The sequence below is a fragment of the Haliotis rubra genome, unplaced genomic scaffold (assembly GCF_003918875.1).
Source record: "Haliotis rubra isolate DU_JTF1 unplaced genomic scaffold, ASM391887v1 Scf1059, whole genome shotgun sequence".
In the NCBI taxonomy this organism is placed as follows: domain Eukaryota; kingdom Metazoa; phylum Mollusca; class Gastropoda; order Lepetellida; family Haliotidae; genus Haliotis; species Haliotis rubra.
The window spans coordinates 121,750-193,838 of NW_025764958.1; the positions used below are offsets into that span (position 1 = coordinate 121,750).

At 39.3% G+C, this 72,089-nt stretch overlaps 3 protein-coding genes across 3 annotated transcripts in view; all 3 read right to left on the reverse strand.

Annotated features, from left to right (window-relative positions):
• Positions 1-12,695: 12,695 nt before the first annotated feature.
• LOC124277243 (glutamate receptor ionotropic, kainate glr-3-like) lies at positions 12,696-32,755 on the reverse strand. The gene is made up of 9 exons (XM_046712897.1): positions 32,627-32,755; positions 31,752-31,841; positions 29,718-29,903; positions 27,803-27,903; positions 27,037-27,124; positions 26,199-26,514; positions 24,835-25,052; positions 23,450-23,718; positions 12,696-12,822 (listed from the first exon to the last, which is right to left on the reverse strand). Exons 1-9 carry the CDS (start codon positions 32,753-32,755, stop codon positions 12,696-12,698), a joined length of 1,524 nt encoding a protein of 507 aa, XP_046568853.1.
• A 32,939-nt stretch (positions 32,756-65,694) lies between these two features.
• Positions 65,695-68,798, reverse strand: LOC124277281 (glutamate receptor ionotropic, kainate 2-like). Its single transcript, XM_046712937.1, has 4 exons — positions 68,615-68,798; positions 67,998-68,215; positions 67,300-67,568; positions 65,695-66,078 (listed from the first exon to the last, which is right to left on the reverse strand). Exons 1-4 carry the CDS (start codon positions 68,670-68,672, stop codon positions 65,775-65,777), a joined length of 849 nt encoding a protein of 282 aa, XP_046568893.1. The 5' UTR covers positions 68,673-68,798; the 3' UTR covers positions 65,695-65,774.
• Positions 68,799-71,949: 3,151 nt separating this feature from the next.
• Positions 71,950-72,089, reverse strand: part of LOC124277254 — a 10,242-nt gene continuing 10,102 nt past the window's right edge. Inside the window, exon 8 of the mRNA XM_046712908.1 lies at positions 71,950-72,060. Within this exon, the coding sequence (XP_046568864.1) occupies positions 71,950-72,060 (111 nt within the window). The remainder of the gene's footprint in view (positions 72,061-72,089) is intronic.

Sequence of the window (72,089 nt, forward strand, 5' to 3'; positions counted from 1 at the left end):
AAATTATACCCAAAAGCATAAAAGCATAAAATAGTATTCTTTTTCTTCTTTCGTTTTGGCTAATTAAGTGCCGGTACGGTTTATTTATATGTAGACTGTCATAAAATAAAGATATTTTCAATTAAAATTAAACATGATACAATGACCCGAGAACCATGGTTTCCTGTGCTCCGCTTAATAAATGGGCTTCTTCAATGTAATCATATAAGACAAACAAATGGGTTTTTACACCAACGTTAAGCAACACACCGATATTAGCTAACTGACTGGGCACATATATGATTTTACAATGTCCTCAGGTATTTAAATGTTATTTACTCAAAACGCGAGCATTTGGTTGATAGTCTGCGTAAACCTAGATTTAACAATACAATTATAATTATACAGTGTCACGCAACGAGGCCACTTGAACCCCATCAACAGTTATGCTTTGGCTCTAGATATTGAAAACAGATACCTTCTGTATCCATTCTGGACTGTCAGCCGCCTGCTCGGTCGTATTATTCATTGCTAAGCTTGATAGCATCTTCATAATAATCTCTGGGGTCTGTAAACATGACGTCATTCCAAATGCATCATCAATACAACTACAGATAACGTAATATCCACAGACACATCGTTATTCTTTCGACAAGTGGGTAATTTTTCCTAAGGGTTACAATTAAGCAACGTCATTTCTTTGCAGTTTTGTTGAGGCATATAGGCCTGATGGTTAATTCTTTCCTGTATAAGATGAACGCAAGACCAATATGTGCTTACCAGTGGTGAAAAATACCTCGAACACGGCATGAACTCCAGAAACACAACATCATCAGTTTTGACAGACTCATGACTGAGAGCAATGTCCGTGACACTTCCGGTGGAAGGAACCATCAGCCATTGAGAAGCCCCTATTGACCTGGTCATGGACATGTTTGATTCCAGCCAGCGAGCCTGACAATATAATATTTTGCTCATCGTCAGCCCATTCCATACACATTTTCTTTATATATCAAATTTCATCATCTTTCATCATTTTAACAAGCATACCAAGCCAATACATAGACATTTAATTCCCACAGCAGACGGTGATCTTCAATCATTGGCATTATATATTGTCCAGAGCAATGACATTTTGAAACTTTATAGACTGTCACAGCTTTCGTTCCCGACAATACAAGTTGTGGGTTTTATATCACTTGTTTGCCCAATTGCAAGCAACACATTTTTGTTGTACCTCTAAGTGCTGTCAATGTAACGATCATAGAAAACGTATCATTTAATGCTGTTGTATTGTACACACATGGAGTGGAAACTAATTTTGTCTGCAAGGCAACTGCTGTTATTTTAGTTGAGCCGGATGCACTACGTGACTCAGGAGTGTCTGTCAACAGACCCATGAAGTAGATGTCTTACCACAGTAAACGTATGTAAAATATAGGGTGTTATATGCAGGTATCAAAGTAGACACACGTGCTCGTGTGTTGAAACGGTATTCGGCAACGGACAATATTGCTGTTATTGTAACTGACGTAGCTTTCAAACAGAACTGAAATCAGAAGCACTACCTGTTTGAGGAGTTTCTGTATACAGTCGGACGGGCACATCACAAGAAGGTTAAGGTCTTTCACCGGAAGCACCTGGTAGATGCTGGCGAGGTCAATACTTTCAAGTGGATTGTTGGGATCATCTATCATATACATCAGTAACTTGATCGAAGCCAGTCTGCCCCCAGATAGTGCAGTCAAAACTGTAAATACCGTCATTTCAAAAGTGTTTTACGTGACGTAACTTTATTCGCTGATGTCTCACGGATTTTCTGGTGGGATGTTCACCTACTTATATATGTGGCTGGTATAGTACAAAACATTTACATTTTGGTGCTTTCATTTTGAAATGCCGAATGTAGAACTTTTGACAAAAAGGAATGTTGTATTAGTGAACTGTTAAGACTAACCAAACATATGTTGCTCCACAATGGGTTGACTATTGTAACTGAACACAATGTTGATAGTAAATGTCATAAATAAGCATTCCACATCTGAGTTACTGTCGTCCTGGCTCTTTGGAAAGGTATTTGCTTATGTCATGATATTTGAACGTCATTGACTTCATTCATTGTTCTTCATTTACTGTTGTATACAGCTTCATTATTGACCACTGTATTAGAACTAACGGGATCGGGTGGTCAGGCTCGCTGTCTTGGTTGACACATATCATCGTATCCCAATTGCGTAGATCGATGCTCATGCTGTTGATCACTGTATTGTCTGGTCCAGACTCGATTATTTACAGACTGCCGCCATATAGCTGGAATATTACTGAGTGCAGAATAAAACTGAACTCACTCACTCACTCACCCATTTTATCAGAAATACTAAATCTGTAAACTACCGCCATATTACATAAGTTGTGGCTTTCCGTAAAGGTATTCCATTTCTATTTGTTGTAGTATTCCAAGTTTTGGAATGAATGCATATGCATCAGCTGACTGTTGAAAATTTGGAAAACCGATCGGATTGCTGTCTTCAGCATGGGTGTTCTATTGCCTACCTTGATAAGATGAAGTTATAACAACGAACGTCTTCCACTTCACATGGTTGACTATTAAGGTGATGCCTCTCATAACGTCTTCCATGGAATCGGGTCTGACGAGGGCATCAAAGTTGGACTGCTTTGTGCTTGTGACGTTGAACAATGACTTAATGTATATTTCATGGTCTGAGAGGAACATGGGGCAGATCACGGAACAGAGGCTGACTTTGAGGTCGTCTCTGTAGGAGGAGGGAATGAATTGACGCTGATAGGAAGAGAGCGATGCCAGGACCGCCATATCCCCATGTACCGACCTCACTGAAACGAATACGAATATAACTAGTATATAATGTTTTAGAGCGTTTCTAAATTTCCTTGATTCGTACATCATTGTAATCATCAATGAGTGAAGACTTTCTTTACATGTCTAATATGTACAAAATCCGAAATATGCCACTTTCATTGGTCTCTTATAGGGAGATAATTGAGTGGAAGAGAATGGTCTGTTTGACCATTTTTTTGTCATAAGACCATAAGTTCAACCTAGTCGAAAAAGTAAAATCAAAGATGAAAATGACGTGAAACAATCAGACAATTAAGATATAACACAAAGTATTCGCATCAGCATGTCCTGAGATTTCGGGTACAAGGAGCGGTTCATTCTCAGTAACAGGCGTTTGCAGTCGTGATGAAGTTACTGTTCATTTCATTGATTTATAACCTGCTGTAGTTTTCAGAACCCAGACAAATAGAGTTGTTTGACAACCTTTAATATTTTTATAGACTTTGGCGATTGATCAAACTGTGAACATGACACGCACACAATTTGCAGTAAGAAAATAAGTGTTTGGTTTTTGCCGGACGCCGCACAGTAGCACGGTCTGAAAACCTGATAACACAGTGAAATGAAAATCCATTTGCTGATATTTATCAGAATATAAATATTGCTATATAAAATATATTACATCTGCCAGTGTATCGAATAAGTATTACCTGTTCTCCACGCAGCAAACTGCTCCTCAGCAGAGACCATCCAAATGGTCACCATTAACTCATTACTGACTGAGTCATTTCTATGGCACACAACAGGATGTGGGCATGTCTCATGTGTCTTGATGTTCAGCAAGATATCTGGTTAGAGAAGCATCTAATTACATGATTGAAACCGGTAGAGTCATTTCTATTTTCCATAATGGTTTACATGCCATCCCTCCTTCACATTTCATAACACTGTAAAATATCAAATAACTCCCATATCCATCAATAGCAGAAGCATGTTATTTGCATATTAAAATACATGCAGAACAAGGACTGTGGCGATTATGAGACATTCAGTTTGGATCACCTCAGGGCCCTTACCCCATACACACGCAGCCCACAACGCGGTCCTAAGTCGAAACCACCGTTTCGGGGAATATGAGAATATAAAGGCTCTAACACCTTTGCAATTCGCAATACCCAGAGTATCACGGATATATAACAATAACTAAGTAAAGAGAGGTCAGCTTTAAAGCAATGAATCCTCGTCAAGTTACGATACTTTGTACTAATGCTGAACATTCACTGACAAGGTACTGGACAGTGTCATTACGTTTTACATTTCATATATACATTTTGAGTGGGAAGTAAGTGAACCTGAGCAGCAAACAGGAAACGTTTTTCAGGCCAGCCGACTTCATCCAATGGAAAGACTCTACAAGTCCGAGTCTGATCAACCCTGTCTGATAATAATAATCAGGATCAGGGTGTCCCGCAAGGCAGTATTTTGTCTGTAACATTATTTTGTATTAAAGAAACCCAGCCTTTCGATGGTTTGAAATGATTCAATTGATGGATCACTTTTCATGGATGATTTCAATGTTTCTTGTCGTGGTAAAAATATGCATACAATAGAGAGTCAATTACAACTATGTCTCAACAAAATTCATAAATGGCCTATTGAAAACGGTTTTACATATTTTCTAAGTCCAAAACAAATTGTATACATTTTCGTGAAAAAATATAAGCCGCATAGAGACCCAGGACTATTTTTAAATGGCACACCCAAAAAGGTTGTAAAAGAGGCCAAGTTCTTGGGACTTATTCTATACGCTCATCTGACTTTCCTACCACATATTGAATGCTTAAAAAATAACTGCCTGAAGGCACTTGACTTGTTGAAAGTCGTTTCCAGTTCTAAGTGGGAAGGTGATCAAGCTACCCTCCTACACATATATCGATCACTGGTCCGTGCAATACTTGATTATGGCACCATCTTATATGGTGGAACCTGTAAAAGCAACCTTAAAACGCTTGATTCTGTCGACACCAAGGTCTAGGACTCTTTTTTTTTATCTTTTAGAACTTCTCCTGTTGACAGTCGCTACATCGAGGCCGTTCTTACAGAACGCCGTATAAAATTATCCTGACAGTATATAACAAAATTATATTCTAACACATATAACCCTGCATTTAACTGTGTCTCTATAGTCCCACCTATGAGGATTCATACAAGAAGTCTTCTCTTGTTCCGCCTCTTGGGCTCAAAATTAAACCAGTCCTTTCTGCCGCCGGCATTGAACTAGAACATATATTTCCTTCCCGTTTTTTTCTTCTCCTCCGTGGCAATTGGTTAGGCCACAACATTAACAGCATTTTTAAAAAATCAGAAACTAATGAATTACAATATAAGCAAGAATTGAATCAATTAAAAAGTAAATATAAAACATGCAAATCCTTATTTACAGATGGGTCCAAGGATGGTGGTGCAGTTGCTTGTGCCCTTGTCATTGGTTACAGAACAATATCTTCTCGATTACCCAATAATAGCTCTATTTTTACAGCAGAAGCAAACGCAATATTAACAGCTCTTAAATATATAAATAGACACCCCAAATATAAACAATATATAATCTTTTCTGACTGTCTTTCGTGCCTTCGGGTTATTACAAATCTTTCTTGCAAACATCCACTTTTATTTGAAATTATTGGATTGTATAATGATCTTGCTACTGGCCAATACGGCATCGTCCTCTGTTGGTTACCCAGCCACGTTGGAATCTCTTGTAACACAGTGGCTGATCTTGCTGCTAAGGCAGCACTCAACAAATCTGTGACACGACCTCTGATCCCATACTCCGATTACAAAGATACCATTAGATCGTACATCCGTGATGGGTATAAATAAATTACATGAAATAAAACCAACTATCGGTTACACCTACTTGGGTCGTCGGTCTAGATTTGAAGAGGTAATTATGCGACGATGTCGTATTGGCCACACTAGATATAACTAAAAGGTGAGGATCCTCCGTTTTGTGTCCCTTGTGATGAAAGAATGTCCTGCTTGACTGTGTTGATTTTCCCATCACAAGGGATAAATATTTCAGTGTTAAAACGGATATTTTTAACAAAGTTAATTATCATTTAATTATTGAGTTTTAAAAGAGATAAAACTGTCTGATAAATTTTGATTGATGTAATTTGTAGACTGATATTTGGTAATGATTGGAAGTTTCAATTAGTAACTTTGATTGTTAGAGGCTGTACCCTCAAGGGGGTTAAAGTACTGTAAAATTATTGTCCTTCTCAGAGGGTACGTACGTCCCAAAACTTTCAAAGTAAATGTAAAACTTCCCAAGATTTTAAGCGTAGTATTTTTGTGATTTTTATTTATGGCTAAATGTGTCTCCAAGCACCAGCAGGCTGAAGGGATGGCATATATCTAGCTAGGGTGCATGCAGGTAGCAAAGGGACTGTAGATCCCCATGGTCCCTAGTATGGTGATCTACTTTCATTTGTTGGCGATCTATAGCCCGTGTTTTATATTGTATAGTCTTCTTTAATTAAAACGTTTCAGTTTTGCATGCTAGTTTTATAATAATAATAATAATAATAATCATAATAGTAGATTTGTATTGCGCTTTTTCCATACTTGGATATTATGCTCAAAGCGCAGAATAATACGTCTTCTTCTATAGCGCTATGGTGCAGCCTGTAAAAGCAACTTAAAACTATTAGATTCTGTCCATCACCAAGGTCTAAGACTTTGTCTAGGATCCTTTAGAACTTCTCCTGTTGACAGTCTCTACGTCGAGGCAGATGAACCATCTCTTACACAACGCCGTATAAAATTATCCTTGCCGTATATAACAAAACGTTTTTCTAACGAGTCTAACCCTGCATTCAACTGTGTCTTTAATCCTCTTTATGAGGATTTGTACAACAAAAAGCCTTCTCTTGTTCCAACTCTTGGTTTAAGAATTAAACCATTCATTTCTGCTGCTGGCATTGAGCTGGAAAATATAGCTCCTTCCCGTCTCCTTTCTTCTCCTCCTTGGCAGTTGGTTAGGCCACAAGTTGACCTAACATTAACAGCATTTAAAAAAGCAGAATCTAATGAATTACAATAAAAACAAGAATATAATCAATTAAAAAGTAAATATAATACATATAAATCCTTATTTACAGATGGGTCCAAGGATGGTGGCGCGGTGGCTTGTGCCGCTGTCATTGGATCCAGAACAATCTCTTCTCGTTTACCAGATAACAGCTCTATTTTTACAGCAGAAGCAAATGCCATATTAACAGCCTTAAAATATATTAAAAAACACCCTAAATATCAACAATATATAATCTTTTCTGACTCACTTTCTTGCCTTCAGGCTACTAAAAATATTTCTTGTAAACATCCACTTTTATTAGAAATGATTGAATTGTATAATGAGCTTGCTACGTGCCAATGCGACATCGTCTTTTGTTGGTTACCCAGCCACGTTGGCATTTCTGGGAATACAATGGCCGATCTTGCTGCCAAGGCAGCACTCAACAAATCTGTGACACCATTTCTAATTCCATACTCTGATTACAAAGCTAGCATTAGAACTTACATCCGTGATCTGATGCAGAAGAAGTGGGACACCCAAGTAGGTATTAATAAATTACATGCAATAAAACCCTACATTGGTTACACCTACTTGGGTTGTCAGTCCAGATTTGAGGAGGTCATCATACGACGATGTCGTATTGGCCACACAAGATATACTCATGAGTACCTATGAAAAGGTGAGGATCCTCCGTTTTGTATCCCTTGTAGTTAAAGAATCACGGTCAAGCATGTCCTGCTTGACTGTGTTGAATATTCCATCACAAGGGATATATATTTCAAAGTAAAAACTATGAAGGATCTTTTTAGTAATATAAGTTCTCATTTAATTATTGCCTTTGAAAAAAATTAGACTTGTTAACTGATTTGTAAATCGATACATATTTTATTATTGGTAGTTTAGATTAGTAACTGAGATTGTTAATGGCTGTACCCTCAATGGGGGTTGAAGTAGCGTAAAATTATTGTCCTCCTGAGAGGGTACGTAAGTCCCAAAACTTTCAACGGAAATTTAAATTCACCAGCTGTTTTAAATGTAGCATTTCTGTCATTTTAATTTTGGCTAAATTTGACTTCAATCGCCAGCGGCTGAAGGGATGATATAAATCCAGCTAGGGTCCATGCAGGTAGCAAAAGTACTGTAATTCCCCATGGACCCTAGTATGGTGATCTAACTTCAGTTGTTGGTGATCTATAGCCTATTTTTATATTGTGTTGTCCCCTATAGTTAAAATGTGTTAGATTCAATTACTAGTTTTACATGTATATCTGTGATACTCTAGCTGCTTTACTGTCCTTTGTCGGCAGGTTTTTGTACTATCTATATATATTCTATTTCAATGTCAAGTGTTCTCGTCACGATATGGCTGAAATATTGCCGATGTGACGTTAAATAATAACTCACTCACTCACTCTATAGCGCACAGTCTCCAAACACCAAGTGATTGCTCGCGGCGCTTAATAAGAATCTGATTCTTATTATCCCGGATAACCCACGCTGCCTGTTAGGCGCTTGAAGGTTATAGTCACGTGGCTTTATCCAACCGGGTACCCATTTTCTGCTGGGTGAACAGAGACACTTGGAACAAACTCACATGCCTCAGGTGAGACCACATGTATCACGTGTGCTTCGTTGTGGGGAAGGACTGAAGTCTTAGAAAAACTCAGGAGTCAAGCTGCCAAACACGGTCACCCATCTAAGGACTGTCCGAGCTCGACGTTGCTTAACTTCAACTGATTCGTGACCTGTGCTCTGTGCACAAGTCCACACACCACCAAATTCATATTAGTGATACGCTATTATTCTTACTTTCCATCGTCGACAGGTTTTACCCTTCAGAATGTTTTTTCATCTTCAGACTGTTTTCATCTTTATTGTATAAATTGTTTCTTAATTAGACAGTCGGATTCCCCTGGTCCGTGCCAGTTCTGAGTTGAAAATAAATAGTTGAATTATATAATGACCTTGCAACTGACCAATACGACATCGTCCTCTGTTGGTTACCCAGCCCCGTTGGAATTTCTGGTAACACAATGTCCGATTTTGTTGCTAAGGCTGCATTCAACAAATCTGTGACACCACTTCTTATTCCAAACTCTGATTACAAAGCTGTCATGAGATCGTACACCTACTTGGGCTGTCAGTCCAGATTTGAGGAGGACAGCATGCGACGATTGGCCATACTAGATATACTCTCCCAAAAAAAAGAAACGCATCATGAAAATAGCAATTTCATGTACCAATGAATTAAAACGTGATTCATTTTACAAAAGGTTTTGCTCTGTTTATGAGTCCTATGGTGTTTATGTTTTGAAACCTCACAACAAAACGCACCATCCGTAAAATACCCGTATTTAACAGCATGAATTTCAATTTCGGCGTGTAGTGCCACAGAATACACAATTCACATGCAATGCACGTGAAAGTTGGGGATCAGATAGTCTCAATGATGGGTATAAAAGGTTGATCGCTGTCTGTCGATTATTCACTGTATTTGGAATATTGTTGACGAACGCAAAATGCCACGTCTAAGTGAAGCCAACCGTCATATCGCCATTGGTTTGCTTGAAGCTGGCCAGTCTCAACGTGCAGTTGCCCGACACATGAATGTTCACCAAAGCACCATTTCACGGCTCTGGAAGAGCTATCGCCGGCAGAATTCGGTAGCAGATGCCCCTCGTAGTGGGCGACCTCGAGCGACCACTGCGGCGCAGGATCGCTACATCCGGGTACATCACCTGCGTCATCGAACAGCTACGGCGACCAGTAACGCTCGACAAATACCCGGATTGAGGAGGCTTTCTGCACACACACCGTCAGGAACAGGTTGGGAGAGGCTGGTTTACGTGCCAGAAGACCTTATTTTGGCCCTGTGCTTCGACAACAACATTGTCGACATCGAGTTCAAAGGTGCACCAACGTTCAGGCCTGGAACCTACCGAATTGGCGTAGAATCTGGTTTAGTGATGAATCACGATTTCTATTGGAACGATGCGATGGAAGAATGCGGGTGTACAGACGTCGACGTGAACGTTTCGCCGACGCTTGCGTTCCCCAGGTGGACAGATTCGGCCGGGGCAGTGTTATGATGTGGGGAGCGATCACCTGCCGTAGGAGAAGTGATTTGGTGATGATCCATGGCAACCTGACAGCTCAACGGTACTGTGACGAAATCCTACGCCCACACCTCCTTCCAATCATTGATCGCCAGAGGGAGTTGTTTCAACAGGACAATGCCAGGCACCACACAGCACGTCACACTAGAGACTTCCTCCAGAACCACACCATCAATGTGCTCCCCTGGCCCTCCAGATCACCGGACTTAAACCCGATCGAACATCTGTGGGATGCCCTGGACAGACGGGTGCGACGCCGTAACCCTCAGCCCCAGACACTTCAGCAACTCGCACAGGCACTACAGGCAGAGTGGGCTGCGATTGGGCAACACGAGATTCTGAGACGTATTCGTTCGATGCCGAGGCGATGCCGTGCAGTTCTGGATGCCCACGGTGGTCATGCGAGGTATTGACTTCAGCGCCACCACTCGTCTCCATGTGACACTCAAACTGACTTTCCTCGAGTTGGTGCCAAAGACGGATAAGTCTGCATTTCCAGTGTGCAATTTCGCTATATTTCATTGACTCATAAAGCCCACAAGATGTTTCAAAATAAACATAAAAATACAGTTGAAATTCCTATATGCGTTTCTTTTTGGGGAGAGTATATAATCATGAGTATTGGATAAAGGGCGAAGATCCTCCGTTTTACATCCCTTGTGATGAAAAAATCACATTCAAGCATGTCCTGCATGACTGTATTGATTTTTCCATCACAAGGGATAAATTTTTAAATGACAAAACAATTAAGGATCTTTTTATAATATTAATTTTCATTTTAATAATTGTTTTTTTTAAAGGAAATAGAATTATTAGATACATTTTGAATAATATGCTTTGTAAATAGATACATGGAATTTTAATCGTGTGACGATAAATATCAACTCACTCACTCACTCACTCACTCCTTGTAAGGGTGGCATTACGCTGAATTTCCTGTTCTGTCCAATCCTGAACAGGAACGGAATACGACAGGACGGGTGCAGAATGTGTTGCTTTGATGTTATTGCAAGCTAGTTTTGTATACTATACATTTGAACTCGATCGAATACTACGTTCCTACTTGTGAGTATGTGCAAAGTTAATTTAGAAAGCTATGTCATTGCGTAACCTTATAACATTTATAAATGCATTTTACCAATCCAACAATTGCCAATGCCCATTATATGTGAATAAATGTACTTTTAAAATAATATAGCATGATAAACAGAACTCACCCAGCGACAGTGTCCACACATACGAGGATGGGTAAACCATAAACATGAGCATCTGCAAGATACATGTTCCAGACATCATACTGAGACTGTTTGAGAGGCTATGTCTGGAAGAAGTCTGATAACTAATGGTGGCTGTAGCAAATAATTTGGTCCACGTGACTAAATTAACATCCAAGGTGAAGAGTGACGTTATCAATATTCAAACCCTGAGCATCCCAAGTTGCTGTTACGTCTGTTGCTATAATTGATCCCGTGTAGGAATGCCAAAGCCGATAACAGAGGCTTCAGTAAATATGCTATTCAAATAAACAATTCGAGACCATGACAGTTCCACAAACGTAGAAGCCTATATCTTATCGTGTTTGATAACCTCAAGCAGCAAGCCATTGACAATGGTTTTCATTTAAATCGATGTGTGGCGTCTGTAAGCGTACTGTACAGTTTAGAGAATTATCACCTGTTAGCTTACACGTATAAAGAGTACAAAGTCAATAAGAAGTTGAAGTTAACATCTGTGGAGTGATTTGGTGTGTCATCTAGTATACCGTAGAAGTGAACATTGTCGGCGTTGATCATTTCATTGTATCATGTATTCTCGTGTCATCAGGCTGGGAAGATCACACAGACAAATAAACACGTTGACGCGCACATAATCATCGACACCATACGGCTTAATAAGTCATCAATTTCAAAGAGAGTCCCACAACTCTCACTAAGAGGTTGTTCAATCAAGATAGGTATATGCCAGGCCGCTGTAAAGAATTCAAAAGAGTTTATGGAAAATTTGGAGTAGATTTGATAATAGGACGCATTTTGGACAAAAATTTATTTGTGCCGTAGTTCCTGGATTTATTCAGCTGACTAGCCTTTGCATGTGTTTATGACGGATCCCTCCTTAACGAACATCACATCACATCACATCACATAACATCATGTCATCACTCCATGTTGGCGATTCATTGTCGTCGTGGAAATACATTATCATAATTATTCTTCCCACAGGAAACTGACATTGGATGTTGAATAATGAGTATGCCTCGTGGAAGCCGATAATGTTTTGAGACGGATGCACACAATATTAAATAGTTTGACGTTTCATGTTAAATGATACCTTCGATCATTTAATGACTACACGATCGCTGTGTCTATCTTTTCTGATCTTGAAGAAAGACATGACACTACGTGGAAATATGGTTATTTTAAAAGATTTACATGGCTTCGGATTGCGAGGCAGTTTGCGTCAATTTATAGCCAACGTTTTAAATGACAGACAAAGTCCGCGTGGGTTCTAGCCTGTCTGTTCATTACAATCAGGATCAGTGTTTTCCATAATGCAGTATTTTGTCTGTGACTATATTTAGTATCAAGATCAACAGTTTATCAAAGGTTTATATTATTGATCCTTTTTTGTTGATTATTTTAATATTTCTTGTCGCGGTAAAAATATGCATACTATTGAACGTTCCTCCTTTGTAAGGTTGCTTCTACGGCACCAGATTTCTGCTCTCCTTCAGAGCCAACCTAAGATCAGAAAGGAAGAATGTCGTGCCATCACCGAACTTTGCAACGACCCGGTCATTACCATCACGGAAGCCGACAAAGGGAAGGCAGCTGTAGTGATGGACACCCCAGGGTTCATCAGCCTAGTCAACAACGCCCTCAGTGACAGCAGCACCTATAAGATCCTTGACAGGGATCCTACGGTCAAACTAGAGCGGAAACACAAGAAACACCTCAAGACCCTAACATATGTTATATTTGGGATTACACTTACTTAGTAAAGTACAGATTCTAGTACTTTTTGGGTTGAGTCCCATCCGGGATTCGAACCCGCACCCTCAGAGTCAGGCACCTAATCGCCAGCACACAAAGTCAGACGCTTCCACTTAGGTGCCGAAATCTTTACTGACAGCCAGTGGTAAAGGAAGCAGCGAAACTACCCCTTACCCAAGAGAGTGTGTATACAAATTGAAATGTACATGTGACAGCACCTACATAGGTGAAACAGGCAGGCCTGTATGTACTTGTATAAAAGAGCACAAAGCATCGGTGAAAAACTCGGAAAATCAGCCTTATCAGAACATGTGTTCAGAAATCCATGCCATACCATCTATTGGGATGACACTGACATTTTGGCCGTCAACATCAGCAATTGGCGGAAGAGAAAATTGATGGAGGCCATCTGGATCCACCGCGACAAACCTGAAATTAACAGGGATCAGGGCGTGTCCCTACCAAATGCTTGGTGCATAGAATAATAAGCTTTCAATGTACATGTTTTCCCATGTCCCCCTTAATTGCTGTACATCCTTAGATGAATGTTTTCATATGTGTGTTTTCCTATCATCGTTTCCGTATGTGGCTTCCTATCAATCTTATCATGTATAGTATATCCTATCCTTTTAGTTGTATAAACAGTCTGAAAATCCATTGCATAAACATACCACTTAATCTCTTTGATCCCTGTACGTCTCTATCTGTAACAAACATTGTCACTAAGGTGACATAATCCACCGCCGCAAATTATCAAATCAAACTTATAAAGTAATGAAAGTTTAAGTTAAATGTCAACAAAAACATGACCAGTCAACCTCTCTTGACATCTTGCTCTTTAGGTGTTCAAAGACACACATATTTTCAAGACTGACTTTGACCTTGACATGAATGTCATAGTGTATGTCAGGCTATTTAGACATATCTTGTAAACATCCACTTTTAATTGAAATCATTGAACTATATAATGATCTTGCTTCTGGCCAATGCGACATCGTCCTCTGTTGGTTACCCAGCCATGTTAGTATTTCTGGTAACACAATGGCTGATTTAGCTGCAAAGGCAGCACTCAACTCAAATGTGACACTGCTACTCATTCCATACTCAGATTATAAAGCTACCATTAGATCTTATATCCATGATCTGATGCAGAAAAAGTGGGACACCCAAGTAGGAATCAATACATTACATCAAATAAAGCCTACTATCGGTTACACCTACTTGGGCTGTCAATCCAAATTTGAAGAGGTCATCATGCGAAACTATCGCATTGACCACACTTGCTGTACACAAGAATGTCTACTTAAAGGTGAGGATCATTCGTTTTGTATTCCTTGTGATGAGAGAATCCCAGTCAAGCATGTCCTGCTTGACTTTGTTGATTTTTCCATTACAGGGGAAAACTACTTCAGTGTTAAAACGGCCAAAGATCTTTTTAATAAAGTAAATTATCATTCAATTATTGAAGTTTTAAAAGAAATTGTTGCATAAATTATGAAATATGTTTTGTAACTAGATTAAGGTTTTATTATTGGTATTTGAGATTATACACGTGCAAATTGGCATACATGAGTAAATCTACATAGGGTGTGCAATTTGCTGGGGCGTGCAATTTGCTGTGCGTTCATACGGACTTTGAGTTCTCTAAGCAAAGTGGTAGTAAATCTTGATGATAGATCATTTCTGCCCTAGAATTGGATGGAGTAGGATGTGAGATATCAAGAAGGTATTGGCATTTCCCGGTGATACCTCAATAGTTAGATACCCCACAAGGACCAAATGCTCACCTACATTGATAATGGATTAATCATAAATATGCCTAAATGGCTTATCTCTTGCACAATAAGATCAAACTCCCATAGGTCAGCCTTGACTGTTAAAGTTTATTCCCTGTTAATTGATCTACTCACATAATATACTAAGCAGCAAAAGGAACGTCAGTTTGGAATTTTCCTTCGCATAAACGTATAACTGTAAACTTATTTAATGTTTTGATTGTATATTTTTGACAATATCTCCAACTTTATCTGAGCAAAGACATTCCTTTCCAAACTCAGAATTGAACCCAGGAAATGGTCTCAAAAACGCAACCTGACCTCGGAGATGGCACGGTGTTCTCCATGTTTTTCATGCAACTCATGCTGCACGTGCTGTTCACAATGACCAGCCCTATAAAATGCACCCCCAAACCTAGTTGAAACATTCACATTACAACGTCAGCAGGATGCCGCGACTCACTACAGCTCAGAGGAACCAGGCACTAGGAAGACTTGAAGCTGGCCACACTGCACAAGCCGTTGCCAATCACTTCCAGGTCAACGTTCGGACCATCTACAGGCTGCAGCAACGTTTCCGGGCCACCAACACGACAAATGATCGCCCCCGTACTGGCAGACCAAGGGTGACCACAAGACAAGACCACCATGCAGGCATCCGAAACAGCACGCCAGACAGTGGGAACACACGGAAGACCAATCAGTACTGATACAGTACGCCGTCTTAACAGCGGGAACCTCCATTGCCGTAGACCTTACCGTGGACCTATCCTCCCCCCACGTCATCTGCAGATGGCAGAACAAGAATATGGCGACGACGTGGCCAGCGTTACTCAGACCAATGTGTTATGGAAAAAGACTCATGGGGTCGTGCAAGCACCATGGTATGGGATGAAATAGGCCTGAACCAGAGAGTGGGTTCTGTGGTGTTCAAGAACCTTGGTCCAGGGAGAGGTGAGTGAGTGAGTTTGGTTTTACGCCGCTATTAGCAATATTCCAGAAATGGGCTTCACACAGTGTTCCCATGTGGGGAATCAAACCTGGGTCTTCGGCGTGACGAGCCAACGCTTTACCCACTAGGCTACCCCACCGCCCCTCCAGGGAGAGGAGGCGGCATCACAGCGGTGGGCTACATCGACCAAGCTCTCAGACCCCACGTCATACCACATTTCGTACGTCACCGGAACATTTTCCAGCATGATAACGCCTGGGCCCATACTGCCAGAGCTACACGGGACTTCCTACAGCAGACCGGCGTCAACCTTATGCAGTGGCCAGCCCTTAGTCCTGATTTAAACCCAGTTGAACATCTTTGGGATGAAATTCAGAGGAGTCTGAATAATGTCATACCAAGGCCGAACACAGCCGAATTATTGCGCCAGGCCTTTCTCAGAGTGTGGTTCCAGGTGCCAATAGCCTTCATCAATCGATTGGTGCACTCCATGCATAGACGCTGTGCTGCAGTTATTGCTGCTCGTGGTGGCCACACTAGATACTGAAGTCAAAGGTCTGAATGGACTGCAAACGTCCACGTGATGTCTTGAAATTGTGCTGAGTGTCAAGATATTGTACACAAAAAATGTTTTTGATCCGCTTATTACGTCCATTTCTGTAATGATTTGATTACAGTGCCTATCAGATTTTGAATTCGTACTGAACAGGGTTGCTAAACACAATACTCGTAAAGTTGCTATGCGTTCATACGACCATAGTTGCTTAGGGTAGCAAAAAATAAGCATTTATTCACCGGTAGTAAAACATTTGCATCTGGTCCAGGCCAGGAGTATTTTTGCGTGGGGTAGTAAAATTTGCATAAGTGTAATTGCGTTTATACGACCAAATATACTCACGTAAGCAAATTTACACATATGCAAGAAATACACACATGTGCAAATGTTGCGTATAAACATTGCTTTAGTGTCTGTAGCCTCAAAAGGGGTTACAGTACTATAAAATTATTGTCCTCCTGCGAGGAGACGTCAGTCCCAAAACCTTCAAGGTACCTTTCAACTTACCAGAATTTTTAAACGTAGCATTTGAGTGATTTTAAATTATGGCTTAATTGTTTTAACTTTTTAGGGTCCATGCAGGTAGCAAAGGTACTGTAAGTCCCCATGGACCCTTGTATGGTGATCTACTTTCAATTGTTGATTTTGTAATTTCCATAGTGATTTTATGATAGCGTACTTGTTTTAAATTTATATCTGTGATGCTCTAGTATTTTTACTGTCCCTCAATGACATGATTTTATGTTCTCAATTTATTGATTTTAATATTGTTCTCTTGTATTGACTTGTTCTCGTCACGATATGGCTGAAATATTGCCGATGTGACGCTAAATACTAACTCACTCACTCACTTCATGTTAAATGACACGACGTACACTAGAGCGCCTTGGCCAATGAACTAACAAAACCTATGGTCATCTGACGTTCAATAACTCATGCAAATCTCAGTAAGATGATAATAGTAAAAACAACTTATGTCATTCAGATACAAACAATTAATATTTGTGACACTTTTCTATGGAATATAATTGAGTACATTTAGGTTATGTTTTTAGGAAAGTGTAATATCGTCGTAATTTAAACACTAGAGTTGAAAATTGATCACCCATGTATGCATCTCGGAAACAGTTCGATCTGGAGATTGTGCTATGGCTTTGTTATCATTCTGTTGGGAATAGTTATTTGGAATTAAATCTCATACAGATGCATTACTTTTCCTTTTCCTGCAAAAGAACATGTGTCCATTGATAATGGTGACATTAACTTGCACCAACCTTGGCGCCGTCAAATTCCCACCTGTTTTGATATACCGGAAGTGAGAACTGTCTATTTGTGTTTGCAAATGATCATGATCCGTGTGTGGTGTCGTTGGAGGGGATTATGCTGAATGCTACTTAGCAACCAACTCCATCAACGCAGTCCATGTCAGGCTCGTAACCTTTCAGAACAGAACAGAACAGAACAGAACATTTTATTCTCTAAAAACCCACCCACGGTGGTACATGAGAATATAATGATATACAATTTAACATAAATATACAATCAAGATCAAGATTCAGCCATCCCTTGTGAAACCTTAACAACGGTACATAAGGGGCGCGGTGGGTGAGCTGGCTAAGGCGCCAGGCTAGTGAGGCAGCGAGGTTGAGGTGTCGGGATCGAGCTCACCTGTGACCGGGTGTAAAAACCTTGGACTCAACTTTGTGCGCAGACTCTTTCAACGTTGACACAACCCCTAGTGTATGCACTTAAAAGAACCACGAATCCGTTGGTATATGACCAGATGGTGGCCACATGAATACGTGCAAACCCCCATTTGCGGGTGCAGTGAACTTGGACAAAGTACTGTGACTATGTGTCCCAGTCCACCCTGCTGTGAATGGGTACCTCGTTAGGATGAGAAAGCCACAATAACTCGCCTCCCATAGGGGTATACTCCCAAGGGAGTTGAGATTGAAAATACTATGTGCCGTTGAGATTGACATCCAATGATGGAGGGAAAAAAAGTACCAGCGCCTTGAACATGCACCAGTTGCCTGGATATGTGCGCTATATAAATTTCCTATAATAATAATAATATGTGTGCAACATCGTGTGTCTTCATAGTTATCTTCATAAACAAATGATATCGCCGGAGTCGTACTATGGGCACTCGTTTATAACTACGGAAAGGAGGAAACGATTCTTGAAAAATGACTCATGTCCATTGCTTGTATGTACGGAAAGTCTTCCAGTGCATTAACGCATATCATTTATTGTACAATATGTATGTAATTTAACGACGGGAAAAATCACGGATGAAAAGCCGCTGTCTTTTCTTTAAGCATATCGATGGAAATATCAAGATTCGGTATTCTGTTGCACTGACGTTTCAGGTGGAATATCCGTATTATTTTCCTATGATGGGAAGCATCAGGAACTGGCCTCACACATGATGCTAATGATGTACATGGACAGACAGACAGACAGTTTATTCAGTAAGGAGGCCACTGGCCCATAATACATACAGATAATAGTTGATGTTTTTATCTTTCACGTGCGCATGTTTTAAGAAGCACTCATTTGTTTCTAGAATTTACAATATTGTTAACATGGTACAAAAACAAGCCGATGTTGTACCTAACATCACAACTTTCATTTTGAAACAGATTCATCATAGTGTGTACAGTGTAGGGTTCTTGTATATATTTAACAATGTATTTGACTCTTAAATCTTTATAACAACCACACACAAATATGACATGCCATTCATTTTCAATATAATCCAGACCTTTTGATTTGCAGTACATACAAAGTCTCTCTCTTAGTTCAATATTGCCATATATTCCAGTTTCTACTGCTATTTTAAAGTTGCTACATCTAAATCTTGATAAAGACATCCTTGGATACACTGGGATGTCAGAACACAAATAGTTTTCAACATTCAACAAAGACTTATATTGCTTATAATAGAAGCATTTTGAAGAACCCTGTATTGATGAATACCATGACTGTTGTAGATTATCCTTTAGTCTTTGTTTAAAAAGATAAATGAACATACCAACATTTCCAATATCTTGATAAAACCAAGCATAACCAAAGCCATACCTGAGTAATATTTGTTTAACCTTTGAAACCCATGTGGTGCATCCAGCTTCATCTAAAGATTTTAACATAATGTAACATTGACGAAGCAACCTATTTTCAGGTAAATGTATGAGACGACACCAGTATTTAATAACACGCAAGAGATAAAGATATTGGAGAGGGAGTCTGCCACACTCGCCTAACACCATACCATTAAACGTAGATATGTTTACTCTTAAATACTGTTATAGAACTTAAGTTGTACGGCCTCAATAACTTTACAATCAGTGCCCCAAATTTCTGCGCCATAGCAGAGTATAGGTGCAATAATTGAGTCAAATATTCTAAATAAATCACAGCCATCTATGTTACCAATTTTACTTTGAAAACTGAATAATGATAAAATTGCTTCGTTAGCCGGAGATGATAAACATAGTTGTGATTTTCTCCACACAATCTTGGGTGTGAAGACAATACCCAGATATCTGTTGGCCCTTATAAAGCCATTTCTCATATGATCGTAGAGGACCACCATTCCTAAATACCATTACTGTAGTCTTCTTAAGATTGACTTGCATTTCAGTTTCATTGCAAAATGTTTCTAAGACATTAATCTTCTTTTGTAAAAGGTGACACGTGTCAGCAAGTGCTGAGATATCATCAGCAAACATAAGTGCACATAGGTTGTCCATGGCTTGTGTAATAAAAACACCTTTACCACCATCATTTAACATTTTCTTGTACAGTTCATTCATAAACATAATAAATATTTGTGGACTTAATATGCACCCCTTACGGGTACCCACATTGCAGGTGAAACATGATGACAGCCCATAGTTTGTTCTTACACAGGATGAAAGTTGAGAATACATCGAGACAATAATGTTGTAATACTTGCCAGATACTCCAACATCATGAAGAGATCTTAAAAGTACACCATGTCATATTTTATCGAAGGACTTTGAAAAATCTATGAAAAGGCAATAAAACCTTCCTTTTTTCTTACATGCATATTTTTGAATAATTGCCTGTAATGCAAAAATGTGATCAGTAGTTGAGTAGTTGGCTCTGAAGCCGGATTGAGATTCACTTATTATTTGTTTAAATTCACACCATTTCTGTAGTCTTTTATTCAAAATAGACGTAAATATTTTACATGCTGTGTCAATAAGGGAAATACCTCTATAGTTGTTTGTGTCTTGGTTGCTTCCAGTTTGAAATAAAGGACAAATAAAACTGTTACCCCAACTTTTTGGAAATATGCCTTTGTGCAATATATTGGTGAAGATATTTGTCAAGTTTGGAACAATAATGTGTTTGGCAGTCTTCAAAAACTCACAAGGTATGCCATCTGGCCCTGGAGATTTGTTATTGGGAAGATTTGAAAGGCTTAATAGAACGTACATGGTACAATAGTACGTATGTGATGTACATGGTACTAATACTAAACGAACATGTCAGGAGGAGCGTTTCACACATTCGTGGCACCCAACCCTCAACACACACATTATCATCATCTCCTTGATTGCATTAAAATGGTACATAGAAAATTTAAAATGATTCTTTAAAATGACGAAAATCTCGATTTGTTTAGTAACATGTAGGATTCAGCAAACTTAGCACCGGTAGATCCCCACCCATTCCCCAACCCGAGAACTACGTTTGTAAATGTTGATGACATCACTTCCGTTGAAGCTTGTGGATCGTGGAGAGTATTATGTTGAAAACTAATTTACAACTAGCACCATCATCACAATCTCATCTATGCGCAGAACGTTTCAGCCACCACTCGTACAACCACTATAACATGTGATATGTGCGACATCTGGTGTCTCATTTTTCATGATATCTCGAAGTGTTCTCAAACTGAACTGCTCTTTGAACCAGAAGTGAGTGAGTGTGTTTTACGGCGCTTTTAGCAACATTCCTGTAATATCACGGCTGGGGACACCAAAAATGGGCTTCACACATTGTGCAAGTAGAGAATTGAACTCTGGTGTTCGGCATGATGTTTTAACCATTACGCTACCCCACCGATCCGTACCAGAAGGAAACTTGAGGTACAGTACAACATATCATACCTTTTGCTCTGTTAAGATCAAACCTTCTTCATGAAAGTGTCACGTTGTGGGTTAGCTACGTGTATATGAAAGTGTCACGTTGAGGGTTAGCTACGTGTTTAGTGCGTTCGCTCGTTTAGCTATTGAGATACCCAGACAGGAATCTCAACACTGGTAAAATGTCCGAAGCCAAGTGCTCGTCTCCTGTTATGACATTTTCCTGGAACATTGTTAAGAGTGAAGTAAATATCAAATCACACCCTAATAGAGCATAGACAAAACATATTAAACCGACACTTATAACTGAATCAGATATAAGTTTTATTCAATGAAGAGACAAACAACTGGAGGATCATATTATTCCATCGTTCTCATGTTGTTCACAATAATTATTTCACATTACCTTGATGGGCACTACATACAAAACAAAACGACCGAATAGAAGAAACTATTGAAAACATTTATATGAGTATTCCCATGGGGAATAGATGATACGTCCAAATAAGGTGAGTGAGTGAGTGAGTGAGCGATATTACATCGCTTCGGCAATATCACAGCCTTGTAGCGATAAAAACAAGGCAATCATTATAAAATATCTGTCGACAAAGGACAGTACAATAGCTGGGTATATCACTGTTATTAAATAAAACCAACATGACCATAATTATAATAAGAAGACAATAAATTCAATAATTCATTCTTCCCAATTAAAACCAGGCTATAAACCACTAACAACCAAAGTTTGACCACCTTACTCGGGATCAAGGGGACTTATGGTGTTTTTGCTTCCTACATGATTTCCCAGCAGGATTTACGCCAACCCTTTGGTTATCAGTGGCTGTAGTGTTTAAAATACTCAAGCCAATCAAAATTTTAATGAGTGACTGAGTTAAAATTTAACGTCACATCGGCAATATTGCAGCCATATCGTGACGAGAACAGATGATATCCATATTCAAATCAATAAATGTATAACATAAAAACTTGTCATCGTAGGACAGTATAACTACTAGAATATCACAGCTCTTAATTTAAAACTAGTACGCTATCATAAAAATATATCACGAGAGACAACAGTACAATATAAGAACGGGCTATAGATCCCCAGCAACTGAAGGTTGATCACCATACTAAGGACCATGGGGAGGTACAGTACCTTTGCTACCTGCATGGACCCTAGTTGGATTTACACCATCCCTTCAGTTGTTGGCGATTGTAAGTAAATTAAAATAACTGGAATACTACGTTTAAAATTCCTGGTAAGTTGAAATCGACTTTGAAAGTTTTGGGACTTACGTACCCTCTGAGGAGGACAATAATTTTACGATACTTCAACCCCCCTTTGAGGATTAAAAATGTTAAAACGCAAGACAATATTATGTACTTTGATCAACAATTGATCTATTTTTCTCCCCATAAGGCCTCAATACAACATTGTCGTAATGCTAGAATGGGATGTCCGGATAGGATGCTCCTGTGACGAAGTATCAGATCTCATGGACTCTTCTTCAACACTCTCGGTCTGTCGTTGTCTTTGTTTTACATCTCTGTTTACGAATTATTTCACAAACAAGGGCTAAGAGTGCCATGGCCACACCCACCCCTGCACCATAGAAGGCGCTCTGCAAGGTTAACATGTCGACTCTCTTTGCTTTTCTGCTTGGAGGCGCACACTGATGCTTAGGTTTCCATCGATTCCACCACAGATGCAAGAGGCCGCTTTCGTATATTCTTAATATTCTGGAAAAGGTGACAGAAAATTTACACTGCAAGAAAGTTGCACTCGTCTACTCGACACGCATGATCGAACGTTTTAAGGGGCCAATTTATCTTCGAAACAGTGAAGTGATATCCTCGCTAGTATTTATATGCGGTACGTTTATTATGGTATCATTTGATACCAACGTTGTCATCGTTAACATAGCATGGTAGGTTCAGCAACTTTAGCCGACTTGAACGTGGAATGGATATGATTTTATGATCATAATAAATAAGCTTTTAGCCACATAAAAATGAATGAACAAATACACAGAGTATCAGAACATACTTCACTCACTGTTTGGAGAAGAGTTGTGTGTATGCACTGTGTTTGGGTAGGCCAACTGCGTATTTGCTAAAATAGAAGTTGTCGTGTAACATCTGCAAATCACACCGCCGAGGGTCGTCCCACATCTCCAGAGTAGACTCTTCTGCAATGTAGACATACTGGCTCTCGACAATTCGGCGCATGTGCTCGTCTCCATCCAGACTCAACCAATCAGGTTCGTTTGCCATTATCTCGTCCACTCCATGCCATACCTTGTGATAGACGGAGATGTTGGATTCCTGAAAACATGCAATAGGTGTTGTCTATAACATTTAACAAAGGCATGACTCAACGTTTCAAGAATGTGGTGTACTTAACGTCAGCTCCTCGGGGTGATAGCACTAAAACGCACACGTGCAATACACTTTGCAAGTCAGATAGGTTCCTGGGTAGCGTGTGTCCAAGGGAAGGCGATTTTTTGTGTAAACATTGCGTTACATGCTCACGTTTCACCTTACCTTTCATTGTGTCTTGTGGTTCGTCACTGAAAATGTTCCTTTCAGACCCTAATGAATTCATCTGCTGAGACACGGCTGTGTAAATTCGATGTTACTTTACCCCACTCACTCTTGAGCTGGCATAACTGAAATATTGTCCCAAGTTACAGGCCGCTTCAGTGATCGAGTTGATATAACCTCTACGGGCGAGTGGAAAGTTTGGTTTGATGATACCAGGTTATTTTCAAACATTGTACATGTTAAAGGCGTGACTTTATGGATGTCAGCTACTTCTATATTTGAGGAACACGACGTTTTGGAATATATTCTTACTACTTCATCGTTCATTACCTGATGAAGGAGTCAGAATATACTCTGAAATGTAGTGTTCTTCAAATATAGACGTTGATGTCTTAATAGCATCTCATGTTTTGATAAGCTGTTGTTAATTCACAATTCACAAGAGGCAGCAATGGAACAAGGGCAAAGTCATGCTTCAGTGTCATGGTCTACGATAAATCCATCCAATCTAGTTGAGCTATGTTATCTTAACGGAATAAGTTATGATGTTCCAATCATTTACTGATTATGCTTGCAAATGATCCAAGGTATTGTAAAACAAGCTGTCAAATTCAACAGATAATTGGCATGAAGTTACGCAACGAATAAACGCAATGGCTTTTTGTTTATTTTTTGGAAAAATTCACCCCAAGCTCAGCTTGCATGAACAATGCCGGAATTTTCTTTATTTTATGGATGTCTGATCCATGTCGATAGAACTCAAGAAAATTTTGTTATGATATGTTTCAAGGTATTGTTAAAAATCCATCTTTGCCACGTGGACTATTAACCTTTGAGATGTAGGGAACGATGCATGTGAGTCTTTTGAAGAGAAGAATATATCGCACTCATACTGACCTGAAACAGAGTAACCAGTGCTGACCCTCCTACAAATCCCCACTTGTACGTGTCCTGCTGCACCATCTCAGCCAGGTTGGAGAATGGCGGTTTCTCTCGTCTGTCGGCAAGGAACGCAATGAGATTTCCTCTGTAGGTGGAAGCCAGTATCACTGCGAAAAGCCACCAGCAGCCGAGTACTGTACGTCCGGACCCAGTGGTCGGAATACATGCTCCTCCTAGATAATAGGGAAAGGTGTACTGTACAATCAATGCACATGTTTTAGACGCTGGTATGTCAGAGGCTTCAGATGTTCCCTGGCATAATCGGGCTGATAAGTCTCACAACAAGATCAGGAGCCTTGCCAACATTACACGCAGTCCAGATAGTGAACGGAACTTGACATTGCGTCGTCAAACACTAAAGGACGCCTGGAAGAACGTAAAAACTCGCCCATACTACAGGCGTCTGCATTTACCAGGGCGTCAGAGGGACTGTGTTTCTTGCAGCAAGGCAGGATCCGTATATCAGTCAGGAGATTGGGCTGTACCAAGAGCCGAGGCCCTAAGTTCACATCTTGGATCTCTGGATGCTAGTACGGCATTTCGTATGCGGGGTCCGCATATTCGCCACTTCTTTGCTGATTCTTACGATTCACATAAGTTTCAAAAGGGACTAAGAAGTAAATCACAAAAGATTACATTGGATTTAACATAAACAACACGGTAAGGATTGTTGGTGTCGATACTTATAAGGCTGTATAAAGACCTATTCCATAGAATTTTGAAATTATCATGACAATCTTTACATATACTGCGTCGGATCATGGATGGACCTGGATTTTGAGTCAAAACCACAAAAATGTCGAAGGCATAATAGGATGTTTGTCTTTATTGAGGGCGTGCAGCTCTGATCTCCAAAATTATTATTATGTTTATACTTGTATTCTGCCAAACGTTTGTCTTTTATATGGGATTCCGGAGTTTACGTGTGATCGATAGAAGAAAATCATTCCACAGTCATAACAAAAAGCAACGATTGGTGACTATGTAATAGGTAATTAAAGCTGATGCCCTGTCAAAAACTAAATGTCACTGCATACATAAAAGTATATTGTAAAACAGAGTTAATATAACAAGTTAAATAGAAGAGACAAACCCCTTTCCACATCCATATGAAATCTCTGTTGAAAGCGATTGTGCAATCACCACTATATTATGAGTATGTATTTCTTTCAGTAGTATTACGGTGTATCATGTTGTTTGTAAATAATCGAGTTTGGACCAGACATTCATGTGATTGTCACTGTGCGATACGATGCCAGAACATGTATTTATGCACATTTCATGTCATCTTAGAAGGTCATTGAACAATACTGATTTACCGTTTGCCACAAGAGCTCCAAAATGATTGCAGAGTATATCTTCATATCGGGTCTGCATATCTGTTGGTCTGTCCGAACGGGCTGGTGTCACTTCTTCCATGACAAAGACGAAGGCAGTGGAGAAGATAAGTGAGGCGATGATACAAACAAGAACCTCATACCGGAACAGGGAGAGAAGGGTCAACCATTTGTTGGTGTTGGGATCTTGTTTGTTGAGAATAAGCGCTGAGTGGACGTAGACGTATGGCGCTGTGAAATCCATGACTGTCGCTCTGCTCTGAGTCATAGTCATTGATGCCACAACCATGTCAACTTCCTGGAAGTACAGACATAGCAACCTTTTAAAGGGGGACTATGTTCGGTCACGTTAGAAGTTCTTGCAAGTCGTTCAGTTTTCAGTTTTTAAGTTGTTTGACTTAATGTTAGCTGTGTGTAACCTTTGGAACACTAACAATTTTAAATATGTACTAAACAATGCACGAAAATAACCAGTGTCGAATATCAATCCAAAACAACCGATTTTGAGCAAAGGACTTAATAGCCGTGAAACGTTTATAAATGGACCACCGGACACAAAATCCAACGAGACCATAGTAGATTTATTGACATGTTCAAACTATTAAATGTTTTGGATTACTACTGTTGAGTGCAGAGATTCCTCTGCTTGTCCTTACACTCGGTGATGAGACTAAGAACACTGACTGATCATGTTGGACCTCACTATCTTATCTATCGGCGCCCGTGTTCTCTACCACAATGGAGGAATGGTGTGTAAATTATTCATGTCAGCACACTGGACAGACCCTTATTGTAACTGCATATTCTTACTGTAACATACCCCATTGACAATTAACTCCGCCAGCCCCGTCCAACTGCCGTTCAGTATCCGACTCCACTCTCTGTCTTCGGGCTCCACCAAGGTGTAGCTAACAAACACTAGGATTGTTGAGTCACAACAATTTAGAAAGTAAAAATGAACATTTGTTTTGTAATGAAGTGGTAGAGTTATTGTAATGGAAGTAATTAAAACATACCACACGCCGTTATAGCACACACGTAAACTAGTGCTAAAAAGAAACTATTCTCCGCAGGATTACATAACAATTCACAAAACTTTAAAATGAAGTAATAAAACCATACTTAGCCATGCCACACACATACAGACCCATCCTTTCCGTGAACAAACGGCGAAATGGGACCACCTTGATCGAAAAATCAGAAGAATACCAGCGCTACCGCTCAACAAGTGGAACAATGTCTCCCAAAGTAATGGCAAAATGATCACGCCTAACGTCATTCTTCGTCTTCGTTTTGGCGTGTAATGAAGCCAGGGGTGATCACACTCATTATTGATTCAACATTTAATGACATTTTGCAGAAAAAAAGGCTTTATTGATTTGTGTGAAAGTTCAGACTACTACGTGTCTTTCAGTGTCAAACTGTACTTTCGACTTTGTATGAAATTAAACTTGTGTACATTTGCTGTAGAATTGCTTTTCTTTTCTTTTCAAGTTTTGTTCAAACTCTCTGTATAATTGTTTGAGCACTCGTTTTTACAACACGGACACAAAACAAACACACACAAAGATATTGCACACTGAAACCTGAAATTGAGTTGTTTCGCCAGTTCCTGCAACAACTGGATGCAAAGACCGTCGAACCTGACGGAACCATTCTCCACTTTCCTGATCACATACGGCGCCCACTATGACAATACAAAAAAGCTGTTATGAAAGACATTCGGTTATTTCATGGTTTCCTGATGAACATAAACAATTTACCATTTCCTCTCCGAAACACGTTCCCGACCATACTTTTAATGAATAATATATATATATTTTGTTATTAACAAAACAGTTAAGTAGAATTTTCATTTCAAATATCAAAACATTTCAAAACATCCCAGACCGTCAAGTGTTTGAATAAGACATCCTACAATACGGTGACGCATGTACTGAATTTGACTGTAAATGTATCCTAAATTTGGAATTGATTTGTCTTGACAGCGTTTTGAGGTGTAATTGAGAACCACTAATTATATGATTCAAGTGTTCACTGTTCAGTGTTCGTTGACGTTCATCAAGCATTTCAATGGAAAAGACAAGATTTCTACAGATTGGATCAATAAAATGGGATTTACATTTGCTGTTTGTTCTTATATTACTAGTATACTTAACAGAAAGTATTATGGAAATACTTTCATGGTTGACTGCACTGAAACTTTGTTCTCTTGAACGGAAGGGTGTCAGTTTCTTGTGGTTATCAGAGAGTGGATGAGGCGCTCGTAAAATCGGAAATGCTTTTGAGACCATTTTGCAACCATTTTAAAGTTAACTCCCCTGGTTCTCGACAAGCACAACAGATTTGATCGTTTCGCTATGTGAAATTTGCTACATACTTGCCGCACCTATACAGGAGCGACAAGAGGGCGTATTAGTAATATTTCATTCTTCATTTGCTACTGTTATATATATCTAGTTATCATCAGTAATTATTTTTCGAGTGGTGATTTATAAAATGAAACATAAAAATGTGGGTCCGTGATCCCTTTGTTTTTCCATTGTTAACACGTAAACAGCTTTCGAACATTTAAAATTGTCCACGTTTTTCGCGGTAAACACTGGTTAAAAAGTGATCATTATGATAGACATATTTGTTTAAGAACATATTCTTTACATGAGACATTCTATTGTCCGTTTTTGAAATGATACTAAGAATAGTGGGTCTGGATATTCTATTACCAACACGTACAGCGTTGATCAGAAACAATAATAACAATGAGCAATGGTGTCCGACAAGCCAAACATCATGGCACTCTGCTCGGGATACATTTCCACGTGTCGCTCGTTAGCCAGATTAAAACAAACCGATTGTAAAGCTCTGTTTCCTATGAAATGAGAGAAATTGACATAGATACCTACATTGACATACGGTAGTGTATCACATGATCATGATGTCTTTAGAACAAATTCCTAAATTATCTCTGCTTGGGAATTAAAGTTTTTGAATCATTTAGAATCAACTAGAACCCATCAAGAAAGCTATGAATTTTTCATATAATATGCTTTACATATGTGTCCTTTAAACAATTATGAAATACATTGAATTATAAATAACTATAAATTATATAAATTACCATCCACCCATCCATCCACCCATCCATCATAGTAACTTGCACACTACTGTTTATTTTTTATACTGTTCCCAATTATTTTGAAAAAGCAATGTACTTCATATACGTCTCGAGCTTATTCATCAATCACCATTCTTCAGTTTATGCCTGGCCTTAAGGCCTGGTTTAAAGCAAACTAATTCAGTCTTAGATATTTGTCGCTGAAAAGCGTAAAAGAGACATAGATTCAATGCATCCAGTCCTGACGCATATATGAATATATCAATGCATTAGGTACTATCGAACAGAATGTAAGTGTATGTAAGGCGAAGCACGGAAAATCAATAGCCTTCTCAATACTTATAAATAAGGACAAAGTTAAAAATTATGAAGTGCAGTTTAAAGACCTCCAGAGTCCCGACAATAAACGTTCTGTTCTGAAATCCATATTCGCTGCCGTGATAGAGCTGCTGCTTGACTTCCAGAGCACCATCTCTCCCAATATTGCCAATGGTTTCAACATCTTTTCCAGCGTGGCTTGGTCTGAGAACTTGAAGTTTGGCTTGAATGGAAGATTCGTTTATGGATGCAATCTGCAAAAGTAAATGGCGTCCATTGGTGTGGAATCCACGAGTGGGATTTGTAGACCGTTTTCAGATATTATTATTATTATATGATATTTATATAGCGCACATATCCAGGCAACTAGTGCTTGCTCAAGGCGCTGAATCATAATGCTAATTTTTGCGCCTAGACTCCAACGCGATGCTGTTCTCTGGCGTTACATTATTACCCTGAAGGAATTGTACTTTCAAAGCTGCTACTAAGCGCTAAGCGCTCCCGTATAGGTCCGTACATCCGCTTTTCAGATACCCATTTTAAACAGCTGGGTGGACTGAGTGCAATGTAGACGAAGTGCCTTGCCCAGGGACACAACACAGTATGAGACCCAGGTCACAAATGTTGGTGTCTCCACCGGGATTCCAACCCGGGCCTTTGGCGTGAGAGGCCAGCATGCTAACCACTAGACCACTGTGCTCCACATTAACACATGAATACATAGATATGGCCAGTGTATTGGCAAACCAGTGAAGCCTTCTGACACGGAAGACAGACAGTATAATTTCATTAGCTGACCAATGCGGGTTTACTACGTAGTATTGTTGTTCAATTGTTGGCTACATAGTAAGAACAGTAATAGCCTACCGACGGGGCTTTACTCCCTATTCAAAATTTGTTCCTATAAGTTGAGGGGCAAACAAAGTAGATCTTTTTATGCAATGGAAAAAAATTAATGGTTGTTAAATTTGATTATGTCATCCCTGCAACAGTGTGTAAAGAGTAATTTGTGGCTTAGTAATTTTGTCAAAAATGCCTTCATAACAACGTATGGTATGAATTTACAACTTATTTAATATTTACAACACGACGTTTTGGCGCTACTTCTTACCCCTTTATCAGGTGAATGACAGAATATGGTTACGAGCAAAATATATAGAATGTACAGAGTTCTGAGAATGTTGAGATGTACAGAGTTGGAAGATATTAAGTGGTATGTTTATGCAATGGATGTACAGAGGGTTATACTACTAAAAGGGTAGGATATACAGGATAGGATTGATTTGAAGCCACTATTTTGCTCGTAACCATATTTTGTCAAGTTTCTGATTTTAATCTTTGATATCGAAATATCACGGCGGGGGACACCACAAATGGGTCATGTGGGGAATCGAACCCGGGTCTTCGGCGAAGTTCTAAAAATACAATAACCATTAGGCTACATCACCGCCCCAGTTACCAATAAACGTAAATTACTTGGGTGTTTATGGGTACCTTACTTCAAACCAGTGGTGCAAGTTTAATACTGTTCACTGGTTGCTGAAAAAGAGTGCTGAGTGCTGATAAACTGTTCATTCACATGTTGTAGTTTTGGAAAATATATACTTTTTCTTGGACTGATGTGATTTTATTTTTCTACACTATCCCTTCTGAATTGCGCTGTTTCGTTGAGAATGACCGATAAAAGCATATCATAGCATTCTATTTCTTCTTCGTTTGCTAATGGTTCATTTATACACAGGATATCATAAACTAAAGAAATTTCATTTAAAATCAAACATGATAAAATCTTCCAAGGCAGTTATGATAAAATTACCTCCTGAGAAGCATGGTTAAAAATTTATTTCTCTTAACGAATGGAGTTCTACAATGTAGTCACATTATCAAACAAATGGTTTTTACACCAATGTTAGGCAACACAACGGTATTAGTAACCGACGGGCAGATATATGATTTTACAAATCTCAGGTAATTTGTAGTAGAGCATTTAATTGAGAGTCAGCAAGAAATGAGATTTAATCATTCTGAACAATGTCACACAACGAGACTACTTGAACCCCATCAACAGTTATGTTTTGGCTTTAGATATTGAAAACAGATACCTTCTGTATCCATCCCGGACTGTCAACCGCCTGCTCTGTCATATTATTCCTTGATAAGTTTGATAGCGTCTTCATGATAACCTCCAGGTTCTGTAAACACGACATCATTCCAAATGCATCATCAATACAACTACAGATAACGTAATGATCCACAGACACATCCTTATTCTTTTAGCACGGGGTAATTTTATAATTTCCTAAAGGCTGTTTCAATTCTTTGCAGATTTACAGAGACTTCCAGCCCTAATGTTTAGTCTTTTCCTGTATAAGATAAACACAAGACCAACATGTGCTTACCAGTGGTGAAAAATACCTCGAACACGGCATGAACTCCAGAAACACAACACCATCAGTTTTGAATGCCTCACGACTGCGTGCAATGCCCATGACACTTCCGGTTGAAGGTACCATTAGCCATTGAGAGACCGCAGTTGAACTCGTCACTGACATGTTTGATTCAAGCCAGCGAGCCTGACAATAAAATACATGCACGTCGTACATCCCACACTTCACTAATCTTCTTTATATGCCTATTTCCATTGTCTTTTATCATTTTAACAAACATATTATGCCATTACATAGAAATTTAGATTCCACACAGCAGACTCTTAGCTTCAGTCATTGGCATTATAGACTGTTGACCCCGACAAGGTATTTTGTGCATTTGTTCGGTACGCATTATGTTAATGTTTTGCCAAACTGCAAGTGACATATTGTTGGGAAACAGCTTGCACTAAGTACATCTTCGGCAAACTGTCGATGTTACGATCATAGAAAACATGTCGTAGTGTTATACGTATTGTTATTATACACAGATGAAGTGGAAACTACGTCTATCAAGCAAAAAGCAACGTTGCTGAAATCGGAAGCACTACCTGATTGATGAGTTTCTCTATACAGTGGGAGGGAATCATCACAAGAAAGTTGAGATCCTCCTCCGGAAGAAGCTGGTAGATACTGGCCAGGTCAATACTTTCAAGTGGATTGGTGGGATCATCTATCATATACAGCAGTAACTTGATCGAAACCAGTCTGCCTCCAGATAGTGCAGTGAAAACTGTAAATACCGTCATTCCAAAGTATTTTATGAGATATAACTTTATACGCTGAGATCTCACTAATTTTCTGGTGGTATGTTCGATTAGTTATAAATATGGCCGGGTTTTCAAGAGATGTCATTTCGATTTTGGAGTTTTCATTGTACATTTATTAATGTAGAGCTTCTGACAAAAAGAGGGTGTGTCACTGAAGACGATTGCATAGAGTGAATGTCGTACTAAAGCATCCAAATATATCAATAACTGTCGTCTTAACTTTGACGGTTCTCATTCGTTATACAGTTGAGTTGAGTTCACATCGGCAGTATTCCAGCTATACAGTGCCGAGACCAAGTCTGCCTTCATACACAGTTTAGGTACAAAGTCCAAATGAGTTTTGTTTAAACGTACACATTCATGACATTATTTTTTACAAGCAATCCGTCATTCACATAACACAGTTACAATTCGTTATATCATGATATATGAACTTGCATACATTTCTAATTGACTATTATCTCAGAAATTGTACTCACGTTCATGATTTACCGTGGTGTCAGAAATTGTTTACTATATCAGTAATCTACCTCCATAGTCCAAATGAGTTTCTTGATAATTATATTCATTACATTATTATTTACAAGCAATTCGTCCTTCACTTTACACAGCTGTGAACTTGCATACTAAGTTGTATGTTGTCTCCGAAATTGTGTTCATGTTCATGATTGACAGTGGTGTCAGTATCTGCCTCCATAGTACATCCTTCATAGTGGTAACTCATCTCTATGTGTTGTGGTATTCCAAAGTGTATAGTGTATGCATATTGATAACTGACTGTTGTAAAATGAGTTGCATATGTGGAAGTCATGAGACTATTATTTATCAGACCATGCTTTTTAATTGCTGTCATCAGGGTTTTGTATACCATGGAGTGCGCTATTGCCTACCTTGATAAGATGAAGTAAAAACAACGAACGTCTTCCACTTTACATGGTTGAGCATTGAGGTGATGCCTCTCATGACGTCTTCCATGGAATCGGGTCTGATGAGGGCATCAAAGAAGGATTGCTTTGTGCTCGTGACGTTGAAAACTGACTTCATGTATATTGCATGGTCTGAGAGGAACATGGGGCAGATCACAGAACAGAGGCTAACGTTGAGATCGTCCCTGCAGGAGGAGTGACTGAAGTGACGCTGACAGGAAGAGGGCGATGCCAGGATCCCCATATCTCCATGTACCGATCTCACTGAAAGTTGAAACAGCATTGCTGGAAGTTTGACACAAGAAAGAATGTACAAACATAACCAGTATATACTTTTCAGAAGCATTTCTAAACTTGCTTGAATCGTACATTATTGTAATCACAAATAATTGACAATTTCCGGCTGTATTATAAGCATGTGAAAAATAGACCTGTCATTATGAGTTCTAACCTAAAAGGAGAAAATGACACCTGTCACTGATAGATATAAAGTGTCAACGCTTCGATTTTCGTTTTTCGCTTCCAGTTTCGATTTTCTGTAGAAATATATTCATTGGACAAAAAAGTGGAAAAAACCCTGATCAAAATGACGTGAACAGACCACAAAATGAAGGTATAAGCACAAGGTGTTCACGAATAGCATTAGCGTGTCCTGCTTTTTTGGTAAAACGAATGGTTCTTCTCTCTGACAGGGGTCTGCAGTCGCGATGAAATAACTGTTTATTTCATTGATTAATAGTGTTATGTAGTTTATAGAATCCAGTAAAATAGAGTTTTTTGACAACCTACATTTTTTAGACTTTGGTGTTTGATCAGAGCGTGAACCCGACACGCGCACAATTTGCAGGAAGAAAATAAATGTTTGTTTTTGCCTTACGCCGTACAGCAGCGCGGTATGTAAGCCCGTTAACATAGTATACTGAAAGTCCATTTGCTGATATTTATCAGAATCTAAGTATTGATCTGTAAAATATATATTACATCTGCCAGTGTATGGAAGAAATATTACCTGTCCTCCACGCAGCAAATTGCTCCTCAGCAGAGACCAGCCAAATGGTCACCATTAACTCATTATTGACTGAGTCATTTCTATGGCACACAACAGGATGTGGGCATTTCTCATAAGCCTTGGTGTTCAGCAAGATATCTGGTGAGAAAAACATCTGATTACATGATTGAAACCGGTAGTCTTTGACCGTTTACTCGTTAAATCGTTTGAAGTTTTTTTTAAAGTTTTCATAATGTTGTACCTGTTATCCTTTCTTCACATTTCCCAACATTGTAACTTTGTGCAATTAGAATTAACCCCCAATATCCATCAATAGCAGAAGCATGGTATTTGCATATTAAAATCTATGCAGCAAAGAGGGTTGTGGCGATCATGAATTATACTGTTTGTACTAATGCTGGATAGATAGATCGACAAATAGACAGATAGGTTAAGGGAAGAACAAGGGTGGTCAGATCTATTGCCTTGCATTGTTCTTCATGTAAGGGTGACATTATGCTGAATTTTCTGTTCCGTCCAATCAAGAACACGAAAAGAATATGAAAGGACGGGTAGAGTATGTGTTGCTTTAAAATTATTACGAGCTATATTTGTACTACATTTGTACTCTGCCCGAAGTGTATCATATGTGACATGGGGATTCAGGGGTTTGCCTCTAACCTTAACATTCTTGATAGCCAATAGTATCTAATAATCATGATGGCATTTGAGAACAGTGCTTTCAGATTTAACTGTCAATTGCAATAATTGCAAATACACAATATGTGTGAATATATTTACTTATACAATATAATATCATAGGGATATATATGATTATACAATATAACAACAGTACTCACCCAGAGACAGTGTCCAAACATGCGAGGATGTGTACACTATAAAGATGAACAACTGCAAGGTACAAATTCCATACATCATACGTCCGTTTCACAGGCTGTGTGTGTCTGGAAGAAGTCTGATGATGACTGTAGCATATGATTTAGTGCACATGCCTAATCAACATCCCAGGTGAAGAGTGGCGTGATCAATATTCAACTCCAGCTGTCATTTCTGTTGCTATTATTTACCCTGTATAGGAATATCAGAGCCGGTTATAAAGAATGTCAGTAAATACGCTATTCAAGCAAGGAAGTAGAGACCCTGCCAGTTCCACACACGTACACGCTTATACAGATAGCCATTGGTTTTCATGTAAATCGATGTGCAGCTAATGGAAGCGTACTCTATAGTTCAGAGTGTCATCACCGGTTATCTTACACGTAGAAAGAGCGCTAAGCCAATCAGCAAGTTGACGTTCTTTGCGTGATTCGTGTGTCCTTTAGTATACCATGAAGTGAACACTGCTGACGTTAATCATCGCATTGTATCACATACACTCATGTCATCAGGTTGGGAAGATCACACATACAAATCAATGTTGAAGCTTAGATATTCATCGACACCATGCGACTTACTAAGTCAGTCAATTTCAAAGAAAGTCAGACAACTCTTACTTAGAAGGGAGGTCTGAATGAGTGAGTTTAGTTTTACGCCGCTTTTAGTAATATTCAAACACTATCACGGCGGGGTACACCAGAAATGGGCTTCACAAATTTTTCCCATGTGGGGATTCGAACCCGGGCCAACGCTTTAACCACCTCAAGCCTCGGAATAAGCCATCGACGTCAGCTGAATTGGGACATGCGTTGGTTCAATACTACATGGAACAACATTCAAGCCTTATTCAATCGCTTAGTGTTGTCTACGCATCGTCGTTGTGAGAAGGTTAATGGTCACACGATTTATCCTACCGGGTACCCATTTTTCGGCTGGGTGAACAGAGGATGCTTTTGAACAAACTCACTTGTGAGACCACATGTATTACACGCGCTTCGTTGTGTGGCTGGACGTAAGTCCTAGAAAATCTCAGGAGCCAAGCTGCCAAAACACGGTCACCTCTCCGAGAACTCTCTGCGAATTAACGTTGCTTAACTTCGCTACACCACCACCATGCTATATAAAAACCTTTTTTGCATTAGAAAGAGGCGTAACATCAAACAATGCACATTTACTTTATCCAGTATTATATAATGAGTGGGAAGAATCATCAATTGGAACAAGCAAATGCCTTTTGGCGTTAGGAACAGCATTTTAAACATTAGTGACCATTTCCCCATTATAACGATTCCAACAGTACCATACACACACCCGATCTGTGATAAGATTAATAGCCTCAGGATTTCTCAAGAAAAGAAATATGCTTGCGATAAGCAATTTGCTCTGTCAGCATGGCGATTCTACATCTTATCAAAATGGTAGGCGGTGAGTGAGACCAGTGTGTATAGCGTTCACTTGTATTGACGCTAAGATACCCTGTCAGGAGTCTCTACATAAGTGCGAATTATCAGATCACATATGGAGTCTTCTTCAACACTCTCAGACTTTCTTTGCTGATTTGTTTACATCTCTGTTTATGAATTATTTCACAAACAAGGATTACGACCGCCATGGCCACACCCAACCCTACACCATAGAAGGCGCTCTGCAAGGTTAATATGTCAACTCTCTTTGCCTTGTTACCTGGAGGCGCACTCTGATGTTTGGGTTTCCATCGATCCCACCACAGATGCAGGAGGCCGCTTTCGTATATTCTCAGCAATCTGGAAACGGGGATAGAAGTTTACATCGTAAGATATTTACTCTTTTACTCGTCATGCATGCGCAAACGGCTGATGGGGTTAATTTATGATCGAAACAGTAAACTGATACCAATACCTTTACTTGAGTTTAGAGTACGATGGTCCCTAGTATGGTGATCTACCTTCGGTTGCTGGTGATCTATAGCCCGTTTTTCTATATATTGTATTGTCCTAATTTGAAATCCAGTTTTAGAGATAGAGACTAGTTTTATTTCTTGAGTCTGTGATATTCTAGTTGGTTTTACTGTCCTTCGTTGACAGGCTTTTAGTGATTTACGTGTATTTATGATGAAGTTAAAAACTTGTTGTAGTCACGATATGGCTGAAATATTGCCGATGTGACTTTAAATGTTAACTCACTCATTCACTCTAATCAAGGCGTGGTAGATCAACAATAAATGCACTCAAATCATGAATCATTCACAAAATATAGTACAGTGGAATTGTAGAGGACTCCTTTTAATGAATTGCAGCTATCCCAGCAAAAATAACTTGGTTTCCGCAATGCAGAAACCTGTTGGAAAGTGGAATGAAACTTAAATTTCCACCTAGAATCCAGTGAGTTTCCGTTCTTTTACATTGAGCTTAAAACTTACAATTACCCACTTTCTAAGTGTTTCCGCAGGGTGTCCGTTACCTAAACTCCAACAGGTTTCCGTTGAGTTTCAGTTATTAAGACTCCAATACGTTTCAGTTACCAACAATCCGACATAGTTTCCGCATAGTTTCAGTTGCCAGTTTTAGTTTCAGGTTCACAGGTTTTCATGTGCCTTTTTATTGAGCAAATTATAAACTCTCTTTTCGTGGATGATTTTAATATTTCAGGTCGTGGTAAAAATATGCGAACCATTGAGATGCAGTTACAAATCTGTCTCAACATTTAACCTTTCTTAAAAGCAAAATGCCTGAAGGCACTCGATTTGTTGAAAGTCGTGTAAAATGCAAAGTAGGGAGGAGACCAAACTACCCTCCTTCACTTATATAGATCACTGGTCAGATCTACGCTTGATTACGGCTCTATCGTACATGATGGGACCTCTACAAGCAACCTACAACTACTTGATTCTGTCCACCACCAAGGTCTAAGACTTTGTCTTGGATCTTTCATAACCTCTCCTATTGACAGTATTTACGTCGAGGCTGATAAGCCATCTTTAAAACATCTATGTATTAAACTATCTTTACAATATATCACAAAACTATATTCTCATGAGACAAACCCTGCTAATAATTCTGTTTTCGATCCTCTTTATGACGATCTGTGGAAAGAAAAATAATTTCGTATTCCGCCTCTTGGAATAAGAATAAAACCTTTCATATCTGCTGCCGGCATTCAGTTAGAAAATATATCTAACTGAGATTATGATGATCTGCGAGTGCGGCGCTACTTAAACAACACTAAACATTGTAATGGTCTGCCTCCGGGCTGGGGGTTGAAGAAGTGTAAAAACATTATTCCGCTAAGACCACGTCATTCAAAGTACATGTATGTCTTCCTCAATTTTAAGAACACACTTGTAGTTTTAACCCCCCTCGAATTTTTTCAACAAAACTTACACTGTTCAAAACCATTCGCGCCATCACAGAGCAACCATAAGAGCACCACCAACACTCAAAAGTGTACAGAGCTACCCACAATATACCAGGCTGTTTCTTCACCACAATCAACAATATACACACCTACCCACATTACATCAGACTGTTTCTTCACCACAATCAACAATATACACACCTACCCACATTACACCAGGCTGTTTCTTCACCACAATCAACAATATACACACCTACCCACAATACACCAGACTGTTTCTTCACCACAATCAACAATATACACAACTACCCACAATACACCAGGCTGTTTCTTCACCACAATCAACAATATACACACCTACCCACAATATACCAGGCTGTTTCTTCACCACAATCAACAATATACACACCTACCCACAATACACCAGACTGTTTCTTCACCACAATCAACAATATACACACCTACCCACAATATACCAGGCTGTTTCTTCACCACAATCAACAATATACACACCTACCCACAATACACCAGACTGTTTCTTCACCACAATCAACAATATACACACACTACTACCACAATACACCAGACTGTTTCTTCACCACAATCAACAATGTTACACACCTCTTACACCACTGTTTCTTCACCACAATCAACAATATACACACCTACCCACAATACACCAGGCTGTTTCTTCACCACAATCAACAATATACACACCTACCCACAATACACCAGACTGTTTCTTCACCACAATCAACAATATACACACCTACCCACAATACACCAGACTGTTTCTTCTTCAACCACAATCAACAATATACACACCTACCCACAATACACCAGACTGTTTCTTCACCACAATCAACAATATACACACCTACCCACAATACACCAGACTGTTTCTTCACCACAATCAAATATACACACCTACCCACAATACACACTGTTTCTTCACCACAATCAACAATATACACACATACCCACAATACATCAGGCTGTTTCTTCACCACAATCAACAATATACACAACTACCCACATTACACCAGACTGTTTCTTCACCACAATCAACAATATACACACCTACCCACAATACACCAGACTGTTTCTTCACCACAATCAACAATATACACACCTACCCACAATACACCAGGCTGTTTCTTCACCACAATCAACAATATACACACCTACCCACATTACACCAGACTGTTTCTTCACCACAATCAACAATATACACACCTACCCACAATACACCAGACTGTTTCTTCACCACAATCAACAATATACACACCTACCCACATTACACCAGACTGTTTCTTCACCACAATCAACAATATACACACCTACCCACAATATACCAGGCTGTTTCTTCACCACAATCAACAATATACACAATACACCAGGCTGTTTCTTCACCACAATCAACACACACCTACCCACATTACACCAGGCTGTTTCTTCACCACAATCAACAATATACCAGGCTGTTTCTTCACCAATCCAATATACACACCTACCCAGAACACACCAGACTGTTTCTTCACCACAATCAACAATATACACACCTACCAAGAATACACCAGACTGCTTCTTCACCACAATCAACAACATAACCAATTACCCACATACACCAGGCTGTTTCTTCATCACAATCATAAACATACACACCTACCCACATTACACCAGGCTGTTTCTTCACCACATTCAACAACATACAAAACTACCCACATTACGCCAAGCTGTGCATCGCCCACAATCAACGATATACCTAACTGCCCACATTACACCAGGCTGTTCATCGCCCACAATCAACGATATACCTAACTGCCCACAATACACCAGACTGTTTCTTCACCACAATCAACAACATAATAACATGTATAACTACCTACAATACACCAGGCTGTTCATCATCCACAAACGCCAAAATACAAAACTACCTACAAAGCTTAGAAAGTGAAAAAAGCGTTTTGGAAATAGTTTTGTTATACAACACATTAGAATTCGGTTTTCTTTTGACTCAGTATACATACACATGTTACTTTGATATGTTTCGGTCTGGCCTCCTGTCAACCAGCAGCAACAAGCACCCAGCTGAATTAAATATACAACGTCAGTACACAAGAGTTCACTCTTGACTATCCTCAAAAACAAATTCCGGTTCAGCCAGTGTTCATTAGATGATCGAGCATCTAAATACTCTGCTGGGACGGGGACAGGATGTCAAGAGGTTATTAATATTGTACTACACACAGCACTCTGGTGAATTGGCGATACAGGTCGGTGACTGTGTTCGTCCATGTGTGTGTGTGAGGAAATAAGTGCACTGCGTTCAAGCAAGAGCTTTTCGGTTGACTGTGCCAGTGTCATATTTTCTCATGGTTCCTTTAACTCATACCGCCAAAATTCAATGACCAAGTTCGTCTTCGTCAAGTATCAAAATGCGTTACTGTTGGTAGTGATTTTACTTTTAATACTCATATTAAAAGTTGTCTAAATACTTACATGCCTGCAAACATGCCTGCAAAAGTGGTTAAAGAGAAAGTAACAACTCTCAAGCATATTATATGATGAAACAGTATCAGATATATACACTTTTTAAGGCGTTTCAAATCTTTTAAGCATTAAACACGATCCCGATCCAAAACATTTTTCTTTAAAGACATTACCCGAAGGCCAAATTATGTTTCCGCGACACAGATTTTGAGTCCAAAACATCCTATTCAAGAAGTAGCACTGAATCATTCTTTCAAATGGATGTACAGTATAAAAAATTTAAGGGATTAGATTATGTGTAAAGTATATTTAAACAAATATCTAGAAGGAAAACATTCTAAATGCAATATTACTAACAAAACCAGTTGAAACTTTCTCGTATTCCGCAAGATTACGACTGTTAATAAGCTTATTGTATCCCAGATCGCGGATTCGATCCCCGACCGCGTCATACCAAAAGACGTTAAAATATGGTACTTGTTGGTCCCTGCCTGGCGCTCGGCATTAATGGGTACAACAAGGACTGGTCGGTTCGGAGTCAGTTTAATGTGTCTGAGTGGGGTATTCCTGCTTCACTGCGGCATGGTATCTCAGTGGGCTAGCACTATAAAACCATCTTCAGTCTGGGCTAGTACAAGCAGCCGCACATACACATACACACGCATGCACGTCGTCATATGAGTGAAATATTCTCAAGCACGACGTTAAACCCAATTTCACCTCATCTCATTACAGACCGTACAGCTGGATTATTGCTGAGTGCTGGGATACGGTGACATGTGTCAACCAAGTCAGTGAGTCTGACCGCCCTCTCCCGCTAGTCGCCTCTTTCGACAAGTATTGGTGACTGAAGATCATTTCTAACCAGCACCTTCACGAATCGATTAACAAATATAGATTATATCTCTTCAATCATATGTCTTAGTAAAGGCAAATATCGAGGTGAAAATTAGGGGGAAATTGTACTGAAAATCAGTGAGCATACCCTGCCTTTTAGATACCTCCTCCGATAACAAAACCTACTTTGTCCATAGACTTGCATAGCACCGTTATAAAAGAATGGCATCATACAGCTAGAATATTGCTAAGCGTGCCGTTAATCAGCAAACAAAACAAAAGCTTCAATAGTATTCTTGGCAAATGTACCAGTGTGAATAGTATGAACAACACATTGCTACAACAGTTCAATTGCTCGAGGATAGCGAGGGTGTCGTATATGTGGCAGTATCAGTTCCATTGTGATTAGATATGTGGTTCTAACTAATTTTGAAACAATTTCTCTCCCTGATTGAGTGAGTAACTGAGTTAAGAGTTTAAGTCACATCAGCAACATTTCAGCCATATCGTGACTCACTCAAGTTATAAATATTTTAACAATTAAAGGTAAATTAGAAAATCCTGTCAACGAAGGACAGTAATACAACTAGATTATCACAGATATAAATATAAAAATTGTAATCAATCTAAAATATTGAAACTATACATGACAATACAATATAAAAATTGGCTATAGATTGCCAACGACTGAAGGTAGATCACCATACTAGGGACCATGGGAACTTACAGTACATTTGCTTCCTGCATGGACCCTAACTGGATTTACACCGTCCCTTCAGCCGTTAGCAATTTAGCAAATCTAGCCATACATTAAAAGCACGTATTCTACGATTAAAACAGTGGAAAGTTTTAATTTACTTTGAATGTAATGGGACTTACGTACCCTCTCAGGAGGACAATAATTTTACAGTACTTTAACCCCCTTTGAGGATACAGCCATTAACAATCTGAGTTACTAATTTAAACTTCCAAACATGAACATTTATCTATTTACAAATAATTCAACAAATCTAATTCTTTCTTTTCTAATGCAATAATTAAATGAGAACTTATATTATTAAAAAGATCCTTCATAGTTCGTGATTTGAAATAGTTATCCCTTGTGATGGAATATTCAACACAGTCAAGCAAGACATGCTTGACCGTGATTCTTTCATCACAAAATGGAAGATCCTCACCTTTCAATAAGTATTCATGAGTATATCTTGTATGGCCAATGCGACATCGTCGCATAATGACTTCTTCAAATCTTGACTGACAACCCAAGTAAGTGTAACCAAAATAAGGTTCTATATCATGTAATATATTAATACCTACTTGGGTGTCTCACTTCTTCTGCATCAGATCACGGATGTAGGTTCTAATGCTAGCTTTGTAATCAGAGTATGGGATAAGAAGTGGTGTCACAGATTTGTTGAGTGCTGCCTTGGCTTTCCCTGATTGAAGTCAGCATGGATGAATGCTTAAAATTGCATTCGCTTGAGCAATTATTGGGTTTGAACAAAAGGGCATAAGCTTATTTCTTCTTTTATATTTCTGAACTTGATGCGCGAATAATACCATTTATCGTCCATCAAATCAGAGCCGTCCATCGAAACAGTCAGTGACTGAACACAAATAGTTTAAAAATAAAACTAAAACAATAAAATATTGTTCAGATGCATAGTAATGGTCACTGCTCTTTTGAGAAAAGATCATTGTGATATACAGGGTATATACAGTCATAGTATCTATCCATCACAAATTGTACACATCAGTGTTTGAAGAAAATAGTGTTTGCGTATCCTGTGTATTTCGTCTCTTTTCAACTAAATATGTATATAAAGTATAAATATATTATACAGCAAATGGAAGAAGTGGCAATCTTATACTTTCTCTCCGTGTGCGTGTGTAAGTTTGGTGCCCCTAAGTTGTACCACGAAACGATAAACTTTCTTTTCTTCAGAGTGTTATGCTCGAAAAGCCTGAATAGGCATATTACAAAAGACTGAGGTGTACTTCTGAATATCTTACCTTCAAATAAGGCTAGATATTAGCATCCTATAATACTGGAGTGTTCATATGACGTGTGTGTTAACGTACGTATCACTGAGAAATAGAATGTGAATTACTGCAAGATTTGATCACATAAGGTGTCAACATGACACTGAAATGCATGTTCCACCTTTAACGAAAGTTCTAACACACCCTGTTCGCCAAGTGGGTTGTTGTCAGACAACAACAGTGTTGTGATGTTGACGACCTCTGAGCTGGCTTTGGTTTGTATGAGGAGAGAACATTGGACGTTGGTCATTTAATGTGTATACATGTATATGTGTGGGTGAACATTTGACAAATGTACTTCCCAGGTAAATATGGTCTTGAATTTTCTGATACATCATCATGTGCATGTCACGTTTATATCAGACATGTTTTTGGTAGTAGAGCACGACCACAGCCTTTCCACATCCATCAGACATTTCTTCTAAAAGCTGAATAGAAAGACTGTCATAAACATGCGTGTATGAATCGTGTAAGTCATACACTTATGCTTGTAATCGTATTTCCGAAAGAGGATGGTAGCACATGGTAATAATAATGATAATAATAAACATAATAATAATAATAATTGCTTTGTATAGCCCCTATTTCCAGCTATATGCAGCTGCTCAATGGTGCTTTACACGTTACAGTTCAATCACTAGATGAGAAAAGAAAGTTTTGAGTTTTCTCTTAAAAGTTGGGAGTCACTGTTTCTGATGTCAAGGGGGACCGCGATCCACAGGGCGGGAGCTGCAACTGAGAAGGAACGATCTCCAGCCTTTTTTGATGTTGATGGAACAACCAGTTTCTCCTTCTGGGCAGAACGTAAGGTTCTAGATGGGTGGTAGACCGATATCAGGTCCTTTAAAGAAGTAGGCGATGATTCAACATAGAGAGCATTGTACGTCAAGACGAACAACTTGAAACTGACCCGATGTCTAATGGGCAACCAGTGTAAATCTCTGAGAATTGGCGTAATGTGACAATCCTTTCTGGTGCGGGTGACAACACGAGCAGCCTTGTTCTGAGCTCTCTGTAAGTGAGAGATTACGCCAGATCCAAACACTAGAGAGTTACAGTAATCGAGTCTACTTGTTACTTGAGACTGAATCAGAATTTTGCTAGTTTCGTTATCAAGGTACTTTCGGAGTTTGCCGATGTTAGCGATATGGAAGTTTGCTGCTTTGGCTGTGTTCAGTGTCTGATGTTTACCTGACATGGTTCTATCCATGACAACGCCCAGGTTCTTGACAGTTGTAGCTGGAGCAACACAGATCTTGTGCACAGATAGGTTGATGGTAACTGGAATCTTGGCGAGCTGTTGTTGAGTACCAAACATAATGAATTCTGTTTTGTCCTTGTTAAGTTGCAGGTAATTAGCAGACATCCAATCATGAACGTCGCTGATGCAGTCTTGTATGCTCCGGATTCCTGTGCTAACATTCGATGGTCTAACCGCCACATACAACTGCTGATCGTCGGCGTATCCATGGAAGTCCAAAGAGTACAAGTCGAAAACTGGGAATTGCATCAGACATCATTTCCTCACTAATCAGGCAAATTTGAAAATGCTCTTCACGTGTCCACCATACATGGTTTGGAAAGCTTTACTCAGCACTTAATCAAACAGTATCTGAGCAAACGTAATTTGAGGCTCTTTGCAGCCTTTGTAAAAGAGTACGGTCGGTTGTCCCCAAAAGGCTGCTAAATGTCGATACAAAAGACCGGAACGGCAAGTGACTACTGTTCACCAGACGTTATCCCTTCAGTGATACAGTCTTGTGGAGGGTTTTTTTGTCACTCTCAATCTGGGTGCATAAATTTAAATATGACATAGATAATGTGGCCTCCTATATTTCAAATTCAGACTGGACAGGCAATGGCGTGGAGCTGATTATTTGACGTTTCATGCACATTGGAAGATCTCCGATATAGCTATAATTTAGATTATTCTTCCTGGTCAAAGAACTGAGCGATCATGAAGCTTTCAGAACAGTACAGTTTAATCCTTATTCGTGGAAACACAACCAACATCTGACGTCACCTTTGACCCGGAACTGGCAAATGATAAAGTGACCCCCCAAAACGGAAAGGAAGTGGTCCCTCCTGTGCGTGGAGGTGTCTACCTCTCTACTTCAAGCCTAAGTTGGTCATTTTTCCACAACAGAAAACAGATGTCTTCAGATTACAGTAGAAGATACTGAAATTACAGCTCTTTTAATAACATTAAAAGTGATATTCATAATCAGTGGTTGGAATTCCCTGATGTCTATGGGCTCTTTCTTTGCTGTTAGATGTGGACAGGACATTAGTAGCTTCCCACATGATGATGTGGTCTTGGATCTTGCTGATGTGGCGGATCTCTGGTCCAGTTTGTTGATAGATGTTAGGTGTTCTTTGTCCGAATTTGCCGAAAACATATCTGCCAAGCGGTTGGCTGATACGCTACCAAATATTGACACACATAAATCTGGACATCACGCTTTGTGAATATGTTGAACATATTTTGAAACACTCTACTAAAATGTAAATATACTTTTGATAAACGTTAGAACTCGTGAGCAAAAACGTAGATCCTTATCAAACAAATCATCACTACAAATCAATAATAAATATCTGGTTTGTGCTGAAATGATATTTACAGTTATTTGAAATTATACAGCATATTGTCTTTTAGTATGTTTTCCTTGATAACTCAAAGTCGTATCCTGGATTAAGCGTGGATTACTGAAGATAAGTTCACACCCGGATCTCCACGGATCCTATTCATGAGAAACGATGAAATGAATCATGCATTCGGAGAACCAGTTTCCGAGATGATATATTAATTTTGCATATTTACAAACAATGGCCATAACTGCGTAGTCATCGATATGATAGTCACACACACACACACACACACACACACACTCGCACGCACGCACGCATGCGCGCACACAAACACACACACGCACAATGAGTAACTAAAACGAAAACTGACTGACAACAAGAGCATCGAAAATCGATCTATGCAAGTCTCTGAGTCTAATCACCTGAAACGTTTGGTTGTCTCTTATGACAATCGTAGTCGCGTGAAACATTTTTTGCCATCGACTGCTATAAATATACTTGGTCTACCGAGACAGGGATCCATAGTGCAGTGGTGCGTTTGGTAATAAAACATATATTCCCTTGCTTGAAACTGCCATAACTGACGAATACAGAAAACATGGAGTTGAAACTTCCAAGAGGTCCTTTGCCCAGAGTTTTAATCCTCTTTCATATGTATCTGGTGTCGGTTACACATGGAAGCGGTGATCGACAGGGTCATTTTCGGGCAATACCGTCCCTGGAAAATGTTATTGTCATGGATTCTGCTTTGTGGGCTCGAAGGAACGTCAGAGGTATAAGTCGGTGCACCATGATGTGTTTGGCGGACGCATCTTGTATGTCTTTCTTTTACAACAGTGCCACCTGCATCGGGCACAGCAACGTTCTTACACGGACCTCAACCACTTCTACAGCTTCGGGTTCTGTTTACTACAAAAGGAATGTGCAATCTGGTAAATATGTTGTGTATGTATATTTTTAAATGTGTTGGGCTTTTTTCCGATAATGTGTATTTCAAGCAGAAATGCAGACACTTCAACGACCATATCATGTCGAGGTCTGTATCATTAACTAAACACCTGTTATACATCGTATGTTATGTTGTTTTCAGAGTAAGCAAATAGATAAGTGTGCATTTGTATATCGATGTATGCCAGGCAAGTGTCTGTCCTTACAAACAAGAACAAATTAGTTTCAATGCCAGACTAAGAGGTAAAATCAAAGGAGCCAAACCATATAAAGTATCAAAAGACATCTCTTTTAGAGTACATTATTTCTTTGTCCGGTTCCGACTATAGCAAAAACGTGTTAATGATCAAAATAGAGATGATACCAGGTGTTCATATAATGGCGAGTGTGCTCTGCTCCACATGTGGCAACCATCCCAAACACATGCAAAGGAAAGTCAATTGTTCACTTGAAAACATACGGGAATAGAATGTAAAATTGGTTAATCTAGACCACATGTGTACCATACCATTACAGGTGTGTATTTTGAATACTTGAATGTTGTAACCCGGAACAAACAGTTTGCAACTTCTTCGACACAGGTGCTCGGTTGTATCTCAAAACTTGAGAAACGTGGACGCAAATCTGGAATTATGGTCGACATCACATTTTATGTAAAAAAGTCACAATTTGGTACCTTGTGCGTCAACAACCTGTGCCAACACTTATCGGAATGTCAGTAATCCTTATGATTTGTAAAATATTGACGCAATCACACCCCAAACAAATATGGAAAACAACTCGTAAGTGCATGTCACAACATGCAAAGACTGAATGAACTTTGACTTTTTACGTGTCGTTAGTAACCTTTCAGCTACTTAACAACAATAGAAACTGACACCTAATTAGTTTCTAGGTATGGCACACACACACAGCACTGGCCTGTTGGGAATTGCCTATAACTCGTGCCGGGCCCAGGCGGGCCAACATTATTATTGGCTTATTACCGAAAAGAGTGCCTACAATTTATTAACGCAACATACACTCATGATAATAATGAGCAATCAGAAGCCACAAACCTGTACCATAATAGCCGTATTGCAAGAAAATTGCTTAAAATCGGGAAAACGAGCGACTGTGAACGTGGCTGAGTAAGGTTACGTCTAAAAGAGGAATCGTTAAACGAAACAGGATTTAAAACATATAAATACTTCAGTCTATCCTGATCAACTTTCTCTAGGCCCGGAAAAGCTTTTAAATCTATATCCAAGCAAATACCCCTTCACAAGGTCACTGTTCATCGTACTTAATGCATACCGACTGGTAAAGGATGCTATCTTTATCTCCGTCACAATTGCTCGGTCCGGCGTGGTCCGGGCTGTCAAAACAACCTAAACCTCACAGATGTATATTGATTTGTTTTTAAATTCATCGATTAGTATTATATCTACCTAAATATCTCTTTATAGAGTCTCAAAGCAAAGCATTTTAAGCAAACACGTTGCTCAAAGAGCAGGACTCTTTTCTATATTCTCAACATAGTTGCTATGACACGAGTGTTCGGTCCGGCTGGGCCTGGACACTCAAAAGCACCGTAAACCTCACACACATGAAAATTGTATCTATATATATAGACTGATATTACATCTATCTAATTGTCAATATGTAATATTACAAAATGTCGCATGTAAAGATAACTGATCCGTTAAAGTGAAGCCCTTTTCTCCCCATGCCTAACACGGCTCATTCCAACTTACCCAATTTACTGGGGATTAAAAGAAATTAACAGTTACGGGTCAGTGAGTGTGAGTTTGGTCCTGGATACTATTTCAAAGGGAACTAAATAAGGGATTAAAGGGTATTATCACGCCCCAGTGATTTCTTATATTGAAACAATAATATATAAGGGATGGTTGCTGAGATGATTGTGGGGATCACTTTGGATTTACGCTTATCTGTCTGTCAACATTGACGTTCCAAGACCGACCTCTCAAGAGGCCTCGTCTGCATTGAACTTTCAACAGCTGTCACGAACCGTCAATTAGTATATCTACAAGGATCAAGACTTGGTTTAACATAGACATTTAATAAATATTTTAGATTTGCGACCCAATCGCATTGCATTAGAAATCTGTACTGTCATTCATTGTTTTTCTTTGATTCAATATATAATCGCATATTATAGACTCGTTTGTGTTGTATTTTGTTGGGTTAAAGGGGACTCACGATCCTTTTATCACAGAAATTTCTAAACCGTAACGATACTGAAAAAAGGTTCACAGATATACACTTCACCGATGAAGAGGTATATTTGTGGATTCTTGTCAAAATTTGTTTTATTTTTTACACATTTTTGTAACTTGACACGTTTTTCCAGTTGACGTGACTTTGCATGTGTTTATGACAGGTGTCACGCTTACAGATTTGCTAACGCCTGGTGTCATCAATATGTCATAGTGTTTCAGAAACACATGCATAATATATAGTCGGAATTGTATATTGAAATCTGCGCAGACATTTCTTATGAGTTTTGAAACGTTTTTGTTACTTTTATCAAACACCTTTTACAGTGAACTGAGATTCGGTATTTCAGAGTCCCAGAGCCTCAAACTCCTTTTTAACTATTCAGTACCACCAAAGGTAATGGAACGTATCAATAACAACCTATAACTAATACAACTGGATTGGTTGGGATTTTGATACGGCTCTGTGGCTTTGACGTGTATGTTAAATCTTCCAAGACAATCGGTATAAACACAAGATACATTTATCTATGTGGTACTGGAGGTATAAATCAATGCCCAGCTTTTGATCATATATTTATTCATTTATCGATCATACGTTTCTCATGCGTATTGGGGACTTGTCAGACAAGACTAAAAACATCAAGCAGCTGCGTTAAATCCTCGTCACATCTAAAGAACTGACAAGCAGCATCACAGCCTTGGTCAGAATACTGGACTGTTTGTTTGTTTGTTTTGTTTGTTTGTTGTTTGTTTGTTGTTTGAAGGCGCACTCAGCAATATGCCAGATGTATGGTCGTGGTCTGTAAATAGTCGGGTTTAGACCCGACAATCCAGTGATCAACGTTAAAGTGCCTCGATCTACATATGACATGTGTCACGACAAGCATTTGTTGCTGAACATCAACTCTAACCCGGATATTCACGGGCCGAATACTGTTGGTTGTTACTTCTAACTTCTAAACGTTATTTAACATTTGTTTGGATACATTCTAGTTCTCTTCTCAGTCATGATTGGCATAACGTTCTATCATAATTTCCAGACTCTCCCTCCATTCTTTCCGTTCCGTTATTCCACATGCCACTTAGTTCCATTTAACTATCTCCTGTCCTCATTTCTCTCAAGATCCATGTTTCACCACTCCTGGCTTCCTTTTCCTCCATGTGCTGCTGTTGACTAAACTCAGTTCTTCTACAGATGGCCACCATTCTGGGCTGTGGCCACTGGTGCCTGTGTCTTCCTGGTCCATGTCCATCCATCCTTGTGTGGCCACTGTGTGGCTCCGTTTCCTGTGCTGTGCCTCAGTTCAGCTGTGGTCTGTGTGTGTGTGGCTGTGGCCTGGGTCCTGTGGTCATTCCACTGTGGCCACTGGCCTCCACTGTGTGTCCATCCACTGGCCACCATTGTGTCTGTGTGTGTGTTGTGTTCCATTCTACTGGCCACCATGTCTACGTTGCTTGTGCCTGTGTGGCACTGTGTGCCTGCCTGTGGCTCTGTGTCCACTGGGACCTGTGGCTACGTCTGTGGCTGTGCTGTGTCTGGGGTTTCTGTTCGGTGTCCACCTGTGGCCACCACTGTGTGTGTCTTCTTCTTTTCCTGCAAGTGCCTGGGGTTCCATGCTGGGATCTTCCTGTGCTGTGTGGCCACTGTTCCTTCCTTTTGTCTCCACTGCCTCCATGTGGGATCATTCTGGCTGTGGATCATCTGTGTGGGATCCTGCTGTGTGTCTGTGTGTGTCTTCCATCCATGTGTGTTCCACCACCACTACTGCTGCCTCTGTGTCTACCACTGCTGTGTCCACCATTGTGCTTCTTTTCCTGCCTTGTCTACCACTGGTGCCACGTTCCACTGACATCTGGTCCTGGCCCTGGGATTCTGATTCTATCTCATGGGAATGGACTTCTGGCCCTGATCTGATGGATCATCTACCACTTTCCTGGCCACCTACTGCACCACCTGCTTTTGCCACAAGCACCTGCCACCACCACTGCCATGGGCCTGGCTGTGACGTCTGGGTCTGAAGGCACCTGGCTACAATGGCTTCTGCTGGCTTCACTGATGGCTCCCCATATAACACCATGATAGACGGATTCATGTCATCCGCCTTCGGCTTCAGCCACCTCTGGGCCTTCACCACCACCACTACTGACAATCTCTTTCCCACCCTTCCTTCCCACCATGCCACCACTGGCCACCACTACCTCTTCAGGACCACCACCTTCCATTTTCTTTTGTCCACTGTCCACCACTGTGTTCCACTGTGTGTCTGGCTATTCTTTTCCTTCACTACCACAAGACCTGTGTGTCCACCACCTACTCTGTGTGGGCTACTACCACCTTCCACACCTCTCCACTGTTTCTCCATTCTTTTCCTTTGTCTACCTGTGTGTCTAACTCTTTTTATTTCCTTATTTTCCACCATTTACCACATACCACTGTTTCAGTTACCACGTCTGTGCTGTGCCACTGTGTGTTCCATTCCTGTGCCTGTGTGTGGCTGTGCCTGTGGTGTGGCTGGGACCACTGTTTCTGTTCCTGTGTCTGTCTGTGTCTGTGGCTTGTGGCCACTGGGGTCCTCTTTGTGTGTGTCTGTGTGTGTGTGTGTCGCAGTCAAGGTTTTCCTAGACGGTGAGTCGACTGGCATCGTATTGCGGTGTCAGAATTATATACCATCCGAAATGGCATGTATCTATATCTATCTCTTGCTTCATGTGCACAAGATATGGCTTAAATACTTAAAATCTTAACTCACTCACTCACTCTTGCTACACGTCAGCCTAAAATTATTTAAAGTATATAAAGAAATCAAAATAATGACACACGAATTTCCCTCCTACGTATTTCAACTTTACCATCAGGGAGTGATCAGAAGAAAGATTATACCGTGGCGTCACAGTGTAACGGCCACAAGCACATGGCTTTACATTAGCGGCTCACAAAGACATTGGTAAATACAATGTCCAAATGCATGTTCACCTATTCACCAGAGGACAGAATCTTTTAAAAAGATTGTATTCCTTAGTTTTACCCTGAATTTCATCAGGTGTATTTATTTGGGAAAAAGGATATATATTTTGAAATTATTTCCATTCATGTTTCGCATTTATCGAAGTGAGCGCTCAATTCTCTCAATGCTGCTGTTGAATCCATGTGACTGGAGAGCAGCATAATGACATCTCTAAATAAAACTAGCAATAACTATTTACCAAGCAGGATTTACGTGTCATTTGAATTATTTATGGAATGCATGGATGCTCAGCGTTATATATAAACAGCATGTTGGTGTAAACAGTATGTTGTAAGAAAATACATATGCACGCCGAACATCGAACTGCTTTTCAATCTCATTCAGGCCTCGCTATTTGCAGTATTCGGACAAATAATCCTTGTTCTTGTATATATTCCGCCTAGTGCGAACATTAAAACTTCATCAGAAACCATCTTCAAGCAGGTGCAGAAATTCGAAAATATATCTCCGAATGCCCCGAAGTTTGTTCTGGGAGATTTTCATAATTAATTATCATTGAAGCAGACTCTTCCTCACTATGACCAATATGTGAACTGTCAAACTAGGAATATATAACATTGGACCCGTACTATTGAAACATAAAAGGAGCCTACAAAGCAGTTGACAAACCACCGCTTGGAACTTCCTACCACAATACATTACATATCCTTCCGTGCTACAAATAGAACATCAAGCCTGGAAAACCTGCAGTAAAGACGATCAATTTCTGGGATCCAGATTCGATTCAACAACTACATGGCTGTTTTGAGTGCACGGACTGGGATACACTGATGGCCGATAGCTCCGACCCTGACCAGCTGACGAACACGATTACAAACTATATGAGTTTTTAGGTGGATTCTCTAATATCATCTAAAACAATTGAGATTTTCCCGAACAATAAAGCGTTGGTAATAAACGATAAGAAAAACCTTTTAAACATGAAGAAAGCGTATTGTAAGGGGACTGTTTCAGAGGTAAAGAGTATCCAAAAATATATTTCGTTACAAGAAATATAAAGAGGATTTCAAGCATAAGTAGAGAAGGAGTTTTATTGCGTTAATTCTCGGAAAATGTGGAATAGCTTAAAGACGATGATTAGCTATAGAAGTGATGAAAAGAAAGAACATATTTTTACATCTGACGCCAAGTCCTTTGCTGAAGAACTTTATTCATTTTATTCGCGATTTGGTGATTGAGATTTTTCCCTGGATAAAAAAACTGAACTTCATTGTTCAATCATCAGTAATACCACAAATGACCTCAAAATTAGTGTAGACAGTGTGAAATCATGTTTTGGAAAAATAAATATTCGGAAAGCTACTGGGCCAGATAATTTAAAAGCTTTGAATTTTAAGTCACGCGCTGATCAACTCTCCCCAGTTTTTGTAAGCTTTACCAGACCTCTCTTGACGATCACAAATTACCTAAGGTATCGAAAGAATCCTCAGTGATACCAGTTCCGAAACGATCTAGACCAAAAGAACTAAATGATTATAGACCCGTATCACTAACGTCGGTGACCATGAAATGTTTAACGTCGGTGGCCATCAAATGAAATTTGTGCTCCCCTTTCTCTTGCAAGATAAAAATGATATTTTGGATCCATTACAGTTTGCCTATCGTGCAAAGCGTGGGGTGGAAGATGCTGCTCTAACGATGTTACATAAATTACACAATCATCTGGAGACTCCCAAATCCTATGCCCGTATCTTGTTCGTTGGTTTCGCTTCGGCGTTTAATACAATCTCCTTGTCCGTAAACTCACCAACATGAGTGTCAATCCCTCTATAATAAAGTTATAAGTGATTTTCTAACTAACCTAACACAATCTGTTTGTGTCAATAATTGTTAATCTTCAGCTGTTACTATCAATACTGGCGCTCTACAAGGATGCGTTCTGTCACCGTTGTTATTCATTGCATATACAAATGGTTGTGTTGCAAAAGATCCATCCTGTTCAATTGTAAAATTTGCGGAAGACGCTGCACTCATCGCTTTATTGAATAGTTCTCACGATTTCTCTCAACTTTCTTCACTTAAATTTTAAGAAATAATACTTGATTTCAGAAAGAGGGTAAAAGCCCCTAGAACGGTACTATTATTGATGATAAACTGAAAAGCAATAGCAATACTGAAGCTCTGCTTAAAAAGTACCAACATAGAATGAATTTTGTGAGGTAATTACGATCTTTTGATGTTAATATGAAATTGTTGATATTTTTTTATACCTCCTTAATGTACAAAGCGTCTTGGCTTTTGGCACTGTTGGTACGGTTCTCTTAGTCTTCAAAGCAAAACAAACTTATCAAGATTGTGAATATAAGTTAATAAAATAGCGGTACACTTTTAGATCACCCTACGTCTATAAATAATGACAAAAATTTTATCACATGCTCGGGAAATCATTTCAGATTCATCACATGTGTTAAACTCTGAATATTCACTTTTGCCATCCTGAAAACGTTTCAGTGTACCTTGCCATTGGTCAAACAGAACAAGGAAATTTTTTGTCCCTTGTAGCATTACAATTCTGAACAAAACCTTTAAAAAATAATGCTTGAAATGTTTACAACATATATACTTTCATGGACGCTGATACATCTGAGTGTAAATTTGTTGAGTTAAAGTGTGTGATTTATAGGAATGCAGAAAAGTGTATACATATATGACCTGTATAAGTATGTGTGTTGCAGTGTATCATGCGTGTGAATTGGTGTATTAATTTTATTTTTGTCCATGTTTAATCATCTATCATCGTAATTGCAATACATATTTTATTGTATCATGTCACTCTATGTTTGATGTAAAAGAATTACCTTTTGGATGATAAAATGTTATCTTATCTTATGTAATTTTTTCTTATCATATAAACCTATATATAAACGTCAAGTAATTTATGCACCATAAAACGAAAATTAACTTAAAAATTTAAAATGACTTGGCCAAATCTCTTGGCACACAGCCATAAACAACGGCCATGCTGACTTGTGGCACTTCACGTTAAGTGATCCTCAGTTTGACAGTTTCTTGATAATGTAATCGTTTTTTTAAAGTTAATCAATATCTTTGTTTTTGTGTAAAAGAAAACACTTAAATTCCTGTTTTTGTTTCTAAACAAAAGAACAACTTTCGGTTTAGTTATAAACAAAAACAATCAAACGATCATACCAAACGGCGGTAAACAAACAACTCCATCTGCAGCGTGATACCGAAAAACTATTACAATCCTTTTGAAACATCAAACTATTTTTGCTGGAATTTATTACATGGTCCGATTATGTAACTTTCAAGGTCTTTATAAAATGTTTCTCATATTTATCGAGTTTGTAATGATCCGACATTGACATTGTTGACAGCATGAGGGCGTGGTCTTACTCGCGATTCTTTTAGTTGACAAGACAAGAAGCTTAAGAATATTTGAAAATACGCGTGCTTGAGCAAACTCTGAAAGTATGCTAAATCATGCAGATCATGAAATATAATCACAATATGTGTAACTGTATCCATCTTCGCTGAAACCGGAGTCACCTACTGCACCGACCTCATCGAAGCAAAACATGCGAGAGTTGGTAAACTACCGTTGAAAAATTTATGTATTTTTTAGATTCAGATTCCTGCGAAATGCAACATTTATTGTATGAGTAACTTTGTAGTCACCTTGGTTACTGTTGATTGACCTTGGTATCAACTTTAGTTGTCTTTTTAGCCTTTGCTGTAGGTTTCATTGCAGCCCATGCTTAGATCATTCTTTAATGGTGACAACGGGGAGATATTTAACAGGTCAATATGTCATAACAATAACATGATATTGTTCTGTGTACATCGTTACAAGAAGGGCAATGTCGATGCATGAAACCTTTTTTTGAAAGAGGACCTATCCTACGTAAACAGAAACGGACGAAACCTGATCTAGTGTAAGAAAATGGCATTATGGTAACTGGATTTCTGGTAATGATAGGATCAAGAAATACTCCTGGTCAATATGAATTCATTTCACTCTAACAAATTATTTATTTCAGACATTACAACAGGGAAGCAGTACAGCTTTTGTTCTACAAGTTGGACCAAAATTGAAACAATTTGGTGACCTCAGAAAGTAGAGCTTTCAAAGTTTTTATTCCAGCTAGTTTTTCACATGGTTTTACGTGTGCCAATTTTTGTAAAAAAAAAATATTTACTGGTTAAGTGACCTAAGCATTTAGAATTGGCACAGGTGCACCATCAAAACTGCAAAATGCATCCTCATAATAATACCAACTTGCACCATATACATGTTCATATTTAGTTGTTCAAAGAATACAGATCTCAGCTGGGAAACAGAATGATGAGGAACTGGCTTGGAGCAGTGACTCTGATGACTACACGAACAGTGATAAAAGAATGACCGTTATTGTTCACGCAATGAACTTTTGTGAAGTAATATATAATGATCATATCGGATCTAGGGTAATTTTGTTCTAATGATGTTCTACCTACACCCAAAATTATAGATAATTATATATTGAGCAGCCGGTGCAAGCTGTTTTGTCTGGAGCAACAATGCCATGACCTAAGGTAGCACTGGGTGCAGATAGCTTTCGTTTCTCTAATTCGGCCGTGCAATAAATTAGCATGAATAATTTTTGCTTGCCTGTTTTGGGCTAATTTATTCAGATTTCAATTTGGATATTTTATTTCAAATAAACATAACGACCCCTTAACGACAGAGTGCTCATTTTTAAATTCAAGGAAGACTGTTCAATGCATTTTGTGTTTTATGATGGCAGAGATAATTTGACATACTACAGGTAAGAAAACATATCACTGTCAGACACCTCGGCAAACAACAACAATCGTGGACAGTTCTGTAGACTAATTACACATTATGTCATTGCTCAGAAACCCAGGAAAAACTACTAAGATAATATAATTTCCATTTACTTTGACATAATATCATGATATCAATACTTCATCCCATTTGTATTTTAGGTATATTTTAGCAAACTATTGTATGGAAACAAAATACACAAAAACAATGTGAACTATCTATCCACATATTTTCCGATGTGTACTTGTTTTGAATAATTATGTCAAGTAAGTGTGAGTGAGTTAATATTTAACGTCACATCGGCAATATTTCAGCCATATCGTGACGAGAACACTTGACATTGAAATAGAATATATATAGAGATTATAAAATCTGCCGACAAAGGACAGTAAAGCAACTAGAATATCACAGATATATATGTAAAACTAGTAATCGAATCTAAAACATTTTAACTATAGGGGACAACACAATATAAAAATGGGCTATAGATCGCCAACAACTGAAGGTAGATCACCATACTAGGAGCCATGGGGACTTATATTACTTTTGCTACCTGCATGGATCCTAGCTGGATTTACACCATCCCTTCAGCCGCTGGCGATTATAGGAAAATTTAGCCAACAGTTAAAATAACAGAAATACTACGTTTAAAATGTGATAATTTATATTTTACTTTGAAAGTTTTGGGACTTACGTACCAATTATGTCAAGTAGTTAGATACTCAGATGAAAGACAGTAACTGAAGATTGGTTATTAAACTTTGCTAATGCATTGATAGATACTTAGAGTCTTTACCCACTACCATTTTGGAGAGAAAATAATATGTATTACTAACAATTTACAAAAAAAAATATCTAAAAATGATGAAAGCTGTAAACAGCTGTGAGACATGTAGCATTAATAAATAGATCGTCAGTATTAACCAAGGATTTTAAGCTATTGCATAAATTGACATATGTAATTCAAACTGTTCTGAAATTATAATTTTGCCATAAATGTAATATGAAAACAGAATTGATTAAATCATCCCAAATGTCATGTGAAACTAGTATTGATACTATACGTTACGTTTTTTATGAATCTATGTATCATAACCCCAAGTATCCCAAAACCTTTCCATAACATCAGACAAAATGTTCCATGTTTTTATTAATGCTGATTTTAAATGTATGGAATTATTCGCAATGTAACAATGATAAAAAGTGAACAGCAGAGTCGTAGCTTAACACATATAGATCTATAGAATTCAGGGTGTAACAGGATGTACATCAAAATGTAACAGGAGAATTGTGGAACTTACACATATTGCTGAAAATTCATGCATAAAATTCTAAAACAGGAAATAACAATTTCCTGTACACTCTGATCTGGACTTCTTCGCCAAGAAATAATGTTTATGTTACAACATGCCGAGGGTCTCATGAGGAATACATTTGGGAAAACAGAGTACACCAAGTTCATCCCCAAATGCGCAGCATGAAAGGAAATAAAATTCAAGTTACTTTCTTTTCTCAAAATGAATATAGGTGATACAATGTAGCATAAAGCTGAGGAAAACTATTACATTACAAAGTTGTCTTGCATTTACCATTGTGCATTGTAAGTCGCTGATCAATGTGATGTCATGGCAACGCCGCATCACCGTGTTCATGAACGTTACACTGTGACGTCATTACAAAGTTAAATCAAAGTGTAATCTGTAACTGTAAGTAATCCATGATCATAAGGTTGAAACGAGTAGGCGGGAAATTCATGTTCATGTCTTTATTTTGTGGATTTCTTTTACATCTGTGCATGTACTACTGTACACTACTGAACTTCATCAGAATATGTATATGTATAACTGTATGTGTGTGTGTGCGCTATACAGTAGTACATGTCTGGAGAAATCAACAAATTAATGGAAACGTGTGGGAGGGTTATTCGAGTTGTGGATTATTTTGTTGAATTTTTTTACATATATTCAACTGTACACTGCTTAAAATAATCTTGACGTGGTTGATTGTCACGGCAGGTTGCCACCTCTGTTTGCCATCTTTGGCGTTTACTTACACGATGACTACTTACGTACGTAGGTTAATTAGAAATTGCTCACTTTCATTTTTTAAAGAGAGGAGAAACTCACCCGAAGTACCGCTGACGGACAACCCTACTGGACTAACGGCGCCCTCATGGATGAAAGCGACATATGGGCCTCTGGGTATCCAAGAAGTAGCCGTGGCCACGGTTGCGGATATACGTCCCCTTTCAAGGGGATGATATATACTATTCACACTTTGCTAAATATCAAATCATTGATTCAACAGAAAGCTATGATGTGGGGGTCAAATTTGGTTTAAATATCTAAGCCTATTGTAAGCATGGATCCAAGTTTTCATTATGTCACTGCATCTTGTGGATCCCCTACCTGCGGTGTTGCGTACTTGTCAATGACCCGTGCCATGATTTGCAAAATGGTTGGTGCCATGAAAACCATTTTTATGGTTACTCATGTATCAATGCATACGGTTAGCTTAAAGTGGCTGTTTTCCTAAAGAATTGTTACCATACCATTATTTATCCAGTTTTAAATGGATACAATTTCAAAATATATTTACCCGTGAAGATCCGGGTCACAACTGGTCTTCAGTCATAAGAGGCGACTAACGGGTGGCCAGTCTCGCTGACCTGTTGGCACATGTCATCGTATCCTAGCTGCGTAGACCGATGCTCATGCTGTTGATTCTCTGGTCCGGATTCGATTATTTACAGAACGCCACCATATAGCTGAAATAATGCTGAGTACAAAACGCTTCATTATTTTAGGGGAGGCAAATGTACTGATGTGAATAGTCGTAAGAACAACACATTGCACAACAGTTGTGATATGCAGGGTGTATTGTACACGTTGGCTTATCATAATGCCTGTATATGACCACAATGACACCACAGTAACATCTATGAATATATTGTATCTATCAGTGTTTGAGGAAAACAAAGTTAGTGGAGCCTGTGTATTTCGGTCTTTTTATATACTTTATTGCAAATGACCACCTGATATTTTCTGTTCTTCTGGGTGGGTAAGTTGTTCAGATTTGTGTCCAATAGTTGTACCACAAAACGATAAACTTGGTTTCTAATCCTGGATCGTTATTTGGTTTGTCAGCACCAAGCACATTCTCAAGACTTCCACTGACGTTGTACACGCCTAAGACCCGTAGATACAACTTGAAACGGACTCGTCGACCTCACCTCTGTTCACCTTGCACAAAATGGGTACCCGGTATTGTATGTCATGTCATTTTACCTTCTACCGCCTCACAGGCAGCTTGGGTTATCCGGGATAATAATGAACTGTGACTTGTATGCGTTAAGAGCATGTCCCTCAGTGATGTGGATGAGGCGCTTTAAAAGTACTCTTATTAATATTATCATAAAAAGGCATTAAACAAAACGCATTCACTCTTAGGGAGGGTTTTCTTGTTATGCGGTGTGTGCTATGGTATTACGAAAGGCGGACGTGTATCTACGAATATCTTAACATCAAGCTGGAAACTAGTATCATCCACGGTAATGCTGTTCATATGACGTGTGTGTAAATATTACTGAGAAGTGGAATAAGAGTTGAATGTTTCCCACATATTGTGTCAACGTATAGCTGAAATGCAAACCCGTGAAGGTCCCGGTTAGAATTGATTTGCAGTAACCCATGCTTGTTGCAAGAGGTGATTAACGGAATCGGGTGATCAGGCTCGCTGACTCGGTTGACATATGTCATCGCATGCCATTTGCGTAGATCGATTCTCATGCTGTTCATCACTGGATTGTCTGGTCCAGACTCGATTATTTACAGACCGCCACCTTATAGCTGGAATATTACTGAGTGCGTCGTAGAACTAAACTCACTCACTTACTCTGAAATGCATGTTCCAAGTTCTTGTTAGCCAAGCGGTTTATTGTCAGACAACAACATTGTTGCTAACGACCTCAGAGCTCACTTTGGTTTGTATGAGCAGAGAGAATTGGGCGTTGGTCATTTAATGTGCATATATGTGTGGGTAAAGATTTGACAAATGTACTACCCTTATAAGGGAGACATGTTCTTGAATTTTCTGCCATTGGTTTCAGAATTTTAAGAGACACACATTTCAATGAAAGGTATTGTAATTGGGTACTGACTCTAGTACAACACATCACTTTATCACCACATATCGTCATGTCCACGTCGTGGGATTGTGACATCGATATCTGATATCATTTTGGTAGTAAACATCTCTTCTAAAATCAGAATCGAGTGTATCATGAACACGTGTGTATAAATAGCAACCATCACAAACACATGCACTAGCTTGTAATCTAGCCTATTGGGAGGGCGTGTCCACCATAAATATTTTGGAAATCTTAAATCACCCCTTGAATGTTATAAATTCATCAAACAACTTCTGAGCAATCGTCATTTGAGGCTCTTTCAAACCTTGCTAAAAATGTACGCTCGATTTGTACCCCAAAAGTTGATAAATATAAACACTAAAGCCGGAGCGGCAGGCATATTGCTCGGCATTAAGGGTACCATGACTACTGGAAACTAGAGTCACCCCTTATGTGATACAGTCTTGTGGAGAGATGTTTGTCACTTTCAATCTTGCTGCATAGATATATATATACGACACAGATAATGTGGCATTCTATATATATAGTTCAGGAGGGGACATAAATAGCGTGGAACTAATTACTTGATGTTGTTGTCACCCTTGGTCTGCCAGTACGGGGGCGATCGTTTGTGGTGTTGGTGGCCCAGAAACGTTGCTGCAGCCTGTAGATGGTCCGAACGTTGACCTGGAAGTGATTGGCAACGGCTTGTGCAGTGTTGCCAGCTTTAAGTCTTCCTAGCGCATGGTTCCTCTGAGCTGTCGTGAGTCACGGCATCCAGCTGACGTTGTAATGTGAATGTTTCAACCAGATGTGGGGGTGCATTTTATAGGGCTGGTCCTCGGGAACAGCACGTGCAGCATGAGTTGCATGAAACACATGGAGAACACCGTACCATCTCCGAGATCAGGTTGCGGTTTTGAGACCATTTCCTGGGTTCCATTCTGAGTTTGGGAAAGAATGTCTTTGCTCAGGTAAAGTTGGAGATGTTGTCAAAAATATACAATCAAAACATTAAATGAGTTTACAGTTATTCGTTTCTTCGAAGGAAAATTCCAAACTGACGTTTCTTTTGCTGCTTAGTATATGTATATATGCTTCGCACCATTTGGTTGTAGTCACTTTTAGCTTGATAACGATGTAAGAATCTACATCGAAACGTCGTTTAATGTTGTAAACAAGAATTTGTCATCCATAAAGTTGTATGTTTCATTTTTGACTCACCAACGTCTAGAATGCCAATCAAACAATTGTTTTTGTGAGGGTGACAACGCGACAATGTCCCTTCTAGGATTCCATAGTTGCATGATTCTGTGTATGTCCTTTAGTCTATCAAAGAAGAGAACATTGCTGGCGTTGATCATCTCATTTTAACATATATGCACCCGTGTCATCAGGTTGGATAGATCACACAGACGCTTGGATATTAATTAACACTATACAGCTTAATAAGCTAAATCAGTCAATCTCAAAGAGTCATGCGATTCTTACTCAGAAGTTGTCAAGATTGGAACATGCCTGGCTTCAGTAAAAATTTTAAAAGGTTTACGGTAGGTATTTGGAGAACATTTGATTATTTAATGCATTAGTGACGAAAATGAAGTCTTTTGCCTTTCCAAATTTTGACTTGTACCTCACGTTCCCGGATGTATTCAGTGTGTTTATGACGGATTCCACCGGCGTCCAGGAATCAGTATCATATCTTTTCAGCGACCCCTCGTGAAACTTTTACAACGTTACATATGTGCAACATCTTGTATCTTCATAGCGATTGACAAACAAATGATATCGCCGTACTATATAATATACTCGTACTATGGATACTTGCTTATGCTTACGGAAAGGAGTAAAGGATTGAGTTGTTCAATCTATGGCATCCTCTGTTGCATTAATGTGGAATGCACAGATAAATCCATCTTTTCCTGAATAATGACTCACATCAATTGTTTGTAGTCACGTGAAGTTTTCCATTGCATTAAAGCATATTGTGAATAATATACTGAGTCAAAAAAGAAACTTCACAAAATGTAATTTGAAAAATAATGAATAATTTTTCTCTGATGATATATCTATGTATCCGAAATGGGATCCCTATCTTTCGACTCTAGAAAAAACGTCAGCAAAACCCACTCAAACCCATCCATTCGTCGTGCAAATGATGTTAGTGCCAAATCAGGTTTTGCACGTGCAGTCGATCTTCGCATCGAAGTTTTCTTCATATGCACGTGTTTGCATTGGCCTCACGAATTGAAAAAAACACTTCTAAACCACAGTTCTAACGGTACTTGAAATGCCACGATTGTCCAATGTGCAAAGTGAACTTGCCGTTGGCATGTTGCAAGCGGGAAGATCAGTTATTGACGTCGCGAGAGCAATGGTATGCAGCCGTCGTACTGTGTATGACTTGCGAGGTCGCCTACAACAAACTGGCACCACTTCTGATCGCCCAAGGTCGGGTCGTCCACGTGTGACGTCACGAGCAGAAGACCGTCAAATCGTCCTACGTCACCTACGTGACAGATTTCTGCCGGCTACACGAACCAGGGCTGAGATGTTTAGAGGTCGACTGTCCTCACAGACCATTCGAAATCAGTTGCGGGCTGCCAATCTCCATTCTCGACGTCTGCACTTGGGAGAAGGCTTCGTGGTCTTAGGAACCAACCTCAGAATTTGCAGGAACTTGGCGCTGCCTTGCAAGAGCAATGGCGCTGAATCCCCAACCACGTGTTCACAAGCATCAGGCAGTCGATGAGGAGACGGTGTTTGGCAGTGGTGAATGCGGGGGGCGGCCATACACGATATTGAACTGAGAAATTTCGCATTTTTATTCTTGTGACTTGACATTCTGTATACCCATGTGTTGGAACGGCGGTGTAGCCTAATGAAACTGATTATGGCACTGTCAGTGTATCGAGTACATCACACAGATCTCAGCAATGAAATAATAACAATTTAACCATCTTACCATCTCTTGTTCTTTTATAGTGCCCTGAAGAAAGAATGTGAAGTTTCTTTTTTGACTCAGTATAGAATGTGTATGAATTTGTATGGTGGGAAGAATCATCAGTTGGTACAAGAAAATTTCCTGGGCTCACGTGAGGAACAACATTCAGTGTCCATTTCCCCCATTACAACGACTCCAATAATACTACACACACACACACACACGGCACATGAATAACAGGATATAACAAGAATGAATATGCTGCGATAAAGTAGTTTGCTCTGTCAGCATGTTGACCCTACATCTTCATCAAAGTGGTAGGCGGTGGGTGAGACATGTGTGGATAGGGTTCACTTGTACTGCCACCAATATATCCTGTCAATCTCCACATAGTGCAGTGTCTGAATCCGTATCCTGTGTCTACTGCCATGATTTAGCTGGAATTTACTTAACGAAACGTTAATGTCTCGACTCACTCACCAAACATATGAAGACCTGTGAGGGTCTTCCCCGGAATTAACGCCTTTTGATATGATGAAAGGGTTTATTCAAAGCCGAGTCAATTGTCAGAAGATGCTAAAATTCCATGTTTGTCATGCCATGGTGTTCAAAGTAAAATCTGCAAACATGCTTGTATCTGAATGAGTTCGCTATACCAAAACATATTAGACAATAACTATCAAATGTCTATGAGTTTATACCGACATTATAGCGTTACAGATGATAAGCTGTCATAATGCCCCTGTACAACACTGTCTTGGGTCAGGTGCTGGAAGGTATGTCTGGATCAGATAGTTCCTGCGATGAAGTATCAGATTTCATGGAGTGTTCTTCCACACACTCAGACTTTTTTTGCTGTCTTTGGTTACATCTCCGTTTATGAATTACTTCACAAACAAGGATTAGGAGTGATATGGCCACCCCCACCCCTGCACCATAGAAGGCGCTCTGCAAGGTTAACATGTCAACTCTCTTTGCTTTTCTGCTTGGAGATGGACACCGATGTTTGGGTTTCCATCGATCCCACCACAGACTCAGGATGCCGCTTTCGTATATTCTCAGTATTCTACAACAGAAATAAAACGTTTACACCACAAGAAAGTTACATTATTATCCGTCACATGCATTTGCAAACGACTTTCGAGCTTATTGTCATGGCATATTTGGCAGTTTAATTCGACTACTATTTCGCTTAGAAAAGGAGGAACTACATTTTTGTATCAGTAAGATTTTATCGATTTATTTTCTATCTATACACACAGTTGTAATCTTTAACTGTATTTAAATGAATGTATGCGCATTTATAAAAGGGATGGACTTGAGGCCACAGAAAGCATTCGGTGGGAGAGTGAGTGAGTGAGTGAGTGAATTAAGATTTTAAGTCACATTGTCAATATTTCTGCTATATCATGACTAAATTAAGTTATAGATTCATACTAATTAAAGGTGAATTATAAAAAAGCTGTCAACGAAGCATAGTAAAACAACTAGTTTATCACAGATATATATATTAAAAACTAGTAATTAACTCTAAAACATTTTAACTTCTACAAATGACAAGACAATATAAAAACAGCCAACAACCGAAGGTAGGTCACCATACTAGGAACCATGGGAACTTACAGTACATTTGCTTCCTGCATGGACCCTAGCTGGATTTACACCATCCCTTCAGTTGTTAGCAATTTAGACACATCTAGCCAAACATAAAATCTTACATATGTTTTACGATTAAAACAGAGGACAGTTTAAATTTACTTTGAATGTTTTGGGACTTACGTATCCTCTCGGGAGGACCATAATTTTACGATACTTAAACCCCCTACAAGGATACCGCCACTAACAATCCCAGTTACTAATTTAAACTGCCAATTTTTAAAAATACATCTTTTATACATAACAATCATTTTTTTCCAATTAGTTATATTTATTTTTAAAAAGCAATAATTAAAAGATAATTAACATTAGTAAAACGATCCTTCAATGTTTTGACATTAAAATACGTATCACTTGTGATGTAAAAATCAATAATCAAGCAAGATTCAGGTGGGAGACTTGCTGGAGCAGCGGCTCATTCAATACCTACTTTGCCATCTGTACCATAGTATGAAGATTGAGTACATTTAGTCATTGTGAAAATGTCATATCTATGACTTGTCTTGATAAACATTTACAACATTTTGGATCACAAAAATGTTAACGCAAACCATTTACCGTAACCAGATAAAAGTTCATTTAGGAAATTTCAGCTATATCAATAGCAAGTATCAAGGCATATGGTACTCACTGTTCGGAGAAGACTTGTGTGTATATACTGTGTTTTGGCAGACCAACTGCATATTTGCTGAATAGGAAGTTGTCATGTAACATCTGTAAATCACACCGACGTGGGTCGTCCCACATCTCCAAAGTGGACTCTTCTGCTATGTAGACGTACTGGCTTTCGACCGCTCGTCGCATGTGCTCGTCTCCATCCAGACTCAACCAATCAGGTTCGTTTGCCATTATCTCCTCCACACCATGCCATACCTTGTGATAGACGGAGATGTTGGATTCCTGAAAACATGGCATAGCTTCCCTTGTTATGTGGCATTGAATATTATTCTTTACATCTTGTCTGTATCTATCATATATGTCAATGCTGTATGTGGCTATTGATTGAAGCGTCTGTAGAATATTTCAAACTCCGTCTCTGCGCTTCACCGTTTCTCTGGCTTGAACCGAGTTACGTCCCTTCAGAGTCGAAACTGTGTTTACACTGGAAGGATCTGGAAGAGTCAGTCGCATGCTTATCCCAGACACATTAACAATCTTCTGTGCAGAGACCTCTGGATGTCTGCATCAACTCATGCCGATGGTCATGAGTGATGTTTCTTCCTTCCGTCCGTTGCTTCACATTTATGTATGTGTGGGATTGCCATATATTATTGTGCTAAATTACATTTGATGTAAAACCTTATTCAGACTTAGTGTTCATGTACTGACCTGAAAGAGATTGACCAGTGCTGTCCCTCCCACGAATCCCCAATTGTACGTGTCCTGCTGCACCATCTCAGCCAGGCTAGAGAAGGGAGGTTTTTCTCGTCCGTCGGTGAGGAACGCTATGAGGTTACCACTGTAGGTGGCCGCCATTATTACCGTGAACAGCCACCAACAGCTGAGCACTGTGCGTCCGGACTTTGTTTTTGGAAGGTATGCTCCTCCTGGAATATAGGTTGACGGTTTGTTAAGCATGATCATATGTATAACGGTATCGAAATTTCAGACACCACGCATTAGGGTCGTACCCGGAACGGGTAGACCCATGGTTTACATAGTCGGAATGCATTAACCCCGTCGGTACAAGATTTGCGACGTAAACTTGACTCAATTGCCAAGTGATACACATAATATTGTAAGTTTTTCAACACAAATGTCCCCAAACGTATACACGGGGTTTTTGGGCTGATACTCTTTTATATGCCTATGATGAACAATAACCAAATAAAGTCGGTAAGCAAATAGAAGCGTGATGCAGTAAAATCATTGCTGGTATAATATCAATAAACAAATAACACTTAATGGCAGTATAGACATTTTGTTATTGAACACTGCCGATTTACCGTTCGCCATAAGAGCTCCGAAATGATACCAAAATATGTCTCTATATCGGGTCCGCATATCCGAAGGTCTGTCGTCCGTCCACGAACGGACTGGTGTCACTTCTTCTATGACGAAGAGGATGACAGTGGAGAAGATGAAGGATACGAAGATGCAAACAAGAACCTCGTAACGGAACAGGGAGAGTAGGGTCAACCATTTGTTGCTGTTGGGATCTTGTTTCTTGAAGATAAGTGCTGAGTGGACGTAAAAGTATGGCTCTGTGAAATCAATGACTGTGTATCTGCTTTCGCTCACAGTGATCGGTGCCACAATCATATCAACGTCCTGGAAGTACGAAAACAACTTCTGTTACTTCGTGTAAGTCATTTTATCTAGCAGTCCTAGCAGATCATTAAATACCACAAAACCCTTTCCACATTCATAAGAGTCGATTGTACAAGTTTGTCAATAGCATGTGTATGTTTGACGACGCATTCAGCAGTGGTACAGCCGTACGACGCGGTCTGCAAACAATGGAGTCAGGATCAGACAATCCAGTGATTGACACAATGCCAATCTGATGACTGAGCATGTGTCTATGAATCATCGACTTTGACACATGATTGTTCGGTTTCGATACCAGGTCAACTGTTCACCTGAAAAAAATCCTAAAGCTATGGGAAAAGTTAAAATAGGGAATTGCATCGGAAATCATTTTTATCACTGATGCATCAACTTTTTAAATGCCCTCCACTTGTCTACCATAAAACATCTAGAAAACTTTACTGAAGCCTTGACTGTTGTAACCTTGTGCAACTCAGCACGAGTAGTATGACGCTCTTTGAAACCTTGGTGAAGAGAACATTCTCGATTGTACCTCAAAAGTTCTGACATGTAAACACCAAAGGCTAGAGCTGTTGGAATATTGTTCAACATGAAAGGGAAATTGACTATGGGAAATTTGAACTTATAAATTTTGTCAAATAGCCCAGTGGAGAGTTGTTTGTCACTCTGAATCTTTATGCATGGATCTAAATATGAGACAGATGTGGCGGTTTCACTTGTCTCCTTACTTTCCAGTTGAGATGGGTAAATCAGTGGAATGGAACTGACCATTTGATTGAAAGCCTAAGTTAAACTTCTTGGCCAAATTACCTCATTTTGATTTTGTCAACCCAAACAGAAATGCTGATTCATAAGCATAAGGGAACACATTCACAAGGACGGAAGCACAATTGTGCCCATGGAGACGCCTTCTTGCCTAAAGGTTTTACCCCCAAATTGAAGAAGTCCATTATCAGACTTCTTGTTTTTCTGTAAACTTAACTTCAAATGACAAATGTAGGTACATCTTTGTTCACCGCGTTTTAAATTACTGCTGTGTAGAACAATGCACTGATGAACAATGAACAATTATTGCTGCCACAGAAATAGTGTCTGTTGTCTGTTACAGCTTATCGACTCAAAAGGAACAAAGGAACACCAATACGATCCTCGTCTGATTTCGTTTCAATTGTATCATCATTATAACACAGATGCAGTTCTGCATATCAACAGTTACTGTAGTTGCACTGAAGGGACCATCGGTAATTCTTCGCATTGTAGCTGTAACATACCCCGTCAGTAAGTAACTTCACCAGCCCCGTCCAACTGCCATTCAGGATCCGACTCCACTCCCTGTCTTCTGGCTCCACAAGTGTGTAGCTATCAAACACACAAACAATAAGTCACAACTATGTTGGAGAACACATACGCACAAATACAGAGAGAGGGAGAGGGTTCAGAACTCACACACACACACACACACACACACACACACACACACACACACACACACACACACACACACACACACACACACACACACACACACACACACACACACACACACACATATATATATCTAGTAACGAGCAGAAATAATGCGACAAAAAACTTTATTCTGTAGACTCGATCCTACTATCAAAAAAGCCGAAATACATTGTTTCTAGTCGCCAGTAGCTTGCCTCGTTGGTATGGAATTATCTCCCTTGGGTTCAGGGATGGCTTGATCACGTGACCTCGTTGCTAGCAGACGATACCGAAGCTTTGCCATGACGTTACAAAACAACAGAAATAGACTCTTGACATATTATGAAGCAGGTATTACATCCGTAACTAGACTTGTGAAACTGACGGGACTGCATCGGGCCTCTGTTTACCTAAATATTAAGAAATTTGACGCAGGGTTAGGGACGTCGTGCTACTCTTGGGGCAAATGACAGACGACTATCGCGCGTCTCGCGGCGGCGTACCCAAACTGGTCTGCAAAACAGCTTGCTGTGAAGGCGTCGAGTCAAGGAACCCCTAAGGTATCAGAATGGACAATCAGAAGATCTTTAAAGCAATCTGGATATGTCAAGCGAGTGCCGAAGAAAGTTCAATTGACGACAACAGCACATATGGAGAAAAGGCTCGAGTGGTGCAGGGAAATGCAGGGTACAGACTTTTCAAATGTGGTTTTACTGACGAATCAAAGTTTCAGTTTTATAGGATCACAAGAAAGAGGTGGTCAAGAGGTGGACGTAGCTGCAAAATGGTTCCGAAGTTCTCACCCAGTGTCATGGTTTGGGGTGGTATAGGCAAACTCGGGGTAACTATTACAGGAAGGATGGATTCACGCAAGTACTGTCAATTTATACAAGAACTGACTGACTGACTGACTGACTGAGTATGATTTTACGCCGTTTTTAGCTATATTCGAGCAATATCACGGCAGGGGACACCAGAAATGGGCTTCACAAATTGTACCCATGTGGGGAATCGAACCCGGGCCTTCGGCGTGACGAGCGAACGCTTTAACCACTTGGCTACCCCACCGCCCCACTTATACAAGAAGGCGTAGTGGAATCCCATATAGGACAGAGTTGAATACCTTTCAACTTTTACAGGACAATGCACCTGTACACAAGTCAAGACACACCTGTAACTGGTTTGAAACGAGTCACGTGACCTTACAGAAATTTCCAGCGGCATCACCAGACCTGAACCCAATTGAAAATGTGTGGCAGATTATGAAGGACAAATTAGAAAAGTTGGAACCAAAGAGTGTCGTTGAGTCGTCTAATCTCATCAGTCAAATATGGGTGGACCTACCCAGGACTACATAGACAATTTGATTGACAGCATGGGACGCCGTATTCAGCAGTGCATCGAGAGAAACGGTGGACTAACAGACTATTGACTTGCATAAATGTAAACTTCAGTATCCAGAGTGGATGTATGGAAAATATGACTGAATTTATCAGTAAATTAATTTTGAAACTACGTCTGTGAAAAGTCGCATTTTTTCTGCTCGTTACTGTATATATAGGCATTAAACCTGCCTGAAATTGAGTTGTCTCGCCAGTTCCTTCACAAGTTGGATACAAAGACCGTCGAACCAGACAGAACCGTTCTCCACTTTCTTGATCACATATGGTGCCCACTGTATCAAGACAAAAAGGTGTTACAAAA

Bases quoted from the DNA above. Each gene is read 5' to 3' on its own strand.
- LOC124277243 (XM_046712897.1), bottom strand. From the start codon at position 32,755: ATGATAGATGATCCCACCAATCCACTTGAAAGTATTGACCTGGCCAGT. The intron at 23,719-24,834 runs GTCAGTATGAGT...GCATGTTTTCAG, and splicing joins CACTGGTTACTCTGTTTCAG to GAATCCAACATCTCCGTCTA. The intron at 12,823-23,449 runs GTGAGTGAAGTA...CCATCACTACAG, and splicing joins ACACAACTCTTCTCCAAACA to CTGCCTTCCCTTTGTCGGCT.
- LOC124277281 (XM_046712937.1), bottom strand. From the start codon at position 68,672: ATGCGGACCCGATATAGAGACATATTTTGGTATCATTTCGGAGCTCTT. The intron at 68,216-68,614 runs GTAAATCGGCAG...CCTATATTCCAG, and splicing joins CGGAGCTCTTATGGCGAACG to GAGGAGCATACCTTCCAAAA. The intron at 66,079-67,299 runs GTGAGTACCATA...TTTCTGTTGTAG, and splicing joins ACACAAGTCTTCTCCGAACA to AATACTGAGAATATACGAAA.